This window comes from Clinocottus analis, unplaced genomic scaffold (genome assembly GCF_023055335.1).
Source record: "Clinocottus analis isolate CAN_PGR_092001 unplaced genomic scaffold, fCliAna1.0.p SCAF_18, whole genome shotgun sequence".
In the NCBI taxonomy this organism is placed as follows: Eukaryota; Metazoa; Chordata; class Actinopteri; order Perciformes; family Cottidae; genus Clinocottus; species Clinocottus analis.
Window position 1 is genome coordinate 12,226,959 of NW_027175909.1, and position 72,089 is coordinate 12,299,047.

Consider the following 72,089-nt stretch of genomic DNA (forward strand, 5'->3'; position numbering starts at 1 on the left):
TGTCAGCTAACGTTCACAAATAAACACAGTTTTGGGCGAATGTTTAATGCTGCAGTATCGACCGTATCTTATCCAACTTACACTCAAGCGCCTGTCTTGCCTACCTGTGCATAAAGAGCTGTCTGCTGCTCGACTGCAGAAGAAAAAACTTTCACAGCGTTTATCTGTAAAATATCTTTGGCTTAGCGTGGCGACTCGTGGGCGAAGGCGTTTGAGGAGGAGAGCGAGAGAAAAAAAATCCCATTTCCAACTGGCGGCTTCCTTGTAAATGTGAAAACAGATGCAAAACTCCATCTCCAATTTTATCAATTTCAGACAGACTCCAGACAGTCTCCAAGCGGGTACGTGCCTGCTTGTCTTGCGCGTGCACGCTGAATGGCGCGGGAAGCGGCGATAGATAAAAGATCCAGAGTGACAGCGCGAGCGGCCAACGGTGAAGACGAGCCGAAATCCAGTATCCAATCACAGTGACCGATATGTATAAGCCCCGCCTCTCCTCCTCCTCGCCAGTCTGTTGACAGTGCACTGAATAAAACAACAGTCTGAGTTAAGCAGTTCATTGCACTGAGATGTGGGTCACTGACTGCAGCCTATTCACTCAGTGCAGATGCATAGTATTATTGATTTCCAAGCCATATTATTAACCCGGATATACACTTGAACCATCCAATTAATTGTACATCTCATGGCATAGATATATGTATCTAAAATCTTTTTAATAATCTTATTAAATATATACCATTTTACATCCATATGAAATCATATAAATATGGCCTACACTCATAAATTAACAATACACATTTTTCTTTGGTTTGAATCCCCAACGCCACTAGTTAAAAGTGTGTCTGTGATACATGCAGCAGCCATTCTGTCAATGCATAATGCACATGACTACGCAGTTGATTAAAACAATGGTCCTAGCATTTCAGATGGATATATAGATGGATATATAAATAGATGAATGGATGGATGATAAATAGACAGATAGATTGATAGATCGATAGATCGATAGATCGATGGATGGATAGATAGATAGATTGACAGACAGACAGACAGACAGACAGACAGACAGACAGACAGACAGACAGACAGACAGAAAGATAGATAGATAGATAGATAGATAGATAGATAGATAGATAGATAGATAGATAGATAGATAGATAGATAGATAGATAGATAGATAGATAGATAGATAAATAGATAGATAGATAGATAGATAGATAGATAGATAGATAGATAGATAGATAGATAGGTAGATAGATAGATAGACAATATCCCTAGTCTCCTGTGTTATTGAAACAGTCATTTACACATCTGCCAAAGCAAATTTTCCTATGACTATTACTTCTATAAAGTAATCTATGAAGTAATCTATGAACTTCTATGAAGTTACTTCATGAAGTAATAGTTCGAGATATGGCCCTGTTCCACATTCTTTTTCTGTCTGTACCAAAACTGTTCCAACTTGATGATGATGATAATGATGATAGTCTGCTTTAAAACCGAATACATAGTGATTAAAAAAATTAAACTGATGAAATCTTTCATTTACAAAATAATCTATTACGGGCCTATATGCTCCATAACACCAGCATCACTTTCTCAGGACAGTTGCTGACCCTCATGAATTGACAGCAAAAAGCTTATTGTCTCACACAAAACAACTTCCAAGTTAGATTTGAATTAAATTTAAAGGCGTACAGACAAGTTTGTTGTAAAGAACTGTCCTTTGGATGGAAAATAACAAGTCTTGTCTCCTTCGGCTTTGCACCCTTTAATTTGCATTGTTATGGAAAACCGCTGGATTTGGATAGGGCACAGAATCATTGAGGTCACTATAATAGAGTGTGACAGCTCCCCTTTTCACATCTATTTGGAAGTAAAATCAAAATTCCTGGGAAAGTGAATCCAGGGAGTGTAAATATCTCATACAGCTTTGGAAACAGCTGTTTGGAGAGGATATTTAATCAAGTGTGGAATACATATTGATATGCATTGCACTTGCATCAACTCAAGTAGACAAACTGGATACTCATGCTTGTCTATGCGCATACAGGTTTTTGGGAGGCAGAAAGATCAGGCTTTTAGAACTTTTAAATAAATAAATATAAAATAGGAGCAGCACTGTGCCCTTGCCTTTTGTTAGTGTTGTTTTAACTTGTACACGATTGAAGACTGGAAATGCTAAGGAAGTGTATAGAAAGATTACAATACTGTGGTTAAATCACCTCAACATATTTTTTGTACAATCCCCACAGTCCATTAAAATTCACACACTGTCTTTCATGAGGAAAAACCCTTTATGCTTTCTCAAATTAAAAATCTCATGGCTGATCCCCTCCATCGCCCTGGCTTTCATATATTGACCTTGTGGTGCTACAAAATAGCTTCTTCCTCACTGCGGGACCCCATAATGAGCCAATACAATGAGGCTACAGTTCACTGCTCACCTCTCTTTGGTGTCTCTCAGGGTCTTTGTGGACATTTGTCAGCCCAGGAGGAATTTGGGGGTTAGAATTCTGCCGTAGTCTGGCTGTAGACTTAGACAACATCTTTGACTCCCAGACTTATAAGCACAAAAGCGATGAAAAACGTATAAACTTAAAAAAGCTTTGACCTTACATGACTAAAAACCAAAGGAGTGACTTGAATCTTGAATAAAACTTCCAAATTAATCAAGATTTGTTGTGGTATCCATACAAGGAATAAGACACGCTCCACCCAAAAAAACCTATTCTTTCATTTATCTTTTGAGCTCAAATAATTCAATAATGAACTGATTAATACATTTTAAGTAAAACAATTACTTGTAAACATTGTTGCAACATTCTGTAGTGAACTGCAGGCTTTCTCAGCCAATAAATGACAACTCTAGAGGTGAAAGATGCTCAAAGTAAAAAAAAAAAAATACTAACTAGAGGGAGACAACAGAGGTTGGGTGCTTTTTTATGAGCCTTGAGAGAGTGTTTTACTTCTTTTTGTATTGTTTTTTTTTTGTAATAAATACAACTGGACTGTATTTTGGTCCATTCGTATGTAGTCCAGTCTTGCTCATCTCTGAAGGTGTTTGCTTGGTCCCCTTGTGTTATATCGTGTTTTTTATTTGCATAGTCATCTATATATATATCCGTTTCTCACTTAACTAAGCCAATTTAGTATTTATATTCAATCAATTGTATCCTATACAACTATACAAGAAACGTATTTCCCACAACAAACACCTGTAATGGATTGCAGGCTGTGGTGGTGCACAGATTCAGAACAGCCAGTCTGTTTACCTGCCCTGTCAAGCAGCTCATGGGCAGCATACCGATCGGGGGAGCTTGTGTTTTCTACCCACAATGCATCACCGTGGCAAACACAGCGCGGCCATGTTTGTACTATTCTGGTCGTGAATGGATATTACTGCAGCATATAATCGGTTCCCTTTCTAGTTTCACATTTTGCACCGTTAAAACGGTGGAATACTGAAGATTAAATGCACTCTCAAGTGTTGTAGTCGTACTCTAAGTGGGACGCGCCGTGCACCATGTCAGCCAACGCTCAGAGTAAGTATTTGTCAACAATGCTAAGTAAGCAATGTAGCTAAGCTAGTTAACGTGGCTAACGATAGTTAATGTCAAAACATTGTTGGAAACATTCCCGTGTTTGCGGCGGGGCACGAACTGTATCACAACAATGATTAAAAATAGCGAAAGATTAAACAAACATTTGACACAATTGGTTGTTCCATTAATAACGTTTATTAAGTTAAAGGGAAATGTAGCGATAGCTTGGATGCTAAGTAACGCTAGCGTCAAGTTATTACCAACATTTCGCTTAACATAACAATATGAGTGTACGTTATTTTCGACATTTAACATTACCCACGATTTACGATAATTAATTGTTGTCCATGTGACGCGCTAACGTTATTTTTTACTTTTTCAGTCCAAATTTTCGGCGTCAGGTTTATTAGCTGCGTTTGCTAGTTTAGCAATTTAGCTAGCGCAAGGAGCCTTGTTCCTAACACTAATATTACGCTATCTGGTAGAAATCCCGTTTCACACTTGAATGACTGATCTAGATTACACCTGGCGTACTGTTTGCCATGTTACAGTTACTCTTGAAGTGTTAACGTTGCTTACGTAATGTTATTATATCAAATAATGTCCCCGTAAAGTCAGTCGTTTGGGGTTCACATTCAAGCTAACATTAGCCTCTGCATCGTTGAGGAGTAGGAGGGGGTGCGTGTATGACGCAGTTCATCCTGTTGTTTTATTCCATATTTCCTTTTGCCGTTTTTGATTAGCATTTGGCTGTACAGACTATCAGAAGATCAGTAGCATGTCAGCTTTAGCCCGAGCCTATACAGTGGACTTTGGGTGGTTGAATACATGCACAAGGCCTGTGAACTTATCAGCTTTTCAAAAGTGGCACTGCTGTGTCGGAAGGATGTGTCGCCTCGCAGTTTTTGTTATGGGATAGCTTCATCTGCCTGTTATGTCTGAGGAGGACTTGCGTAACCCAGCGCTTCAGCAAGATTCAGAGACTGAAATGTTAGACCAACAGTTTTAAACTCAATTTTGGGCAGATCCACGACCTCATCGTATTGCATCTGTCTTTTTAATGGGAGACATTCTGACATGTTGCAGCAGCAGAATTAATGACTTTTATTTAGTTGCTTTGATTTCAGGATTCTGGTATTGTGCATGCTGGCTAACTGTTAAAGAACACAGAACCGACAGAGTTTAACATACCATACATGGCTACTGCTGCTACTTACTGTACTATGAAATTCTGGATATGGATGCACTAATATAATTTGTTTGACAGTACTTACAATTGGGTATTTCCGAATACCAAGTACCGATGTGAGTACTTCTTATTACAATGATCCTTCTCACATTTTGACTGTAATTTACAACATAATGCTTTTGCTGACATTTTAACATTCAACATTGTTTTCTTGAAACAAACCAAGCATAGTATGTAGGAGGGATGTGGATAATTAACTGTTTAACCGTGCAATCGGATAAAAGGTTGGAATAAATATTAGAAGGGGAAAAAAAGGCAGCACAAAACTTTGTGGCTTGTCACTTCAAGACAGTCTGTTGCTGCTTTGAGTGAGAGGTGGGTGCCATACCTGGGCACTAGTTGATAGCTGTCTACTCCGCAGCATCTGCCGGGCCTGACTCTGCTTCAGCCATGATCCACCTCTTTGTCCATTATTAGAGTTAGGCTATGTTGTCACAGCCAAGATGGTGACAGCTAGTGCCATTCACTTTGAGCTTCACAGCGGCTCTGAATAACACCTGTGGGTGATGTCGTGGAGAGTAGGTCTGTATTTGATACTGTGTCTAACCCCACAACAATGCGTACTTCATTGTGGCCACTAACTCTTTCGAAACTGTGTGACCTGCTGATGAAACTGCAACAGGAGGTGTTGGAGGGGCTGTGGTAGCATTATTTTTGAGGATTAGGTTGATAACTGTTTTTGCAAAAATGTTGACACTTAAACCTATATAACTACTTTGTCACACCAGCTGCATTTTACCTTTAGTACGTTGCACTACGTATAATAAAAACATTATCTTTCTATTTGGATTCATGACAAACCAAGAGAAGGATGGGTTTACCATTTTCTACTGTATGTCATGCTGTTGGTAGACATGTCATTTGTGTAGTTAATGCTCAAGTTGTTGATTCAATGTGGGGCAAGCTAACAGTCTCTGTACATTTCAAGTTGTGCAGGCCAGTATGACCGATTGATAATTTTAATGAGGATGGTAATTTTATTAGCATAGTGAATTGCTCTGTAAACAAACAGCTTTTCTTTTGCAGATTATGACTTTGATGAATATAACAAACCTGGTGCTGAAAGGTCACGCAGGAGAAGAGGGGAAGATGACGATCTAGAGAGGTAAATATATCATGTTTTAATTTTTCTCCAAAAATAGTGCTGTAATATAAATTAATTGTACAGTTATCTCTACAATTCCACCTAATTTCTCTAAACAAAACCGTATTAATGTGACAGCTGGCTGAAGATTACCGAGGAGCTGAAAGTTTCTTCCCTGCTGATGGCTCACAATATCAAACGCATGTTTTTGTTTGAAGTACAAATGCCAGAAGATAGCATGTACTACTTCTTAGTCTTTTAAATTGTTATGTCTCCATTCTGATATTTAGCGCACAACTGATAGGCATGTAGTTTGTTTACATGACAAAGCATACCACTTACACGTTGTCTCTCTTTCTATGTCCAAGTTCTCTGTTATATTTATGGATGGGTCTTTACTCCTCCTTTAGTTCGACCTAAGATTACATTTGAATAAATAAGTGATGTTATATGACTCGCCATACAGTGCATTAGGTTGGTGTGAGACAGACATCCTTGTAGTGCTTTTATTTCACAAATTATTATACATTTTTATATTTAAAATACCTGCTTATTATTCAAATATATTTTCAAATGTATTATGTTCGTTGACCGCCCTATTGTAGAGTAACATTATTACTAAATAGATAACACTCTGCACTCTGCACTATGACTTGGCTAACCTGTTATTTGATGTTGTTTCTCTTTTAAAAGTGATTTAGAGGAGGAATTGTTGGGGGAGGATTGGCTGTCAGGTAAAAAGGTAAGATAACACTGTTTTGTTTACTTTTATTCTATACTTTGTGCCAATAAAACACTTGGCTTGTCAGTATGGTTTCTCTGCTTACAAGCAGGAAACGATAAATAATATCAAAACATTGGGTGTGGGTGTTGGTAGAACATTTAGAAAATAGTAGTGAACAGTTGACTTGAAGCAGGTGGCTCCTCCACAGGGGGAACTGTTGATGTGAAGCAGGAGGAAGTACAGTGGACAAAAAAGAACTGTGTTGACCTGCCCAGATTGCCTTCACCACATGGGAATAGAGCATCCTTTGGGCTTGGAGGTGGTCCCCTGCCCCCACGCCTCACACATGAACAAACACACACAACTACTATTATAAAGCACACCATAATGTTCCTTTATTTTTGTTTCAGAATCCGTCAGAAGTGTCAGATGAAGAGCTAAATGATGACCTTCTACAAAGTGATGATGAAGATGTAAATATGAGGTAAGCTAATGGAATAAGTGTCATGTGTTTAATTTTTTTATATTGTCAGTTATACACCTGGCAAAGTCAAGATCCAAATCTTGTGCATTTTATCATCATACTTTTAGTTATGTTTTCTGCAACTTCCAATATTTATTTACTTTCAGTGGTCCGAGTATAAGTGTCAATGCCACATACAGCATGGGCCCATCCTATGGCCAGCAGGACAACTTGCATGGAGCAGACTACACAGATGACGTGAACCTGGGTGCAGGCGTTGATACAGGGGATGTAGAGGATGGGTACCAGCGTGAGAGGGAAGAAGAGTACACACAACAATACAGCCAAGACAACAACATAGAGATGCCAGAAGACCAAATAGATTACACTGGAGAGCTAGCTGAGGGTGATGATGGCTACCAGGATGAAGTGCTAGACATCCAAATCAATGAGCCCATAGATGGTGAATTTCAAGTGAGTTCTCACGTTTTCTTCTTGCATGTAAAAAAAAAAAAAAACACGTACACACACACACACACACACACACACACACACACACACACACACACACACCCTGCCCTCCCTTTTCTGTCCAACTCTTTTGTTCCCATGAGATGATATCAGTTTTTCTTGTCTCTGTAAGGGGACAGTCGGGATTGAAAATCTATTCAGGAGAAGGAGATGTTGGTTGGCTTTTTTGGGTGGAAGAGGATTAGATTCATTATCACTTCCTGCCAGTTAATTTCTCCATCTTGCTGACAAAGTTTGTGTTGACAGCTTGTTTGGCATGAGGTAATGCTCTGCTGTCGCCTCCAAATCCGTGTGCCATTGTGACCTTGGGCCCTGTATCTTTGAGGGAGTAAGAAGCTGCTTTGTGTTGTGGAGATGTGCTGCCAATCGGCGGAGGTTAATGTGGGGGTCTTTTATCTCTGGCTTTAGACTGGATCTGATAAAGTCTCATGCAGGTGAAAAGATTATTGACCTTCCTGAGGACACCCCATACAGTTTTCTAATGATTGATGCGATTTTCCCTTTTATTCGTTTCCCTTCCCTCTTAGCCAGAACTAAGAGGATCAAAGATAAGACCAGATCCATGTGCAAATGTCCGTTATGGTCCATTTACCAAGGTGTGATGGTGTTTGGCACCTGACAGAGATATATTGGCCTACCTCCTTTTTTCAAACAAAGATAAGATGTTGACCTTCTTGCTGACGGTGTGCAGCACAAGTGGATGCCTATTTGGGATTTGGTGAAATGTCTGCCGGAGTAGATGTGTATTTTGTATTATGCGTAATAACTGTTTACAAGGTCACTAAACTGCCTGGCCTTGACATTTTGCTCGCCATGGTATTCAGTTAGTACTATGTGGAACAGTTTAAAGGATTACGCTTGTGTTCCCTTGGGGCAGCCTGTCCATTCGTCTGGTGTGCTGAAAGTGTTTTTTTTTTTTTTCCTATTCTTCATTAATATGTGCTGCTGTTTGGCAGGTTAATGGAGCGCAACACCAAACACCATGGTGTGACCTACAGTCTGACCTTATTTAGCTATTTTGTTAGAGGGTGTTATGCAGATAGAATGTTTGAATGACTGGCAACTCCTAAACCAGAAGTATGACGTTGTTAGTTTCCTGGAATGACTGTATGTATTTAGAATTATATGAAATGATTGCATACATTTTCTTATGGAATAGTAAAAAACAAGAAAGGAGATTTGTCGTCACCCAGAATGTTTGTCGGTGGGATGTTTTTTGCATGGATGCATGAAGTTATTGTGCGGTCAATAACAGCGATTTGCAAGGAGTCAGTCAATGATATTTTCACCATCATTGAACTGGGAAGGAGTGCTTTTATCCGTGCCTGCATTTCTGTATATCATGTCAAACATTTACATCTCATTGAATTTCAAATGCTGCCAGGAATAGTAATGAAGCCTTGCTCCCACTGTTATGGTAATTTGGGTTGGGAGGGGGGTTACATGGTGTCTCCCCAAAATCCTCTCTATAACATTATGTTTGCCTTCATGCTATTTTGTAATTTTTCATGAAGAAATGGGAAAAATATATCTGTAGTCAGTATATATTCATTAAGCACACATTTATTTTAACAATTCAAATTTCATAGAAAATGTGTACATCCCTATTTCATAACGGCTCTTGGATGTCAGTTGAGCTCCAACTCAATCCATGTGTCCTTTGTGCTTTTTTATATATATATATAAATAACGATCAGCTTTCTTGGCCATGCGTGTTTACACATGCATGGAATTTTACTGTGTTTCACTTGGCTCTCTTCTTACATATATACATATTATATACAAACAAACAAGATAAATTATACAAAAGACATTAAAGACAACATATATATATATATATATATATATATATATATATATAGTCGTACAGCATTGTGTAGCATAAATAGATGATTTTAATTTCAACAGATATACTAGAGATTTTTTTCCAAGGTCGGCCATTGCAGATTCTTATCGAAGCGTTGTTCCCACTTAAACTAATCAATACGTATTATCTTTGTGATCTTTAAAGGATGATGAATATCAAACCTATGATGATCAGCGTCTGGGTGAACATGGAGACCAACAGGAGGAGATCCCAGTGGAGCAGCGAGGGGGAGAAGAGCAGCAGCAGCAGCAGGAGGAGGAGGAAGAAGAGGAAGACACAGCCGAAGACTCTCGGGTCTTTGACACAGAGGAGGTACTGTATGCTGACATCTTCCAAATAACCTTAGACTTTTTGTTTCTATTGATCTTTTTTATTTAATTTGTTTGCTATTGAAACCTGGCAGTTAACTGATTGATTAATTTTCATCATAGCTCAGTATACGAATATAGGTGTCTGTCGTTATTAGGGCTGCAACTAACGATTATTTTAATAATCGATTAATCGGTCGATTATTTTTTCGATTAATCGGATACAAATAATAATAATAATAATTTTAAAGCATTAATTTGCAACCTTTTATTACAAAAACAGAACTAACAGTACAAATTCACAGTGCAACAAATCTTAACAATAAAGAATTTATAAAAAACAAATACAAATCAGAAAACTTAACAGGATTTGTCAGAACTTGTTCTCTACACTCACAGACATGCACACTCACAGACGCACACACTCACACACATGCACACACACACATGCAGACACACGCACTCACACAGCTGCACAGACACACACACACACACACACTGACATGCAAACACACACACACATGCAGACACAAACTCACGCACATGCACAGACACACATGCACAGACACACACACACACACACACAGAACTCATAGAACTAGAGATGATATTCTAGAAGTTACACTCAATGTATCAACGGATAACTTACACACTGCACTTTACCTAAACAAAGGTTGTTCATTAGATATGGAACTACAAATCCCAGCAACACTTCTCTGCATGAAGCCACATTATATCAGACTGTTGAACGCAGGCCTGTGTTCTGCACCTCAGAGGAGATATTTACCCGTTGCTTCTCTTGAAGCTCCGCGGTATTTTAAAATGAAGACGTTACCTAACCCAACAGCTCAAACACGGGGAATGAACGACTAGCTAGCGAGCTAACGACAAGGTTAGCCTAGCTGTAAAGTTATTGTACACGCAACGCGACTATGCAGTGACATACGAGAAGGTACAGCGCGCTGCAGAAGCTCCAGGACCTTCAGTCTGCTGCGCTCCGCTCCACTTAACTGTTTTGTTTAATACGCGAACATCTCCGCGACTCATTGAGCGACGTAATAATCGCGTGACACAACGAATCGATAATGAAATTCGTTGCCAACTTTTTTAATAATCGATTTTTATCGATTTTATCGATTCATTGTCGCAGACCTAGTCGTTATATGGTTCATTAAAGACAGTGTAGTTTTGTGCATAAAGTTAATTAAGTTTTGTTTCAAAGACTCATTTTGTAGTTGGTAGTGGTAGGTAGTAAATTCATGAAGAAAAGTTCAATAGTAAGTAGTGTTGAAAGTGGACAACTATAAAGACTAATTTAATTATGGATGCTGTCTTTATGTCTTTCAATCATTTGGTAAATAAAGTTCCAAAAAAGTCAGTGTTTGTCTTAAAATTTAAACTTAAAATGAAAACATCTCGTTTTGTCTGTCTCGGTCTTCAACCCAAAGATATTTGTTTCATGCCATAGAAGAAAAAGAAAGCTGGCGACTCTATTGACTATCTATTGATTACCATAATTACGATCAACTAATGGATTAATTGGCTGGTTGTTCTCACTTCAGAGCAGATTGTGTGATTCACTGCAAAACATCCTGAAATTAAACATAACTGGATTGTAAAAATTGGGACTTTGGTTGTTTTTAACCTCTAAAAATATCCTCAGGTTGAAAATGAAGAAACCAAGGAGGAATCAGATGAGGAGGATGAGGAAGATGAAGAATCTGGTCGCATACGGTTTAAATCTGAGAGAAAGGATGGTCCTGTTGTGCGGTTGGCTGATGCCGGCAGCAACAGGAGGAGTATACCTGAAACACTAGGTACAAGTTCCTTCTACTGGGCATGATTTACCCATCATTCAGTAAAATCTCATATTACTCATATCTGATCTTAAGTCTTTGCCAACTTGTCATAGTTTTGCATTACATGGACTTCAACTTGTATTTCTTGCCATGGTCTTTCCACACATTTTCGTACAAGTTCTCATTTTTTCTATTCCACCGTTCATTAGAGCTGTCAGAGAAGGCGAAGCAAGATCTGATGCAGTTTGAGGAACAGGAACGGCAAAAGAGACAAAACCGATATGGAGGCCGAGGCATGCGAGGAGGAATGCGAGGAGGCAGAGGAAGAGGAGGCTTCCCACCTTTTGGAATGGTAGATTTTAGAGGAGGAAACAGAGGAAGAATGATTGACCACAGGATCCCCCTGATGGGAAACATGGGCATGCAGGTAAACCATTCAACAACATCAACTTGAACACTTTTTTTAAAGGGATAATTGTTTTGCCTACACTGAGTAAAGCATCCCACTCCTCTTGAAGAGTAGCTAAAGTGAGCGCAAGAGCTTCACTGGATAAGATGATTTGAGATGGCGTGACTTTTTACTTTTTGTATTCATCAGTTACGACAAGGCGTGTTGTTATTGTGCGTGACATGTGCTTTTGTTTCGCTCTCTTTACTGTTCAAGACCTCCACTGCTATGGTCGTTTGCGCATGACCAAAGTCAAAGCGCTCTGCTCCCCCGTATCTATGTTGATATATGGATTACAGCAAATCATTTGGCAGTAGTCCATTTAGACAGTATTATACAAAATTAAATTTGTTCTTGCCCAGGATTTAGTTTCTTGCGGGGTTTTATTATTCAATGTCACTCGAAGCATTTAATCCTTCGATTTATATGCCTCATCGGTTCATACAATACCTTTTTGAAGGTCTAGGGATAAAGTCATGAACATGAAACTTAAATACAAACTGTGATGATCTCCAGTAACACAGTCGAAGGTTATCGTGATGTTTTAAGATGCCATGTTTCCATTTTTAATGTATTTTTTTTTATTTTATCACTGACTATAATTATGCATTTTACCAAGGCTGCATTTTACAAAAGTGCACAAAAAGGAAACTATTCATCATAAATGATGAATTACCAATATACTATTGTGATAAAGAGGTGGTCTTCAAAGCTTTGTGATATTTCCCACCATTGTTTATTTATTTTTTTATATGCAGTGACAATAGGTTGTAAAATTCAAAACGAAACACTGGAAATTAATATGTAATGACGGATGGACAACATGCCAACACTATAAACATTCTGCTGTTAATGAGGTTGTACTTTTACAAAATATTATATGTGTTTACTCACTTGACTAATTTGGTCACTGATATGTTTATGGTTTTGTTTGGTAGCTTAAATGGATCGACAATAGCTAATTATCAAGCACCCTTCAAAACTTCACTTGACAATATGATTATTGCTCATTAATCAGTTGGTGAATCCCTGGTTGATTATATTTTGATGCTAGCAGACGGCTAACTTTTTCTTGTTTTTCTTCATGGCTGTAGCTTTCTTAAAAAAATATAAATATATAGTGATCCCACCAAGGTTACTTTCACCAAGAAATTCTTAAGAGCGCATACTTTAATTTTCAGAGTAGCCCAGGTTTAAATTCTTTTAGGATACCGTCTTCAATCTCGCTTGTGAATTGACTTGTTAGTGTGTCATCGCATGTCTGCAAGCAGTGATGTCGAAGTCTTCCCAGAAATAGATGTGTTTTGACAGGTTGTTTTGGTTTTCCCTCCTCTTCGCTTCCCCATCTCTTTCCAATTAGCAGCCATCCTCCCGAATGCCTCTTCCTCATCAGCAGCAACTGCACTCCCAGCAGCACCACCCTTCACGTCCAAGAGGACCTCCTCCTTTCCAAGACCATGGGCGCCCGCTGGCCCAGCAGCCCCTTCAGCCCCTCATTCCCCCACACATGGCACACCGCTCCCCACCGTTACGGCCCCAGATGGAGCCACCACCACGAATGATGAGCTCCCCGCCACCCAACTTCCCCCAGCATCACCAGCAGCAGCAGCCTCCACAGTCCAAAAACATCCACATTAACCCCCATTTCAGAGGGCCCACGTCATCTTCTGTACAAGGTAGGTTAATCCGCTCACTCAAGTACTTTTTTATGAGACTGTTTTGGTTCCACTTCTGTGTCTCTAAAATAATTTCTCTTATTTCCAGTGATTTTGTGGATTTGCCACAGTGCTTACTAATTACTGGTATCAAAAGTGTTATTTTGCGATCTCATTTACTAAATGACAGCAGCAGTTCTGCCACCTTTGCATTAGCAAGGAGATGTGTTGCATCAAGCCAAGCTTCTAATTATACACAAGGTTGCGTGTCAACCGTCTGTATAACCAAAACCAATCACTTGAGATGTGATGGAAGTAGCCTTCAACAAACGCTTTAGTTTCCAAACGGCAGAAGAAGCATTAAAACGTCAATTGAATAACACTCTAAGGCCCTGCCCCTTTGTTATTTCCTGCTGCTACGAAGCAGACGTAAGGGTCCAACATATTCATTTCAAGGATGTCAAACTAATTGAAAACCTGTAAAAAATAAAGATTGAAGATAAAGCCTATGGATCACAGTGTAAATGTGAACCACCATATCACCAGTCTTGTTTTTGCCACTGACATGCTCAGCCTATTATTATAGGTGTCTGACAACAATATGGAAATGACCCAACAAGAGATGGACCTTTTTTGTTAAAGAATAAAACTCCTTTGGTTTATCTAAAATGTTGGATAATGATGACCGTTAACTCAGGCTTTTTAGTTTACGGAGGTTGTCCTCACAAACTAAAATTCATAATCTAAATTCTGAGAATAAAAATCATAATTTTCATTTCATCCAAATGTTGGCAGCTCAGTTGAGATGCATGCTATGGCTGGCAGTTATCCTTACACTGTCCTGAAAGGTGTCTGGATTAGAATGTCATTTAGTTGTTTGGTTGAATGACAAGTGAATAGCTCTCTCAGCCAGTAATGGGTTTATCCTCCATTTTTCTTCTGGCGGCATCACCATTTCATTCCCTGAGATGGGTTTATCTGGCCTGTCTGTCCAGGCCAAGATTGAAATTTTGTTAGTAAAGCATGTTAGCGTGTGTGTGTGTGTGTCTGTGTGTCTGTGTGTCTGTGTGTCTGTGTATATGTGTTGCTGTGTGCAAGTGCATGGGGTTTTGGTTTTGCTCCTGGGAGGAAAACGTGTTCTGGAAAATCCTGGATTGCCTGTGGTTATGATTAAGTGTGTGTGTGTGTGTGTGTGTGTGTGTGTGTGTGTGTGTATGTGTTTGTATATATGCCAGTGTATCTTTATTTATATATTAAATTAAGATATGTTTTCATATTGAATGTTTTCCAATGGTAGATGTTGACATACAATTACATTAACCCTTATTTTTAAGCAGTATGCCAGAAATATGAAAATCCAGTTCATTGATTTGAAAGTGCAACTAACGATTATTTTCATTATCAAGTAATCCGTCTATTTTCTTTATTAATCGCTGAGGCTCAATATTGAATTATAATGTGACAATTATTGTCAAAAGTCAAACGTCTTACTCAATTCTATTGTTTTTTTTTGTCAAATTATTGTCATGTATTTTATATTTCTTTTAAATCCCTGGTCTGTGCTTAGCTGTGTAAAGATGTGAGGAGCAATTCTGATATATATTTTAACATGTATGTCAGTGTAACAGCCTTAAGCATGGAGATGTCTAATAGGCTCCTCCCTTTCGACTAACACCACCCTCTCTTTGCCTACTGCCCTTCATTTTCCCTTTTCCTCCCCCTCCATCTACCCCCTTTCTCTTGCTTTCTCTCTCATTGCAGTGCCCTTGATGCCTCCTGCTCAGAGCCAGCCCAGACCTGCTGTGGGTCCTCAGAGGTTCCCTGTGAGTAGCAGCTGCTCCTCTCCCTCCCTTTTGCCTCACTTTCTCTACCTCTCCACACTGCTAGCGTCCCTTTTTGTGAGGGCAATATCATTACGGCAATTAGACCGCCTGCCCAGGCCAAATGCTGTTAAAGCAAATCTGTAAACACAGATACGAGTCTGACTGCACAACTGGAAATGCGTGATAGGGGCTTTAGGCGGTAGACTTTTGGAGGTCGAGGCTGCAGTGGCGGGACTTAAGTTAGCTACTCTTCATGGATGGGCTGGGGCTCAGACTAGCGAGCTTGGCACATAATGGAATTGTGAAACCAGGATATATCGCCAGTTAAAATTCACTTTCCACAAGTTTGTGTCCCAAAGGCACGGAGACCTTTTTTGAACGGTATTTGAATTAATGAAACATGCTGGTAGTTTGATGGGGCTGGGTTGAGCCTCTTGCCTTTTTGCAACATGTATTCCGAAGGCTGAATTTCACGTCAGAGAAAGGGGATCTTAAGTCAGTGATTTCCTGTAAGAAAAGGTCTTTTATTTCACTCACAAAGAACCCATTCCAGGGATGACGGAAATGCCTTTAAAGTAATTACTGTATTGAGGGAAATGGCTCGATAGCAAGTCAGCCAAAGTGCCCTAAGTTACTCCGTCCTTCTCGTTAATGATGCCCAGGCATCAGGTGGTGCTGGTACTGACTGACATCTTCCTGGAAATTGCATTTTATATGGATTTATGCAAATTAGTCATTGGAAAATAGCTGCATCCAATTGCATTCATTTGGATTTACAACCCTGTTGCCAAATAAGCCAGGCTTTCACATAGTCAATCTTTGTCCAAAAAAATGTTTTTATTTACCTCCTTTCCAACCTTCACTGTCAGTATCGTGCAATTCCTGTTCCCTGAGGCCTGTGATTGTCCTAGATATTGATGGCACAGTAGCAGGGAGCTGTTTCTGCTTCTGATCAGACAGTAGAAGGTGAGGTTGGAAGGGTATGCAGACAACTGGGCTGATGAATAGCATAGTGTTAGATTCCCCAGCTGTCAATCGCGCTCAGGCTGCTGCCGCCAAGGACACAATTTGAAATGCAGGTGACATACCAGCCGGCAACATTCCATTTACCAGTGGGCACCTGATTACTCATGATTATCATACATTATCATCCCATCAAATTTAATTGTTAAAAGACAGGGCGAATGGGGTCATAGCCTCTAGTATTACTGCATTAAATTTTTGCTGGTGGAGACTGGTTTTGAAATATTTATCTATGTGCCAATTATAGGTATTAGAATATTTAATCTGTTTCGATAATGACATTCATATTAACCAAAAAATGAAGATGCTACCAACCTAATTTGTACTCGTGATAACATATTCACACACACACACACACACACATATATACACACACACACACACACACACACACACACACACACACATATATATATATAAAAAAAAAGAATATATATATATATATATATATATATATTTCATTCTATTCTTCCTTGATCTCAGAACCATATCCTGAAAACAAAGAATATGCTTTAATGCCTACAGTTTATATTGATATAAGCTGTAAGACATTTGCATGAAAAGCAGAAACAAAACATCTTCTTAAAGTCAAATTTCTATTCTTTATTAAATACTCAGACATTTGACCCCTCCATTATATTTGTCCTGGTTATCCCCTCGCTGCAGGAACTATCCTAGAATCAGTTGCATATTGAGCAGCCAGCGGCCTGTTTATCAAGGATTAAAAGAGAGGGGATGAGTAGTGTTATTTGAGAGGTATTATATGGACACCAGAGTCTTCATTGTGCAAACCTGCCTGCCTGACCTTTTAGAACAGTATGATTGGCCCCTCATTGTGATCCCCTGTCTTTGTAAGCCCCTTTGATTAACTTTCTGTTAAGCAAGTTTTTGGAACTCTGGCCTTCTAGCTTTCTAACACCTCTCCTCTCTAAATACCGCCACGCAGCAGTGGAATAAAGATGGATTAAGCCTTGATAGCATCTTAAGTAATTTACAATAGGCTTGGAGGAGGCAAGCAGCCCATTTGTGGAAGTGCCACGTGTTGAATAGCAGGTTAATTTTTCAACAGAGATGGATGTTTAAAAGAAAAAAGGAGACCGTTATGAGAGGGATTCAAATTCCAAGGAGGGATTAAAGGGTTGTTATCTAGTTTTCCTTAGGAGATGGATGGGGAGTAATGTGCATGCATTGAGTAGAAGGCTGTCGAACATACGAAGCGGTTGAGACAAAGGTGAGGGCACTTATCCCTTCCTGAACTGCCCGATCCTTGTTAGAGACAGGTTTTTAAAGGTTCATAAACAAAGCCCCAAGTAGCATTAATGCGGGTTTGCTCTCAAATTCAGGTTGAAGGGTTTCTTTAATATTGGCATGCATATTGATGTTTACAACTCAAGATCCTGCATCTTTTTAAGGACCCTAGCCATTCAATTACAAGCGCGCCCTGTTCGATGCAATACCATTTTTCATTAGTTTGATTTGTTTGTGATCATTGAGTTCCCAGTATGGCCTATAATTCATGGGTTTTGTGTTTTCCTAGGGACCGGGAGACTTCCAGCAGCACATGACTGGTAATTTTGGTCAGCCCCAGCGGCCCCCTCATCACATGGAGCCCTATAGGAACCAGCCACCCCAAGGCCCCCAAGACAGAGAGACACTCTTTATGGGAGGTGAGTCCAACACCCACCTTGGACGAGGGTTACAAAGCTCTCTTGGCATATTTAATCCTATTCAACATCACCTCTGGCGGTATATCTACAGGGTATGCTGCTTGCTTTCGGGTGCTTCCCTATCAGCAGCACTCATGTTAAATGCATGTGTGTATATATACATTTGAATGAGCCGTAGAAACTGCATTAAATACCTATATTTCAGATTTTTTTTATTCACAATGCAGAATTAAAACACCCCACGTTGTTGTTTACACTTTCACCTTGATAGAGTTGTCTGATTTCGTTTCCCTTGCCATAAGACTACATCTGGAGAGGGAGTTACTGATGTATTGGAATTGGCTCACAATGCAAAAAAACTGACATCTCTGTTGTGTTACTGCTTGGTCTTCCTTCTCTGAGCTCAGAGCGCACAGAGTCAACACGATTTCCAGGGCAGCACATGTTTGATCATCAGGGCCCCAGCCCTCTGATGAACAGCAGCCACAACCTCCACCACCAGCAGCAGCAGCATCAGCAGCAGCTGCCTGGACAAGGCCACATGGGCTTCGGCCCACCAGGACCGGCCTTCAACCAGCCGGGCCAGGGTCCACTAGGAATCTTTCCAAGAGAACCCCCAAGACCCAACATCCCTCCCCACCAAGGTCATCAGGGGATGGTCGGGTTGAATCAACAAGGTGGCCCCCCCAACCAGCCCAGACCCTTCATGGGCCCTCGTCAGCCGTTTGGTCAGCAGGGGAACCTTTTCCCCCCTCCACAAGTCCAGTTTGGGATGCAGGTACGACTAAGAGTAAGTGATTTTTAAGCCAATAGCTGTCTGTCTGAAGATTGCACAACAATTTTGCGCTGTTTCTCTAGTTATTCCCCAAGTTGTTATTGAATTTGCTTGCTTGGTATGTTAATTTCATCAGCGTACCGGAATGCTTTTTGCATTTGTACAGGAGCTTGGCAAACAATTCTTTGTCTGCCATGAATGTATGATTTTTTTTTATCAACTTTGATCTAGATTATTAAAATTGATGTGGCAAGAGCAATGACTTGACGAGAGTACTGTACACATGAATAAACTAGACTAGTTATCATATTCACTGTTACTGAGGCATTAAGGAAAAAGACTTGTCTGTTTGGCACCTGGCTCTTTGTCAAGAGACATAGACAAGAGCTCCCTCTAGTGATTGAATCACTATTGTTGTACTACTGGGGAGATACTTGAGGATACCAGTTGGATATTAATTACTGTATATGCAAGAATTTCCTGATGTAATGTTGAGATTAGCATTCATAAGAATTAATATCATTGTTATTGTAAAAACAATCAATACAAAAAACATCAATAAATTCTGATTATGCTGGTTTACTCATGTCGTAATTTGTCTTCTCTCACTGATATCTCAGGGCTTATTGCACGGCCCTCCGGTCTCCCAGCTTGCGCATCACGACTCCTTGCCATCCCATCAGCCTATGCACCAGCAGCAGCAGCAGCAGCATCATAGGCAGGAGTTATCCCATCATCAGCAGCAACATCTAAATGTCAATGAGCCTCGCTCCATGATGCACCATGGCCAGAATCTTTTCCATCAACAGCAGGCACATGGTAGCCCGAGGCAGATGACTCCCCGGCCTCAGAACCCCCAACAGCGCAACATGTCCAACAGGCAGAGGATGGTGAGAGATTAACATATCAGCTCATCTATTTTCTGTTCAAATTGGCTGTAAAATGGGGTTATTCTAATAACTATCTACGGTTGTTGCCTTTTTATCAATAAACAAAAACTAGCATATGATAAATGGGTAACACGAAATGCACATTTTCTGATATTTTTCCTTTTTCTTTAGAACACTCCCATCTCCAAGCAAATGCAGCGCAACAGCAACCTCCGGGAGCTCCCTGTAGCACCTGGCAACACAAACATGAACAGTGCCCGCCCTGCCGCCAACATTAGGCCTGTTGCCAAGGCAACACAGGGGATGCGTCCTGGGCAGAACACTCAGCTGGTGCCCGACGGTGGAAGAGGAAGAGGCCAAGTTGCTGCCAAGATGGAAGCACAGCCCGCAGGAGGCGGCAGGACGGTGGTTCGCAAAGAGATCCCAAACACGGCACCACAGGTCAGCCTTTTAACAACAACAATTTAAAAAAAGCAGCGCTTTGGAACCATGTCGTAATGGCACCATGGACACATTATTTCAGATAATTGTGTCTATCCTTCTGAAATGGTACCATAACTGTGAGAATTTTGTTTCCTGCTAAATTCCCAGTGTCCCAGAAATTATGTTGGTGTGCTGAGGACTGATTATTAGTCCAATCATAAGGTTGTTAATGACAGCAGTCTCATTCCATTGAAAAGACAAAATCAATACTACGGAATTTTTCTCTTGGGTTTTGCCTTTGATTACATCGGCCCAAGTAAAATGGTTCAAATAAGACAGAGTGGCTCACGCCTCCACTTCAAGTAAGTAGAGACAGGTAGTCATATTGTCACTTTGTGTTTTGTGCCACAGGACCCCAATGAGGACGAGGAGACGCGGCAGTACCGTCTGAAGATTGAGGAGCAGAAGCGTCTGCGAGAAGAGATCCTAAAGAGAAAGGAGATGCGACGGCAGATGCAGGCCGGCGTCAGAAAGAAGGAGCTGCTGGACAGGCTCAACGCTCAGACCCCGAGCCAGGGCCCACCTCCTTCACATATGCAACCCTCACAACAGAATTCGCCAACGCCACATCATACACTGCAACAACAACAGCAGCAGCAGCAACTACAGCAGCAGCAGCAGCAGCAACTACAGCAGCAGCAGCAGCAGCAGCAGCAACTACAGCAGCAGCAGCAGCAGCAACGGCAGCAGCAACAACTACAGCAGCAGCAACTACAGCAGCAGCAGCAGCAGCAGCAACAGCAGCAGCAGAGACAGTTTCCTCTGAGGACACAACAATCATTGAATCCGTCATTGAAGGGTCCTAATCAAGCCACCCTCATCCCTCCCAACGGCAGTCCTCATATCCCTCCACCACGTCCCAATGTCAAGGCACGCCTGCAGATGGTAAAAGGTAGCATCCAGCAGCAGCAGCAGCAGTCCCCCGGGCTTGTTCCAGACCAGCAATGGAAACCGCCTCAACAAAATCTGCAGCAGCTACAACAACAGCGAAGGAACAGTGCTGTGCAGAACGTGAACAGGCCTGGTGATCAGATCCAGCCCAGTCAGGTCCCCCCAAAGAACATACCTGTAACTGCCTCTGTGGTACCTGGCCAGGCGCTAACACAAGGACCTAAACCTGGGGCTAAAAGAACTGTGATGCAGCGGGCGAAGAGTTTCGAAGGCCAGCAGGTGCCGCAAAAAGTCAGAGTTGTCAAACTTTCAGGAGCGGTGAGCATGCCAATTTCATTTCTATCCAACACCTTTTGTGTTTTGGTCCGACATTTATTTGATCCTCTTCAGCAGATTTTACCCACAAGCGAAATGACAGTTTTGAAATGAAATACCACTGATTGCCCTCACACTGTCTATTTTGTAATCTAAAAGATATCTAACCTATGGGTTTGACAAGGTGATATCTGTGTCATTTTGGTAAAAATTGATTTGTTAAGAGTTTCCTTTCTTTAAGCTTTGGGAACTGGTATTTAAGACGCAATACCTTTACGCACATTTTACCTTTTAGAACACAGAAAGGCTGAAAGCATTAAAGAGAGAAGTATGACATTTATCTGAAGAGTTGGGGACACCTCATCACTGCTCTTAAAGGTTAATATCCTCTTTTAAGGGCAGAAGGGTATTATTTTAAAGATAGAGGCCTTTGAGACGGTAAAACAAGAATGACAGTACCACCAACAAGTGCAGAATTACCACTGCTGGCTATTTTAAACTCACTTGATAAGTTACTGCTGTGGCCTTAATTACACATTAATCTTTATTGAAAAACCACAAAGGCATGCATGTTAAACACTCATACTTGTCACTGATGAGACACGTTGGTGTGATGTGATAGTATTCGAAATAAGCCGCTTTTCGACTCCATCCCAGAGGATCAAGCCACAGAGCCAAAATCTCAGGCTGGCTGCAGATGAAGATAACTGGGTGTCAGTGCGTTAATGGAAACCTGCGCAGAGCTATCTGATGTACCGCATCTTGAAGAAAGGAGGAGAGTGGGATGTGTGGCGGAGAAAGCGAGATGGAAACGGCTAAGGCCTATAGCCGTAGTGAATAGAAGATTGTCTTGATGTTTCCTCTTCCACATTGTTCTGCTGTCATCAACGGGCACTTGACAATGTTATCTCCTCCCTTCTCTTTTTTTTTCTTGCTCTCTCCCTTCCTCTCTGTCATCCCTTGGTTGCTTTTTTAAGCATCAACCCATCTCTCAGGTGCGAGGCAACAAAAGAATGCCAATCCAAGACCCTTGTAATTAATCTTTTTTGGTTGAGCGGAGAGGCAACATAATACCTGTGTAAGAAAGTTGCCACTTTTGAGGATTTGGATTTGTATGGCTTAGGCACACAGATAAGAGGCAAATTATATTTTCATCAGGGATAATACAAAGCAGCGCAATACACAAAAGCTGGGGAGGAGAGGGGTGTAAGGGGGATGGGGTACACATCGAGCTGCTGTCGTTCCAGTGTAATGCAGCTTAGCATTTGATGGGTGCAATCAGGAGCTGTGATTTCTATAGGAGGGATTAATCCATTTACTCTCAACTGGGGACAGGTCAGAGATATCGCCTCTTTTCTTCCCCTGTATTGATCTGTCACATCTCTCCGCAGAGTCGGGGAAGAGACGACCTTCAATTCTTCCCCGCGTGTCAACAGAGTTGAGCTGTGACTTTATTTGATAATGAGACCATCACCTTGTTGGGTTGATCTTTATTCCCCACAGCAATGTCTGATAGGAATCCAGTGCCAATGCTGGCACTTTTTTTTACCTCTGCTTTGTAGATATGTCCTTGCATTTCTCCCTCTTGTCCGTAAACTCTTTGATTGAATTTAAATTAAGGATCAACCAACTATCAGCTACGATATACAATCTTTTTACGATTATGGGAATAGTTCTTTAATCCAAATAAAATAGATATTCTCAAAATGAGCTACTTTGGCTCGGATTCTCTCTCTGTCTGTAGTAACCACTCTATAGTTGCAGTCAATGTCCCAGCCACAGCACATATCTGATTGATTACACGTCACAAGTAATTGTGCCTATCAACACCACTTATGGACATGACATGCGATGTGCAAGCGGAGCTCTGTTTCGCACACAAGACGGCAGATATTGCTGAAGTTACAGTAAACATCACAATCCTGCAAATGTATATTGATTGTAAATATTAGTTATTGACCTCCTTGATTACCAATAAGCTGTATCAGCCTTGACCTAGGATTGTGATGTGTTTGCTAGATGGAGATAAAAGCTGGAAGGTTGTGCGAGTGGCTAATTAGTGTTTTCCATCATCCCCATTCAGAGTGGAAACGGGCCAATGGCAGTCGCGGATCCAGTGCAGCAACAAGGCCCCTGGCCGGCAACCCCGGTGAACCAGGCCGTGCAGAGGAAGGTTACCATGGCGGGGCCGCCCCAACCGGCACCAGGCGGGACACCACAGTCAGGCCGAGGAGTCGTGGCCAACCCACAGCAAAACAGAGTATGTCATAAATGGTCACATGCCGCCCTCTGTGCTTTGGACACCATCAACCATTTCACGTAACATATATACATGCACATGCACAGAGTATATTAATAGAGCAGACTGTTGGATAATGGCAGTACTGAAATAAAAGGATCTGAAATGTCTCCTGTAAAGTTGTCTTATGCCGCTGGTGCTAGCTACCCTGGCATTCAGTAGACGTACCAATCGAGCAGGAGTGGTAATAAGACAGGACAGTGTGCCAGGTGCAGGAGTATTGACAAGCTGAAAGCAGTGTAACACGGGGGGCTACACAAGGTCCCCTGGCCTCTCTGCACGCCTGTCACCACCAGGCTGCTGTCACAGTTACCATACACACTGACGCTGACAGGGTAAGGCAGTCACCATAACGCTTGCATGGCTCCTCTCTCTTTGGCTCCCCCACCCCCAACACACACACACACACACACACACACACACACACACATACACACTCCCTCTACCTCCTCTTATCTCTTTTCGAAGTCTCTCCCTCCTCCTCCTCTTCCTCTGCAGCTGAAGAAACATACCTCTCACTCTCGAGCTGAAATGAAGATATGCCATGCCACATGCATCATGTTCTGACATTGATGTTCTATGTAGAAATATGATAAGTCAATCATGTGAAAGCGTGGCGTGTCTGAGAGGCACAAACACATAGTGTTTTTAAATGTGCCTTTGTGCTGAGAAATATAGCTCCTCTTCACACGGTTGAATGTGAGATTAGAACGTCAACATGTCTGTGAAAGCAGGGAAAGGTTCAGTCTGTGTTTTCGCCTGCTGTCTCACGCTTAACCCGTACACGATTAAAACATTTTTTTTTTTTTTTTGACTACGTCGCCAATTTTTCTCACACCTGCCGTCGATTTAGGTTGTCGTATCGGGCCGGGGCCGAGGTAGAGGGGTTGGTCCGATGGGTCGAGGTCGCCCAATGGCTACCAGACAGAGCCAAAAAGGAACTGAGAATGAGCGCTGCACTGTGTCCATAGAGGGCCTCTCTTCATCCACAACCGACATTCAACTGCAGAATCTTCTCAGGTCCATCGGTCCCATAGAGGTAGGTACAGCAGCTTGGCACTTCCGTGTGCACTTTTAATTTATTCAAGTACCTTTTGACTTAATGTGCTTGCAAAGCATCTAGTTTGTATGAAGAGTAAGAAAATTAGCGCGTACCGCGTGATGAAGCATAGCTATGTACTTGTCTTGCACCCAGCAGACGCACAGTAATGAAATCTTGGTAGTGTGATCCCTTAGCGCCCTCTGTCGTATTGATTTAGTAGGTAGAGAAGCTGTGCCTACACCACTCCCTCTTGTGGATAATCTAGTTGTATTCGATAGACCGTTTTCACAGGAGACATTTTGACTTGTCACTGCGGGAAAAACTTGTGTAAATAATTAAATGACTCAATGATTGCTGAATCCTGTTCAGCTGCTTTGATGACAGCATTGTCACCCTCACTTGAACACTTGACTTGAACAGAGCCATTGTTAGTGGTCCTAGTCACACATGTGCTTTCCCTACAATGACAAGTCAAAATGTCTGTCGCGGTACAGACACATTTGTATTTTACCATTTCTGTTTATTGCAGGTGTTCAAAATGATGCCCCAGCAGAGGAAAGCACTCGCCACATTTTCCAGTCCCCAGCATGCAGAAAGTTTTCAAATGAGCTTCCATAGGTAATCAATATACTTCCCTCTTTTTTTCTCATCTATATATAAAATCCCAATGAATGAATTACCTACTGTTGTTGCTAACCTTTACATTTTGCCAATGCGGCGGTCATGGAATTTAGCTGCTATCCAGATTGTACAAAGTTTTCATTCATATCTTTGCCCCTGAGACAATGGCTCAAACATTGTTATCACAATTACTACACAGGCACATGATTGATTTGTCCCACATTGATGTGTTGCTGATTGATGGATGAGGAGCGCAATAGAGCCAGAGAGTCCCGTCACGAGGAGTCCCTTCCTCCCAACGCGGGAGCCTCTCTCATGCACCGCTCCAGCTCTGCATAGGAATACTTCTTCAGCCCTTTGGGGGTCACACACAGTCAACATCTCTGCACAGAAGCATCATTCATCTCCTATCATCCTGGAACAGTGAACTTAAAGACTTGAGCTGCGAGCATGCCTTTGTTTGACTTTGTGTACCAACTGTCCATTGTTGTAAAAAAAACACTGGAGAGAGACACTGGACAGTTAATCCTATTTTAACGAAGTTTGTGAAGAACGCTTTGTGCATCTTCCACGGACACTTAAGTAGAACTCATCATGAGATAATGGTTGCTCCCCTCCTCAGTTAGATTCATCATTAAAACAAAACCAACACTTAAACTTTGTAATTGCGATACAACCACTACATAGCAGTTTTTTTTGTTATTATTCGCGGCACGCTGTTTGTCTCCGTGCAGGAGATGGTTGTGGCCGGCTGTGGCCAGCCTATCACACAGCAGTGTGTGGCCCCTGCTGTAGATGGCAGTATTTCATCACTAATGGCGGTTCATTCTTTTCCCCATCTCAAGCCCGCTTTCAGGTAGAGACGAGTTTCCAAGCAGTTTCTGAGTGAATGGCGCTATCTAGTGGAGAGTTTGCATACAGACACGGAGGTGATTGATTAAATATTTTATCACATAGTAGTGACAGGGACCAAATTGGCTTTGGAAGTTAGATAAATAGGAATAGTTTGTTTTTTTCTTCTAAATTACCAACGATTTTACAAATTGTAAATGTTGTGACTCTTGTGTATATATTTTGTGGTGCTTTTCAGTTTCAGTGGGACAGATTGCTCAGATCCTCTCGAGTTCAGGTTAGTCAGTTTGGTCATTTGGCATTTCGCTCCTCGTTCAAAAAGTGTAGATCTTTTAACCGTTACCTGGAGTCCAATTTGGAATAACATTTCACGCATTTTGGATGTATATTTTAGTTGTATTGATTGATTGATTATGGATTAGTTCGATTTAGGATTGTGATCTGTGCTGATCGTGCTTTGCGTGTGTATGTAGCATTTCTTTTGGAGATTTTTTAAAATTTCAAAATATTGTGTATATACATATTGTTTGGTATTCTGCGTATATGTGGTACGTCAGAAAGAATCGCTGACAATTCCCCCCCCCCCGATATATTTCTGTAACGGCTTCCTCCGTTCTGTTGTAATTGATCCAAATCTGCGTGACTATCAGTTGATGATTGGTGCCTTATCGCTGAGCTGCACGGTGCTTGTAGAAGAGCACTTTGAACTGTTTCCTTCACACTGAGCCGATAATACAGATGTCTGCCAGTAGAGCGGGAAAGTAATTCACCATGTTACTTTACGCCGAAAATGTAATCTCCCTCATTTCATACAAAGACATCCTTTATCACACTGAAGGCGGACGGACCTCTCTGTAAAGAAATATTTCTTCATGTTAACATTCTAAGTAACACTTGTACAATCGCTAATGCTTTTCCTCTGAGCATGTGCCCTCGTATGAGGAGATCTATGACATCACTGAAACCCTTTGAATTATCTAATTACTTTATTTCCTTCCTTGTCCGGCTCTCAGTTTGATTTCATTCAACATCATTATGAGACTAGGTATAGCAACTAAGGCGCATTTACTTGTTCCATGATATTTTTCTTTTCTTTTCGGTCTATTCCGGGTTCAAACTTCGTTAAACAAAAACAGTTCTTTTAATTAATGAGAAATTGCGCCCCGTGTGTGCGAATAATTTAGGATCGGAGGCAAATCCCGTATAAATAGTTCACAGGAATGTGACAAAGGAAGCCGAGGGGGCAACCATTATCTATGTAGTAATCGTGTACATAAGTAGACAGAACTTTCTCTCAGTATTCATCCTGTTCTTTTTTTTTTTTTAAGTTACTCTTTACTTGCGTTGTACCACGTTAAACATTTTTATATGTAAGGATATACTGATGTGTCCAGTCATGAATCATTTTACGAGTGTTTTGTTTCTAATTTGGATCCAAAATGACAAATGACTGGACCACATTTCTGTTTATAAGACATTTGACAAAAAGTGTAAGGGAAAATAAAAACATGGCCGATATATACCGTGAACATGCAGGTATGTGACGCCGGTTCAACTTTAGCCCAAAGATGTGTGGTTGTGTGTGATGTCCATCTTTCTGGTGCCTTTGCAATGAATAATCTTTCTTAATTTGTGCTGCATTTCTATTCATTTTTATATTACGTATTCTGTAAGGTCCTGGGTATTTGCAACATATCTCATACACTTCACACAACTTTTTAAACACTGTGTATGGCAAGAAATATTACCGTTTCTAGATTTAGGGGAATGCCACTGAATTTTAGCACTGAAATTATTTTTCTTCTTCTCCAGAAACTCAAGAAATCTGGTCCTGCCCATTTAACTGTGATGTCATACTAATGTTTGGCTCCCTGATGGAGGTCAAGCTGGAGGTCAAGCAATAGGCAGAGTAAATGTAGCCACATATTAAGCTATATCAATGGATTTGACTAAAGCAAATAGTTTGTAACATTAAGACAATCATACTTTGATTCTCTGTTAGTAAATCAACGCCTGGCTGTGCATCTGGATGACATCACAGATTAAGTTCTTGGTGCTCTGGTCTTCAGAAAGGGTTATTCTTGTACCTCGTGGCCACTAATCCTGACTGCACGTGTAAATCAAATATATACATTTAGTGGTATTTCCCTTTTTAAAATAGCTACTACTTGAAAGAAAGTTTTAAAATAAGCTGCACATTTGTAATTCTTGCCGGTGACATACTTGCCACTGGATTCTCAACACACTTGAAGAATCACACGTGTTGGGACCATTTAAAGTGTCTAAATCCCTTCTTTCTTCGTGTAAAACATGAGGTTCTATGGTTTTCTTTTTTTGTATGTTGTGCATTTGTTCTAAACTGTCTTCTTTATGTTTTATTCCTTTTTGTTTTGAGTTGAAATGATGTAGAGGTTTTTTGTTCCCTAACAATTTGTATTTAATGTCTTTCGTGTTGTGGGTGACTTGTTTTTAGTGTCGTAGTAAATCCTGTGGATTTGAAAAAGTACCGGCCATGCCAGTGTTAGTTATCTTGCTACAAGACAGCTTGTCTTGTAACGACAGAGCAGATTCATATTGAATCTTTTTGTTCCTTAATTTTAAGAATTTCGTACATATATGTACCTTGAATTTTTAGAAATGATGTTCTATTTCTCATCGTAATTTCCTTGTGGAAAATAATGCTCTATTACATCCTGATCTACAGCAGGATATTTAACTGTTTTTCCAATCACATCAGCTCACGTGGTTGCAGTAGAGTATTTAATATTTGATTAAGAAAGACTCATTTTTGACATATCTATGGGTCTTTCTTATGGTTACGTAAGCCTTTAATATGGCTGCTAGTATCCCAGTGTCAAGCCTTTTACGTGACACTAATGCAAAACTTTTTCAAACAGGTTCGGGGATCCAGGAAGCTGAAATAATGTCCTTTTCTTTTTCCTCAGGTCATCCATCCCTAAAGCAGTGTGACATGCTGTCATCCGTGTTGTTGCTCTCCCCAAAACCAAAGTTAAAGGACCATACCAAAGGTTTAGCTTCTTTTTTTTTTTCTCCGCAAATTGGGTAATTAATGAGTACGGTTTACCACTGACGTCGTTACAAAATTATAACCACAACTTTTTCCAACTTAAAGGCCGCTGTTGGTTTTGGTTTGCTGTATAAAAACTAGCAATCCATGACATGCAACTATTGGTTTTGTCAAAGTTGTGTTATTTTTTGCATGATACGGCAATTTATGTTATTTGTTCCTTGTTGAGGTGCTATTGCACAGCTCCGTCTGACATTGGAGTTGGGCGGTTTATTGTTTGTCCCTCTGATGTAAAATTCTAGCTTCACTTTGAAAAACCCAGCTGGTCATTTGAAACCATTTGCTTCTGGCTTCTGTCCTGCTGGTACAAACAAATATGTGTTCTCTGCACGTTGTATGTAACGTATCCAAACTGTTTTCAATCAGGTTTTTCAAATCAAATTTTCCACATGTACTAAAAAAAAACAACAAGAAGATGCCATACATTTTGTCCACTTTTTGTCTTTGTTTGGTTCAATATTACTCAAACTGTGTTTTATTTAGTTGACGACACACCAGATGGATAGTTGTTTGTATCAGCAGACATTGGCTTTAAATGTTTTCATATGACCCTTACAATTTGGCTTTTATTCATCTTTCGGTCAATCAGTTACTTAAAAATGCGTGACACTAATGAAACCCTGAATGCCAAAAGTGTGCGAGGAGAATATTGATGACATGAGAGGTACAAACGGTTCGAGCAAAAAGCATTCGGAACCGTTGGCATGGTCCCACATTCGTGGTGCGGATGTCTTATTAACTCCATGGTTTTTCAACAGCAGTCCGGCTGAAGGAGCCGTTGAGCCGCTCCAGCTACCATAACATAACCACTGTGTCACTTTTCCTGCCTTAACCCGCTCACTTCACACTTCAGGTTCCCCTCGCAGTGTTCGGGCCCGCGATGGAAGAGTTGACTCGAGCTTACTTCCCCTCACTTAATAGATGTTGCCGCGTCCCTTCGGCCCGCCACATTTCCTTCCATTACTGCTTTTCCCCGCCATCGCTCTTCTTCCAGCCTCCGTGTATTTGACAGTCGCTGGTCTTTTCCTTGGTGCGGCCGTTGTTGAATGAACTTAAGGCGTCTCTGTGTCGAGCAGGGTGGCCTACCCGGAGTGCCAATGTTTGTTAGCCCAGTGGATGGAGGTTTCCATCTCTGTGACGACAGCCGGGTTCTCAGAGCAGACGCGTAGCTCTAAAGCCGCTTTATGGCTTTCACTGCACCAAAAGGTCATCCCGGCTTCTTGACATGCATTGTTTGGTTGGATTTTTTTTTTTTTTTTGAGACAAAGACACTACGGTGGTTTCCTCACCTCGAACAGTACGGCGCACCAAATAACGACCGACAATCCAACCAATCGAGTTTCGGTCGACACGGTCGACCGTCCATCCTGTCATGTGTGTTCTCACTTTGCTGTAAAAAAAAACAAAACATGAAGTAATGTTTTGTGTTGGAAAACTCTGAGTCCGCTCAGTCATGTTCTGATGCTGTCAATAGAAAAAAAGAAAGTTGAATGTTTTCAAAAAGTGAATCATTATTTCAGAGATGGAATGTGTTAAGTTTTGATACGAGAAACTGAAGAAAAATAAATGTTTTGATACACGCAGCAACGGCAGTGTTTGTCTTTATTGTGAGATTGGAAGCATTTGAAAAGTTGTGTTCATAATCTACTTCCAGATCAAACCCAGCATGGCCCTCGAGCCATCTGAAGCAGGTTTCTGGTTTTTATCTTTAGCGCGATGATCCATTTGAATGGCGTGTCTGCTGTCGATCACTCGCCACTGGTTCAGTATGTTTTAAGTTGTGAGTAGTTTAACTAAAAAGTATTTAAACCTCTTATGACTGTTAGTTTGAGCCCTTCATAGCCCTATGTTGTGACAAAATGATCTATATCTTGTGTTGGAGATCAATATTATCCTTTTTCTGTCACATTTAACTTGAAACCTCTCGGATTCATCTAACAAACCCTTCTAGGGTTTCAGTTGAGTTCATGTGCTCTTCATTTTAGTTTCTTCTTCAATATTGTAGTCTAATATCTGAGACACAATTTTTTTAGAAAGATCCAAATGTTGAAGTTCTTGATTGTGATGTTTACATGTAGGTGAAAACCAACACAAAAAAAACATTCTTAATAAAGAAAAGTAAGATAAAGTCTCAATAGACGGCACCAACAGGGAACTCTGAGATAATGCTAAATGATTCACACCAAAGAGTTTGAATCGTCACGTTATCAGGCGGCGGCCCTGATTATTTTCTCTTTATTTTGGTCTAACAAAAAGTCTAGTTGTATAACTATACTTTGATCCATCAGCTCTATTTGTCCACCCATCCACCATTTGCTCGGTCTAGTTAGTCCGTCTTTAAAGTTGAGTTTATTGACAGTGAGGGAGGAGGCCACAGTAAAGGTGTGTGTGGCCATGTTGAGGACCAGATCCTTGTAAAAAATGTATTTCCCCTCAAACCCACCACCGATCCTGCAGCACTCTGCTGGTTGCTGCCTCGCAGGAGAGTAAATGTTGCCCCCCGGGAGAAGAAGCCGGAGCGCTGCCATTTGCAGAACTCGCTCAGAAACGGGCAGTTTTGTTTTCCAGAATGTCAGACTGTTCATGTTTGCAAAATGTCAACATTTGTAAAAGCCGTTGTTGAGCCCGAGCAGACGGAGGGCCCCCAGAGGGATTAGAGGAGGCTCTGTTTACCTGCTCTGAGGAATGCGGCCCTGCACGGGCGCTTTTGTATCTGTCAGGGACCCAAGGTCACAGCGCCGGCAGAGATGGGCCTGCTTTGTCCCTCCTCGAAGTTTCCACCTCGCAGTATCAACAACTAAACACAATGTGGGCGACCTGGGAGAAGGAAATGGAATTCCTGCTCGTGTTGCTGCAGTGTTCACAACCCCGGGTTCAATAGACCCCTTTTTTTTTTTTTTACCTTTTGATAAGTCTGGGTTGGAAAGATGACCACATTTGTGATTTTTAATTGGAAAAATATAGTAGTTTCAAAGAATTAATTAGTATTTTAATATATGTTGTTCCCTTTTTTGCACTTGTGTGCAAATACATTCATTAAGTGTGATGCTTCAAACTTAAATCCTTTAAAAAAAAAAAAAGCATCTCAAACAAACATGTATATGGCAAATAACAGTTTTCATATAAAGCACTCATTTCCGTTGCCAGTCGTTGCAGTACCGGTGTTTGACCGCGTGGCGTCGCACTTGCTCAACTTAACGCGCTAAATGGGAGAAACTGATGCTGTAATCAATGTTGGAAAGATCCTTTTAATACCACAGAACACGTCAAGAGGACATAAATAACGACTAAAAGCTCGCTATTAAGTGCTACATGCACATTATAAGTCCCTGTGAAAATACTGGAGGATTATAGCGATTTGTTGAGGCTGACAAATGTTTTTTTTCTAAGCTGTGATTTAGACACAATGCCCGGGTTTCTTCCTCCGGAGCGGACTGTCAGTCACTGATGGAGCAATCTGACCTCAAGCAGCAGACACCGAGCAGCACAGTTAGGGCCAACAAACACACTTCTGTTTAATTTGTCTGCAAGTTAGGAGTTATTTGCGGAGGGCAAACCTCGTTAAATTTGACATGGGCTCTCAACATTTCGCAAGCATGCAAAAGGTAGAGTTCAAAGCGCAATATTTTCTCCATTTTGAAACCCAAAAAAGAAGCGAGCAAACAGCGTGAAATTGTATGTTAGCCCTCCCAGTAAAGCGCATTAAATGAGCACGTAAAAGCATTGTTGTGTGTTAATTATAACCCCCAGAATGAACGCCCTGCTCTTGTAAAACAAAGTTCTAATTTCACGTTGTTCAGATGTTCCTCCTCGTGAAGATGTGTCCTCTCACTGTGAAGTTCACTCAGACAAAGACATGTAACAACTGCAAGTTTGAAGATTTTCTTTATCTCATTTTGTAATAAACATATAAATAATAAACTCTAGACATTTTTGACGCATCGCCCTGTTATGAAAGTTAACTGGTATGGTCTGGCTATATATAGACTATCCAAACTTTGCATCTGCCGCAGGTCATTTCTATAAAACTATTTCCCTATTACAAAATATGAAAAGAAAAATACATTTTTAGTACATTTACAGGAGTTACTTATTAATTTATTTTAACGAAACGCTTTCAGTATACTACTTTAACTGTTACTGAATTGTCAGAATCTGCATTTAATATTTTTCTCAGAAGAAAACAGAAAAATAGAAACACAAGAAAAAACGAAAACGCAGAGAATGCAGACATGAGGCAGAATATCTGTCCCTCTCCGACAACTTAAACGAACAGTTTCCAAAATAATAAAATTCTTAATAAACCAAAGCAGTACAAGATTTTCCAATACTTTCCCAACTACTGTATTTAAATTAAAATATATTCTCATATCTTACACTATTTCAAATAACGAAATGTGATTCGGTAGCGATCTGTCAAAATCTAATTTACAATTCTGTGTATAAAAATATAATTTATGGAACCCCGCGAAGTTTGTTCTCCCCAAAATATAACAGTCAGTTGCACACATATGCACATATGAACATTACAACCTGTCAACGTTAGCTCCTTTCTACATCTTCTTCTTTCTCTTGGCGATATTTATCATTTTTTCTTCATTTTTTCACTCTTTTTTTGTGTATTTTTTTGTGTGTTTTTTTTTTTTTTTTTTTTTTGCATTTGAGATATACAAAAATAGATTATGCACAATTTGCCGCTCACACCGTTTCAGAATCCATTTGTGTGCCAGCAGCGAGTTCACATGAGAATAAATTATTCAAAGAGAAACTTTTTTAAGGCTCCATTCATTCTTTGAAAGGGGGAAACACATAGGAAAAAAAAAAGTCACTCAAATAAATATCCCAACTCCGCTGGGGCCTTTGTCTTGTTTGTTTGTTCGTTTTAATTATTATTATTATTTTATTTTTTAAATCTACTGAACAGTCCGTGAGTCCTACGTAAGCCTCGCTCTGCTCCTGGAGTGGAGGTTTCAGCTCGAGTGTACGGACATCCCAAGCGGATGGATCGAGTGGCGGTCCAGGAGCCATGTTCCTAATTGATAAAGGATCTTGGAGTACCAGTGCACCCCGTCCTTCTGTGCGCGCACTGGAGGCTGGGAACTGCAAAGCAACGAGGACACCCAGTGGGCGAGCCTGACGGGTGCCAGGGCCCAGTGCGCCAGCTCGTGGTCTTCGATCACTGCGTAACAGGACGCGAGGACCCGGTCCACCACCACGGTCCCCTGCACGGTCACCGGCGCAAAGGAGCCCTCGTGCTCTTGCGTGTAAATCCGTTTCACGGTCACGGGGGAGAGTCGACTTCGCTCGGAGTCGAACACGAACACTTTTTGTCCGGTTCGGACCTGGCTGGCGAAGACCGCCGACATCTGCTCCTCTTCCTCCTCCTCCTCCTCCTCCTCCTCCGTGGTGGTGGTGGCGTTGTGGCCCACGAAGAGGAGGTGCGCCGCCGTGAGGGTGATTTTCTGGCCCGAGTCGGTTTCGATCACGTAGAAGAGCCTCGTGGTCGTGGAGTCTTGGTCGATGAACATGATGAAGTCGGTGTACGTCGGGTTCCCCGCGGGGTCCGCTGCCAGGACGCGGTCCCCGGGCTGGAGGTCTTTGACCGCCTTCTCGGTGCCGTCCTGCAGGGTGACCGTGGAGGAGCCCGGGAAGCAGCCGCCCGACTTCGCTGCCACGGAGTTTTCTGTTCAAATAAAAGTGTTTGGTCAAAATAGAATACACTTCTTTATTTGTTTTACCTTCAGGAAATGAAATCAGACCCATAGGCCTACTGCAAAGTTATTTAAACCACAATTTCCAAGACAACGCATGTGCTAAAGCAGCATTATGCTAAGCTTTTACAACTTTCATAACGTTAAAATGATAATAAATCACCGTTCTTTCATAAGCCCATTCAGTAACCTCTCTTTTTGTGCTCATATTAGTATTTCCCCTGCCTACACACACCATGGTGGGCCATATGCATTTTGCATAATGCTGTCTGTCTGCTCCTGCGTGCCAAATGCGTATTGGCTTGGCCCACGTTGTCTGAGACGAGAAAACTGAAAGCCTTGGCTCATCTATTCTTAATTAAAAAACCCAATAAAGAGCCGCCATTGTTATTCTAAATCAGCTTGTGGATCAAGCTACTCTTGGTAAAGAACACTTACGCCTTTCCCAGCTACTCGTCCCCATATTTACTCAGGTGCAGAAACCTCTATGTGACAATTCACACAAATAGGCGACTCACAACTACTATTTACCCAGTGGAGCCACTTTTCCAAGCCTCTCGAGTTGTAGATTTGAATTTAAATGAGGGCCCGGACTCTTAAATGCTTTCTGTTGTGCAACATCAATGTGCCCTCTTTCCACCACCTCTCGCTGCTTTGTTGTCGGGCTTGATGACAATAATTTTGGCCTTGGTGGAGCTCTTCACATACCAGGCTCTGGGATCACACTGTCCCGCACGCAGCTAAGGGGGTTTCCTGCTCTGAAGTTGGGGCTTTTAATCTTCTCTTAAGATTCCCGAGCATGAAATAAGGTGACAACTGCAAACCAGATTTAGCTCAAGCAATTCAACATTGTTCAGCCAAATCCTTTTGGTAAAGTCGCATGACCCCTAATGACACGTCGGCCCGGCCCATACTGTGATCTCAAAACGTGTGTGGTGAATGATAAGTAAGGGATTTATCAATAAAGTCTGAGCTGGAAAAAAAAGAAGAAGAAGAAAAAAGAAGAGTGCCACGGTTCATCAATAGTTTCTACGCGCCATAGGTGTCCTTTAGCTTAGTTAAGGCCTGTGATGGTTTAGGGTTTTAGACCTCTAAAAGGAACTAAAACGAATTTTATATAAACTAAACACTGGATCTCAAAGCTGAGATAAATAAAATACGAAAATAAATAGAGCTCAAACAAGAAATGATATTCGTTTTCTCATTAGATGATCAAATCCAAGCTACCTGAGAGAAAAACCTCCCAACTTCCAGAATTTGATTGTGTCTTCTAGTGATGTGCAAAATAAATAATTAAATAAAACAAAGATTTTCTTTCCTGTGTTACTTTGTGGCCGTGGTTCCCACCAGGAGACGGTGTGGGGCGATGTAAGATCAAGAAACGAGCTGCATGGGAAATGCTCACAACGCGCCCATACATACATCATTCATAGAAATATGGTTCATAGTCAGAATGAATGTCTGCACTCTGCACTCCAATTACCTCATTAGACCAAATAACGACTGCGAGTCCTCGTGATGAATCATTAGCTGGATGATGCGTTGGCTTTCCTTGAGGAAATGTATAGTTTGGTCACTGAAATTGTTTTTTTTTTTGTGTTTTGTTTGTCGACGTGGTTTCTGACGCCTTCATCCATCATGTCTATAATCTAGTTTGCTTCCCCCTCTGCGAGCAGCTGAATGAAACGGCTGCTGCATGGAAGTTTCCTCAAAGATAAGGCGGTGGACTGACTGTAGCTTGCAGAGCTGCACCTGCTCTTTCAGATTACAATCGCACCTGACGGGAAACGCGCCCTGGTGATCCATCTGCTTATTGTCAGACACACACACACACACACACACAGTGCGCATGTCAGACTGAGGGAGGCTTACCTGCTTTCACCGAGCAGTGGATGTGGGCTTTGGACTCATAGTAGACCCAGTCGAATCCGGCTTCCACCGCCAGCCGGGACAGAGTGCCGTATTTGCTCTTGTCTCGGTCCGAGGTGGTGATGTCCACGGCGCGGCCCTCGTAGTGGAGCGACTCCTCGAAGTGGTGTCCATCTTCGTCCCATCCCTCGGTGACCCGCAGCTTCACCCCGGGCCACTGATTCATCACCGAGATGGCCAGAGAGTTCAACTTGTCTTTACATCTCTGCGAGAGGGAGAAACGGAACCTCTTAGTCACCTGTTGTGTCCAAAACCATGCGCGGACAGGATGTCCAGAGGAGGGGGAAAAAAAGTCTCAATCTAGAAACAGCCCTTCTTGCATTCACACCACGTCGCTGCCAGGACTACAGCAGGTGCTCATCATTGACTAAAACATATCATCTTTTAGAAATGGCGCATCCCAATACATGCATCTCTGCTGATGCCGAATAAAAAAAAAAAAGCACCGAGGCCCCGCCCACACCTGCTTCCTCCCGGCTGAGGTGAAACACGGGGCTGAACTGCATCTTTGAGCTTCCATCTCTCAGTGTGAGCAGCAGCGCAGAGGGCACATCTCGGATAAGAACGCTGCTTATGAAATATTGATAAGGCACCGCATTCGCTTCACTGGCCTGTAACACACGCGGGTCTTTGGTCTGGGAAAGGTGCGAGCAGCATCCCCTTCTCTCCCAAAAGTGTTGCATTGAACACAACATGCAATAGCATTAGGAATTCATGAGTTGGTATTAGGCCGTGAAATGAGCGAGTGCTTTGTTGGGTGCCACTTGTCTGTTTTCTTTAAATCAATAATTGATATGCAGATGATATGAAGGTGATCTTCAGGAGCAGCTGCCTGCCTTAAAAATATCTGGAGTTGTTCTTATAAATAAATCGTCAGCACCCCAACCCTCTCTCCGCGCCCTCAATGAAGATGCTTGGCCTTCTCCAAGACAACTATTCTCGACGCTCGAGCAATATGTCAAATAAAACATCACAAAGAGTCTTTTCAGCCTCAACCGCGGAGGGAAACTTTCATTATCCCGCTCCTGCAAAGTCTGAGGAACGTGACATGCCTCCTTAAGTCTGGGTGTTTTGGCTGCTGACGGACAGACTTGTGAAATATCCAGAGATGCTGTGGGCGCACAGAGGAGCGTCTGTGTGTGTGTGTGTGTGTGAGCACTGTCCTCTGTTCTTTATGGACAGCAAAGCAAGAATGTTCACACAGACCCAAAAACTCGTGTATAAAACAACACAATAAAGGCACCGACGACTATCACTGGGTGTTTTATGAGGATATCACACTTGTAGAATGTGATGAATCAAAAATAAATAAATAAAACGCCACCCCCTATAAAAAAAAAAACAAACCCTCCCACATTCTGAGTGGGATTGTCGGAGTCAAGAGCCGTAAAGCTTAACCTATTTATTAATTCATTAGGTCGTGTGCCGCAAATCAAGTCAAATTCTGCTCAGCCACCGTGAAGCCCAGCAGGGATCCCCAGACCCTGCGCTTTGTGCTCGGGGTAAAGTTGTTCAACAGCCTCCCTCTTAATCTTTTCACAAATGATTTGGTTAGAGGAAACACTTATCAGCTACCTGTCAGTGCAAACAAGCCGCCAGCTCGTCTCCTTCCCGACGCGTTTGCACCGAGGGCACCCAGACTGCTAACACATCTAACAGTGGAGCTGCTCCCGCGCGTGGGAAGAAGCATGTGCCGGTGTGGATGACACGATTTAACTTTAATTGCGCCGGATAGCCTTATTCTGCTGAACACGTTGTCTCTGATGTGATGAAACAAACGAAAGTTCACAGGAAATACATGGGATTCAAGACGTTGGGCAATCTCCCTTCTCCGCGAGAGAGAAGCTCCTCTTATTTTTTTTGGAACATCATATTTTACGGCTGAATACAAAGCTATATTTTCTGGATTAGATTAGTCAATGGTTCTGACCATCTCGTGCCCCGTCACTCCAGGAGAACATCGTCTCTAAAAGTCTGTTAAACGCCGCTGCTGGCAACTTTCCTAGTTGTATTCGCTTGTTGAAGCGCTTTTTCAAGGAACTATAATAGTCTTGGCTGGGCCCACGTGAATGGATTGGTTAATTGATTTATTGCACACACACACACATCAGACAGCCACGGCACGCACGTGCCTTGTTTCATACGAGTTCATGTATTCTCTATTAGCGTGGGAAGTCCACTACATTCATGCGTAAAACTCCGTGCGTAAGAGTCCACTATTCATGCGTAAAGCCGTGGAACAGCGCAAAGACCGTTGGCACAGCGTTAATTCCCATGTGCTAATGCTTAAACCTCGAGCAGAGTCGCCTTCAAACCCGCTCAGCTCCTCTCTTTTGGATGCACATGCCCTAATTTGATGACCTTATGTCATGTACGATAAGAACAATCTCACCTGTTTTAACTTACTACGGCCTCCCGCTGACCAAAGGTCATAAGTTCAAACTGCGTTTTAAGGCCCAGTGAGGGGTGCATAAAAAGCCCTTTCATGTACATGTCACACTTAGAGCATGTTGTTGTGTTTTCTGTAAACGCTCGGATGCTGAGTGGAAAGCTGACGACGAACCAGAAGCAACTAAACTGACCTTTTTTTCCACATGAATCTGTAAAACAGCAGCTCCAAAACATGTTAAATAGACAAAACTTTAGCCGTTGACGCCTCATATAATCGAATCTCATCTGAGGGACTCCCTTCTCGTTATGCTTTTAGACAGACCTGCAAACACAGCTGTGTATACAGCAGGTGGGGTGTTTCACTTAGATAAAAGCCTCGCACATCCATGTTACTCAATATCCTCATAAATGAATGAAATAACAGTCAAATCAAAATCAAATTATCCATCTTTTCCCCACCTGGAGCCCCCGAAGGATCCAAAGGGGGTCCCTGAACCCCACTTTTGGGCATCACATCCCCACGCGCCTGTGATTTCACGGTCTCTGCGTGCATGTGAACCCTATAGGTGTATCACAGAGGAGATGTGGGGAGGGCTGAGAGGACGTCGAGACCGCACGCACTGTGAATATTTCATCGGAGCTCGTGCTCATGCATGGTGCGAGGCACGGGTTCAGGGACTCCGGCGCGCGCGCGCGCCCGCCTATGGCTTCATCACCACCAGCACCGCCACCATCACAACCGGCATTTTATTATTACTGAGCCAATATCACCCAAGCGCTTTTAATAATTCACCAGCATCTGAGTGCTAAAAGTCATGCTGGAGAGACGCGGCATCCTGCAACCAGGAGAGAAAGATCCCCGACGGGTGCAGAACGACAACTAACTGCCTACGTTAGGATGGAGTATTGAAAAGAAGAAGAAGGAGATGTTATCATCCATGCCAGTAAGGCACCATCACCCCCTGCGCGCCTTGACCGAGTCCCGCCCGCGCATGGAGTCCTGATAGTGTTCAGAACACTCTCCAAGACATGTCACTGTTTTCATGCACTGGTGCACATCATGCGAGAGGCTGAATTACAGCAGCCTGTGCGAGAAAAAAATGTCTGAATGAGCCACGCCATGCCTGAATAAGCCCGGCTGTTGGAAGCGGTGCGCATCCCCGGCTCTGTGCACTCGGGGCTGGAATAAAGAAAAGGCGCTTTACAAAATAAATTAAAAAAAACAAGCTGCGATGTTAAGCGTAATTAGGCACCACATGCTGAATGTCCTCCACGAAATGCAATCTAACGCGGATGTGCGTCCGCAAAAACAACAAATAGAGCCTCACAAAGATACAAATATAGATATGAGGAGAGGGGCACATTAATATTTCAAATACACTGTCACAATCATGAAGGCCGAGTGTCCTGACTGTCCGCCTGCACATCACTTCTCCAGCTGCATTTCATTCGCTTCCAGCCTGCAAGCCTTTTGAGAAGAAGAAGAAGAAGAAGAAGAAGAAGAAAAAAACTCCCGTGCAATCTGCTTTTACAGTGAAGTTAAAAGGCTCAGTGTGAAGAGTTCAGCAGCGGGTAAAACACACTTCCCTTAAGGTGCGCAATCAGTCTGACAAGGAGGTGGTTGCAGTGCGCAGTGATGGTGCGTTAGGAGACGGCCGGCAAGGGGAGGGGAAGAAGAAGAAGAAAAAAAGGGTCTGTCTCCTTACCTGAGTCATTAGCCGGTCGGCACCGGTGTTCTCCTCGTCCTTGAATATGATGTCTGTGTTATAATTGGGAGTCAGCTCTTTAAATCGCTCGGAGTTTCTTGTGATCTTGCCTTCGTATCTACCGCTTGCCCCGAGGGTCTTCTCCGCCACGTTGGGGATGAACTGCTTGTACGCAAGAGGTGTCAGCTTCTTCGGGTGTCTTCTCCTGCCGTAGCCCCTGCCCGGTCCGCATCCCATCCCAGAGGACACCAAGGACAAGCAGATGAGACCGACCAATACGATTCTGGTCCAGAGCAGCATTTTGTGTGTGTGTGTGTGTGTATGTGTGTGTGTGTGCGTGCGTGCGTGTGTGTGTGTGTGTGTGTGTCCTTTATAAGATCTCAAACGAGTCGCCGCTGCTATCTCTCTTTCTCTCTCTCTACACCGTCTGCCTCTCCCGGCTCTCGCAATGCCCTTGTCTCCTCCTCTACTTCGCCTTCGCCTGGTCTCTACTGTGGCAGGTGCGGAAATGAACGCCTCAGACAAATAGTAATAACGGGGCACATCGAAGGAGGGTGAAAAAAAAAAAAGTAGTGAAGGAATTAAAAGCCACGGGATCTCTGGTCGAGCTGCAGCCGCTTGTGTGAGGCGACCGCTTTTACTGCTTTGTATTATAGCACCGATCTATTGCAGAGGAGGGATTTGATTGGCTCGCCTAGACAAACCCTCCTGATGTTATCCCACAAAAAAAGATTTCTTCCACCTGAGGGTTAGCCTGTGTTGCGGGGAGGAGGGGCTGCTCCATGGGAAAACATCAATTATAAACCGTCTTTTTTTTTTTTTTTTTCACCCTTCCATTTTCCAGATTTCACAGGAATGGCAGGACAGACGGGAGCACTTGCTCTGCCACAAATCTGAGGCAGTAGTTCGGTGAAGTGATTTCAGGATGTGTGCGGTAGTTGAACTGCGCCTGGGAGAACTTTCCGCGCATGAATGCATCTCCCAGGAGAATAAAACTGCTGTTGGACGCGCAGTGCGCGCGCCTTTGCCGGACGATTGAGCTGGGACCTCGTATCCTCCAAATATACGAATAAACACAATCAGAAGTTTATGTACTGTACAAATAATTAGATTGGTGGAACTGTCTCCCTTTCAAACGACTTCTCAATTCTTTAAAATGTCATTAAAACCTGAAAATAAACTGCGCGCCCTTGTTGCGCGCCAGTACCCAACGCATTTTATTCTTTAAATGATTATTTCATCCGATTGATTTTTCTCTCCATATATGTATATCTGACTCCCTCAGCATGAGGAACGGGACAAACGTACAGGAGGCTTCAACAGATGAAGATTTAGAGAATGTATTCCAGGCCTGTCCCACTCATCTAAGCCCAGTTCTCATTGGAACCGATCAATTTAGCGCCTAAAATGTTCTGCAACTACCACCCTGTCGGTTATCTTCCTTCCAAAGTCCACTTCATTGACAGATTCAACATGGGTACCCCGTATCTACTGGCCATAGTTGTGGCAGACATTTTTGTTTGCACCCAACTGTAACTTCCTCTTGACTCCTTTAAAGGAGAAGGGGAGGAGAGGGGGCTTACTCAGTAACACCCAGCATGCACTTCTGTCATTCATTCTCCTCCACTTTTAGATAGGATTTCAATCACCAAACCTTCCCGAGGTGTTTTCAGCCCAAAACACACATAGTTATATATCATTATAGCCAATTAGGAAATAGTTTAGCATTGTTGATTTAAAAACAGCACATGTATCCCACATTCAAGGCATATCCGTTTAGGTGTCCCACATATTTTCAGGAAGGCAAATCATTTGTGTGATAACAAACCAACTGTTAGAGTAATTACAGGAAGAGAGGCAGCAACTTTAGCTCTCATCACGCTGACAGTGTGGCACAGGTGCTCTGAAGTGAGGACAGATATGCCAGCCTTTGGTGTGGCTTCAGTCTCATTAAACCTCAGTCTGGCTGACCTCCAGTCTGGTGTCGCTCAGCCTGTGCCAGGCTTTCAGCGCCGCAACCACGGGCAGGTGAGACCGCCTGCCGCTCACTGAGAGCACGGACATCAAATCTTGGCCAAAAGATGGCGTGTGCACTTGGCACACTGTTGTGTATAACCCCCCCCCCCACACACACCCCACCCACCTCCCTACACACACACCACAAGATGCTCCACTGCCAATGATGGCTTCCAGTGCACACATTGCTGAATTGACATGTAGATGTCTTTTCTCGACATATTTCAGCAGTTGTTTTTGCAGAGGTACTGTTCAAACACGGAGCTGACAGCAGTTGTGGTGCCCTGAGGGACACCGGAGGCTCTGTTTGGCCCCGGGTCAGACTCTTGGTTCAGGTGTCACCGCTCTGAGATAAAACCTGGCATGCCACACAAACGCCTCAAACCCACAGACGGGAGAGGAGGGGGTGGAGGCAACGAGCGTCTACAGAGGCCTCAGTCCTCACGTGCAAAACCAAAAAAAACGGATGATATGATTATAATTATTGTTATGATTGTAGAGACTTTAAGAGCTCCTTTGTAAACGACTCCAGTGACAAAATGTGATGCTAAGTGAAATGAATAATGCAGAGATTGCGATGAATAATGCAGCCGAAAGAGCAAGGTGTGCTGATGGGACAGACTGCATGTGAACTTGAGTTTCTCCCACGGAAGAAACCAACCATCGATCGGCCCGACCCGGGTCAAATACTTTTTGCAAACATTACACGTCAATGTTTGGTTTTGGCCATCTTTCCGTGCTGGTTGGGTGGAGTTTGTAACTATTGGCGGTATAAAATCACGACACCGTTCAGACAATTAATCGAAATATCCGTAGCCAATTTATCATGTGACCTTGTCTTGAGAACTTCTCTTAAAACGGTCTTTAACATCCTAAAACAAACACTAAATGTATACTTGCAAGAGCTGCTTATTCCTGTTCTGGATTGAAACTGGGTCACTCATGCTCAGGGTGAATGCATGCTGGGATGTAAACACCCTGGACCGGCCAGGAGACTATCAAAGGGTTAACACACAAGCAAGAATAACACATCTACACACCTATGGACAGTTTAGAGTTTGCAGTTCAACCTCAAAAGAGACTTTTTGCCAAATAGGGTTTGAAAGGGTTTTAAAAGCCCAACAGCTAAACCACACAGGAGTACATAATCCTACAAATTAGAGTTAGAACAAGCAAACATGTTCACCTGACAACATAATCAGTTTTTTGGAAACTTCTCTATTGTAAAAAAGGGAACATCAATTATACAATACCGCCAAATAAACAGCCTCCAAAATCATCACATGGGTCCTGCTTCATGCCACTCTTTTATTTACATCCACTAAGGTTTTGCGTATGAAGGTGACACAGCAAAACAGAGGCTGATTTTATGAAATAATTCTGCAGGGATTGAGGGCATTACACAATTCATATTAAGCAGCCTATTGCATGTGATGGCTAATCCCGCGTGAGGCGTGAAAGCGGCCAATGAGTCATCAGTTTTTGTGTCACATCAAAACCTGAACCCCCTCCCCACCACCCCCCCAAAAGCCAAAACACACAGACCTCACACAGCCCCCGATCCAGTCTGAGACACCGACATCTGCTCGGTTACACTCGGTCTCTAAAAAGCACCCTCAGCCGTGACATTCAAGGGAATTAAGAGATATGCTTCGAATCAGACTAAATCCACACCCATGTTGGATTTCTTGTGCCACGGTCTCGATCAAGCACGAGCGAGATGCAACTAGAAGTGGTTGAGCTGAGTTTTACCCGTGTAAGTCCCCCCCAATTACTGCTTTAAAGCCTCCTCCTGTCTGAATGTTTTGTAACATTGTTAGACGGATTAGAACGACAGAATAATCACGCACAAACATATAAGTAGTGTCAGGCTCTCTGTGTTGTTTTCCTTTGCTGCGAGTAGGGTTTCCTTTCTTCCTGCCCGACAGAAAGCCGGCCCATACCACAAGTCATTGTGGTTTTTCTCTCGCAGGTGGGGTCCGCATTCAAACCTCGATCCTGTCGTGAACTTTTGACAAACAGTTTGGAGCACGGACACGTCGCCTTCTGTCCCGTGAACACGGGTACTCTTTTGTCAGCGTGGCGAAGCTTCAATAGTCTCTAAACGGTTTATCTAAGCCGCGCGCCCGGAGTATTGTGAAGAAGTAAAGAGGCAGGATTCAGCTGAACAGACTTAGGTACCCTGAGGCTATACGCCGTCAAGCACAATGGGAATTTCACAATACAGTATCTGGAATCACAGCCCTCAGCGTGCCCCGGAGTCTGTAAAGGCATTTTATTTGCACTCTCCAGCCGCTCCCAATACATAAACATTAAACACCAAGGCTAGACAGCCAAAACCCCTTTGAACTGCGGTGCAGGGTGAGCACAGATGGGAGGGGAAGGAGGTGAGTGAGTGTGAGCGAGGGGCTGGTGTGTGTGTGCGATACTCCACCAGGTGAGTCAGCGCCGGCCGCCATCGCATTCTTAGGCAACGTGAACGAGAAGGGAAGGGCTCCGGCTCATTGACATGTACATGTGGCGCTTTACTTTCAGACATGGTCGTCCCGAAGGTTTCTCAGGTTGCACTGTCAACAAGTTACACGCAAACACGTTTGCTGTTGAGTACCAGAGGCTGTTAGCTTAGCTTAGCATACAGAGTGTAGATGTAGGGTGGAACAGCGAGTCTGGCTCTGTCTGAAGTCTTGTCATCACTACAGGATGTAGTCCAGCACATATCCCCACCTTAAAAATCACAACTGGGCATGTTTACGCCTTTGGTCTGAATATGACAAATAAGATCTTAAGTGTGATTAAAAAGTGAGCTCAAGAGGTAATGGATATTGTTAGCTTTGATGACGGCCAGGCTCGCTGTTTCCGCCTGTTTAAGTCTTTGTGCTAAGCTAAGCTAATCATCTCCTGGCTCCAGTTTCATATTTCATGTACAGATATGAGGGTGGTGTCCATCTTCACATCTTAACTCTTTGCAAAAAAAGAGAATCGGTCACCTAAATTAATTTGTCTCATATTGGGTCCTGGAAACTTTCTTTTATTTCCAGTCGGTTGGGATAGTTTTCTTTTGTTTCTCATCTGTATTTTCTTGACACTTTGTGAGGGTTAGGGTTGATTTAGCTTTTATTCATTGAGGTTCTGCCAATTTCTAATCGAAATGGTTGAATGATAGCCTCTTAGCAAGCCGACGTGTCACTTTTTTGAGCCCTGAAATGTTTTTTTCTTTGAAGGATATTAAGTTGAGCAATCAAAATGAATGCATCAAAGGACAATATATCCCAATGTTTAGTCCTGAGCATCTCATGCTCCAAAAACACTGGATCCTATACTTCCCATATTGCATCTCTACTGCGCCTTGTGTTGGAAATGCTCACTCCTTTCAATCAACAAGCTCTACGTTTGTACCGAGGGTTGATGACATCATCATGGTTATTTTCTTAAACTTTAGAAAGCACCTCGAGAGCCACAGAAAGCATTCTTGTTTCCCCAGTTTGAGGAATACTCTGCATGACACCTAAACTGAACCCAACATGCAAAATTGGTTGAGTGCCCCTTTAAAACGGTTGAGAAAAATGTTCCTTTTGCGAGAGATTATTTTATTATTTTGGGTTTCCTTTACTACAGAGCAGCAAATCTCACTCCATCGTATTGGTTCGAGATGTTGCTACTCATTTCTAAAAAAAAAATCTGTGACAGGAACTCAATTACCTCGCCTCAGTGGAACAATTAAAGCGCCTATCGGGGAAAATATGTTGATCAGCGAGATCACAGGAAACAGTTTCGATCACCAGTGACTCAAAGATGTAGAGTTGTAAAACAGTCTGCAAGTGACTGACGTACCAACTTCATCAGCAACGCAAATATACTCCTTATTGACGAGCAATCTGCTTCAACACGATCGCTTCAGTATTTGGTTTCATTAAAGTCAGGACACCGATTGTATCTCTCTAATGGGCTTTGACTTCGTGCCATTTCACCCCTGGCTACAAAAACGGAGGTTATAATTCCTTTCAGACTAAAATGGTGGAGGATGTGTAGGAACACAAACAGCAGGACATTTTAATCACACCCGGAGAGGAGGCTCCCACACTACCCATGCAAACCACACTAACCACCCGAGTGCCTGACAGTCAATTATCATACGCGAACATGCTGCTCAGCCATTCCTCTTCTCAATCAGCTCTTTCTCATCTGCCTTCATGAGATCTTCAAAACATTGTGTCTTTCATCAAACTGACACACTGTTGTTTATTTGTTGGGTTGGCTTGCTAAATACAGATAGTGTGTACGTTTCACATTGCCCCAGTAAGGGCAGCTCTATTGTGCATCACGAAATGTTATTTACTGAGAAACAGGGAAGTGCTGGCACGCTCCGGGATGTCACAGTTTGTGGCTAATCAAAGGTGATAGTGATTAATTCAAACTTTATAAATCCAGTAAATTGCTGCCACTGACCAAAGTTATTGCCTGGAAGGAGCAAGGAAGCTAAACAAAAGTGACACTGTCCCATATCTATTCATGAGTTGTGGCTTTGGATGGACACAGATCTTGGTCAGCTGGGTTTTGATGCAGTATCAAAGTGAAAGCGGCAATCAATTCTGTGTCGGATGCTACAATCTGCGTACGGATCAATGCTTTTGTCGGTGATAAACTTCAGAGATGTTATGACGCGTGCATATTGTAATTGGTTGATTTATTGAGGATTATTCAGATCCAGCTACTAAAATCAAATGATCTACTGTAAATGCATCGTGTTTGGCTGAGTAATATCAACAACAACTTGGTCTGAAGGACAAAAATGATTCGGATGGGGTGAGTTATTGAATGTATTGTATTGTATGGAGTCTTGTTTTCTGTAAGATGCTCTCTGTAGAGATATAAGTTCAATCAGTAGAGCTCTCCTCACCCCCAAAATATAAAGATGACCATCTCCAAAAACAAAAAACATGCAACCGTCCCTCTTTTCTGAACCGCCCACCCCGCTGAAAGAAAATGTACTGCTCTTCATCTATGTGCAGGTGTTGCTTCTACTGCGCTTCAACACAAACAAACAAGACAAATAGAACACACGTATCCTGTCAGCGCCCTCCAGAATCAATTCATGTGATCAGACGGTAACAGACAGAAAGTGAATCCAGCAGCGGGGAGTAACGCACGTGAGCAGCAAAAACGTCAAAACATGTCCAAATGTGCAAACTGACAAACACTCGACCGCCTCAGCGGATGTATGCGAGTGTGCATATGAGAGGGCACGCGCATGTACGACTCTAGCAGTGGGAATAACAGCCCAACAGGAGTTAATGAGGCGAGTGACTGACGGAGCAGCCTGCCTGTGTCAACATTGTATGGAAGACAGTCTGGTTGGGGGCTAAGCGTCTGAGAGAGCCCAGGTGAGGAGAGAGAGCGAGCCAGGAGCCGGCGTTGACGGGAAATGTCAAACACGGCTTCGAACGACGAGTCTGATTAGTACCCAGACTGCACTGCACCTCTCGCTTGCACCTCTGCGATGACCCCCTCCCTCTCTTCAACCCTTTGCTCCACTGACACAACGAAATCAACCTCGAGACATCTTCATTCTGTTTTTTTTTTTGTTTTTTTGTTTTTTTAACAAGCAGAAATTCCCTGGGGAACTTGAAATACTTCAAAATGCCTTTATGGCAGCTTCATAAAAAGCTGCCAAACAATCGGCCGCTGGCCTCTCGTACCTGTTTTTATGATTTGTTTAGCCAGCGTGATTGCGTGGTGTTGATTGTCTTACGTGGCAGATGCTTCTGTTTGTGTGTTTGTGGGGTATTGACCTGCATTAAAACCTTTGATGTCCCATCGGGAACAGATTAAACTGACAGGCAGACAATAAACCCAGGACAGATAGAAGCTATAGATAGACAGACAGATAGATAGATGGATAGATGGATAGATGGATGGATAGATAGATAGACAGACAGATAGATAGACAGATTGATTGATTGATAGACAGATACATAGATAGACAGATAGACACATAGACAGATAGACAGACAGACGGCTATAGATTGATAGACAGACAGATGGATTGCAGATATCATAACAGACTTGTGGCGTCACTCCTGGGTGACTCACACCTCTTACCACACGGCTTAACCTCATGAAAAGAAAAATCTGTCTGTTCTTGGGTTGGACAATATGCCAATATAATGTTTTGTGTGGCGACGCCGCGGGGTCAGCACGGACGTTACGTGGAAGGATGCGTCTGACTTGGATTTAGCCGTTGATAAGAAAAACCTGAGAGACGCCAGGAGATGTTGAGTAAGACCTATGAGAGGTTGTGCGAGTGGTCGTATGTGCGTCTGTGGCTGACCTGAGCTTGATGAGTTTAGAGTTGTGTTTTGGCTCAATTGTATGATGTGTACTATATGAGAACTTCGAGCCCTTTGGTTTTATAACAATAAATCACCGCTTTGACGGCGCTTTACAGCACTGGTTGTATTCATTTAATCACACAATACAGCAGTTTGTGCAGACACGCCTGGCAGAGATCTGCCCTCGCCTGTGACACACTTTGTGGTCCAGGAAATGACTCTCATTACTGGCCAGCAAGAGGACATGGCATCTCGCTGGATGATACAGAGTTGTGTAAATCAAACCTGCAAAAGCATTCGTCCAAACAGGTGCAGCCAGGAAGTGTTTTTGCGGGTGTAGGAGGTAGCCGGTATGTTGTCTTTCCTGTAGTATCCCTCCAATGCTTGATAGAAAGCTGGGCAAACAACACATTGTGTATTGGAAGGAGAAAGCCTGCTAATCACGTATCAAGTGGCGAGTCCATCAAGCTTACTTTCACATCCCAAATCGCCCGCGTGGACAAATCTACCAAACCGGAAGCTCCGTCGTCTTTTGTGTTGTGACTAACTTTTGTGTTGTGTACGATGCCCCACGTTTCTATATTTGCTTGTGTTGTCTATGGTTGCGGGTAGTTTGTTACAGAGTACAGGGGATTGAGTTTCTTCGGTTTACTTGCATTTCACTTTCTTCCCAGCGTTCTGGATATTTTCGTTGCAAAGAGGTGAAACCCATTCCTTCACGACCTTGTGGTTCTTCCCAGTTGTTTATGTTTCTTATATTCACACATCCAGCTGAGCCCCATGAGCATCCATTTGAAATCATGATTCTGGCCACTTAACTCTGGTTTTGGTCTCCTCCAACTAAAACACCTGGCTCTTAAACTGCCAAATGCTCCACTGTGTTCACCAGTGAGTCTTTTAACTGTCCCTGTCTGCCCGTTGGTGATGGGCGGGCGACAGCACAATCACAACAGTCAGCTGTTTCACTTAAAACACACTGTTGTGGTTGGAAAAGAGAGCGAACCAAAATAGTAAATTTGCAAAACATAAAACCAAAACAATAAACTGAAAGATGCTTCAAAAGCTCCAAATAGCTGGAGGAAACCACAGAGTCGGATGATTATTCTTCGTTTGTCCCTTTCACTTCATAACATGATATTAATAGAAAACAACAAATATCAATTAGTGCATATTTTAGCTGCATTGCGTAATATCATGCTCGATATGATATTGCATGATTGCCGTGCTTCTCCCTCGTTGTCCCTTTGCGTGTTCGAGTTGAATCCGGTTACATTCTTTCACGTTCCACCAGGGTTCACGCAGTCCAAAGAGCCGACTGCTTCTCCTTCCCGATGTGTCTGTGTACAGCTCAGTAAGCCGGGGGAATAATCCTGCCACTGCAAATAAAACCCCCAGAACTAAGTACATTACAACACTACAAACAAGAAAGTGGAACATTGCTTTAGGTGGGAGAGAAGAAGGGGTTGCGTGGGCATGTCAGAACAAGTCCAAACATCTACTTTGGGTTATCAGAGAAGGTCAGACTGGGTTAGTCCAACAGTTGTCCTGAATGTTGGTTTATATTCTAAATTAGGATAAGGTCTAAGAGGTGAAAGTACACTCATGCCTGTGTCTGGCAGCCCTGATAGTAGGTGAACTTCTCCCTACTTCCTGTCTGCAGGTGGGAAACTCCTCATCCTTTATCTTTATTGCCTCAGAGAACGGCTGCCCTGTCAGGAGCAGAAGGGAGGAGCTTACGCGTTGGAAATTTTTTGACTGTAGATGGAGAGGTTTATAAAAGGCTTAGATCACAGGTGAGGGGATCACAGAGGAGACTGCACAGGTGTTTGAGGAGTAAACTGAAGGCTGTTTTAGTACCGCGTACATATGAACATAAAATCCTATCGTACATTAGCTTTCAGCTTTGTGAAGACGTGTGCCTATCTGCAGATCAAAAGCACAGGAAACGGACCTGCTCAGAGGGTGGATGGTGGTTACACCTTGCAGTACAGCCAATCTCACAGAGATTATCTCGCTCAAGGCTCTTATTATTTAATAGTAGCATAGATTGATTATTGTTTTGTGCCGCTCAAATTGACGTTTATGCTTTGTTCTTGCAGAAAAGGTGTTTTCCCACCTTAGAGCCTCTTGTGTTTCTCAAGTAACTTCACCTTACAGCATTCCTCATCACAAAATTCTACATTTTTGGTCATATTATAGAATATTTTCCAGTGGCTACGTGGATTCGTTGCTGTTTTTTTCCTCCCTTTCATCAAGTGTTTTGGTTCAGTTTAGACGCTCTTCTGTTCCTCGATAATCTCACCAAACTATCAGAGGCCGGCTTCCACCGCAGAGTTTTTGGAAAGGTCGGGGCCCGTGTGAGACTTCGCCACATCCTCTGCTTGCGTAGCTCCCTGAAAACTGACAGGGCAGTGTGTAAAAACTCACCCACCCGCTACATTGTCAAGTGAACTGCCGAAAAGACTGGAGCTTGGCGCTCAAAAATGTGTTGAATTTGCAGCCCTGGATGCTTTTTCTTCAAATACAGGAAGTCGGAGACACAGAGAGAAGGGTTATTGTCCAAACAAGGCAATAGGAATCAGACTGGAGGGAGTTTATTTTATTTATTAGGTTTAAATAAGAGAGATTGCTTGCTTTTTTTAAAAATATAAAATAATCAAGTTTGTGATAATCTGCAGAAGGCAAAGAATATCTCGAGATCATGAGAACAATTCCAAGTCCTGGATAAAATAAGGACGAACTGATTTGTATTCAGCTGCTGGTGTCCCTGTCAGTGTGTTTGTCTGGGTGGATGTCTGGGTCAGGGTTGAAACAACGTGCAGCGTGACGCATAGCGGGCCGATAATGGGAGCAACGCTGCAGATCGGCCGATCAGATTCTGGCCTCGCGGCGTTGGTCGTGACCTGTTGGAGGTCTGCCACTTTCTGTCCTCTGATGTGGATCAAGAAGCACCTCGGCATCCTGCTGGAGTCTGAATCCATGAGAATAACATGTTTTACTCTGGGATCGGGTGGCAGATTCTTATAAACACGTTTGTTTTCAGTCTTATCTGACTGCACTTTGTACCGCAGGCTTCGGCTCAACGAACCATAAATTAAGAAGATGTCAGATTATCCTGTATGTCAATAATTTAACAGGAATAATTAGTCACACAACAAATGGACATGCATTGCAGATATCATTTACAGCGACGGCATTGCATCTGATGAAGATGATTTTCAATGAATTTGTGTCGAATGGATTGAAATCCATTCTTCATCTATTTTTTTTTTGAAGTTGAAACATACAAAGGGTCCTGAAAGTAATGAAAGTCAAACAGCAGCGATGAAAACCTGAAAATCAACGAAACTGGAGCTGTACGACTTTCAGTGCATTCTATTAATGGGGAAGTCCAGCGCTGTTCTGATCCCTAAGCTATGTTAAGAGCCTTATTTTGCATCGAAAATACATTTAAGGCTCTGATATAAGTAGCGAGTGAATAAAAGCAGAGGTAATGGAGGTGGATCGATCTCCAGACGAAGTTTGCATAAAATGGTCTTCTGATAGTCCTGCCATCGTTGAAAAGGTGGTTGTTAACAGCTTCGAGAAGACGTCGAGTGAAGCGACTGCTGCAGTGATTAAAGCACTTAAAGAGCAGCGAGTGCATCAAAAAAAATAAAAAAATACAAGAGTGAAAAAGGAGAAAGTGAACAACTTTAATGAGGGTATGATCAGTGCGCAGCCGCTGTTCTTGTCATGTAGCAAGCGAGGCGTCTGGCATCGCTGGAATATAGACTTCTCCCCTGCTACTTGCCATCATTTTCTTCCCATAAGAGCACCATACCTCACTTCTGCACCTCTATATCACTGCACCAGCAGTGGCAGTGGAAGCGAGCATGCAGAAAAGACAGTGAAAAAGAGAAGATACAGGTAGAGAAGAGAGAGAAAGAGAGAGAGAGAGCGAGAATACATGAAAAGCATCATACTTTCTTTGTTTTTTCTCAGCGAAATCTTGTTATTTCCTCATGAATGTGGAGGATCAGTGTGTGTGTGAGAGGATCAACAGATGGTTTGGGGGCCAATAGGGGGCACTGGGGGCCTAATCCACAAGTTTGGGAGCAAGCAGCAGATCAAGTATAGCACCACGCATGCCTTTCCTTTGAATTCACCACTCTTAAACTGAACCTTCACAGAAACTGGGAACGATGAAAACGCCATGACTCTGGTGTCATTTGCTGAGATTAATCTGGGGCATGGCGGCCTCGTGCAATCAATTTTCCTGCGCTCCGTGCAACCGCGGACACGGCTGCCGCCGCCGCCTGAACCTTCATCAACGAGTCAGGGATGTCTAATCAGGGCTTGATTGGCACCCTGGGTAGAAACGGCCTGTAAATCAGTCAGATGTGAAGTGCATGTTTCAAGGGTTCAGTCTGCTCTCTGTAAATATAGATGCTGCTGTTTTCCCTCACGCATCACATGCATTCAATACTGTTCATTTCTCTACATGTATACACTATATGTGCAGTTTTAGCATTTTTCGAATGAAAAGCTGCTCATTATCCCACTGTATTCGACAACTTTAAGAAGCCTTCACACTAATTATAACCCTCCTCTGCTGCTGGGATGTATTAGTTGTCCTGAATTATGATGAAGCGCGTTGTTGTCACCAATTACCGTGCACAGAAAAGACTGACCTGCTCTTCTCCTCTACCTCATGGGCTGTGGTTACCAATGGAAACAGTGCGAGGCTAACATTTACCCTCACTCCTTTGTGTGATGTATTGCAGTAAGAAAAAAAGATGAACAAAGCACAGTACCAAACTGTGTGTGTGTGTGTGTGTGTGTGTGTCAGAGAGAGCGAGAGAGAGAGACTCTGCATAGACTGGACTTTCCCAACTAATGTACCTTGTGAATCTGGCGGTGACAAAGATAAATTAGCCAAAGAAAGAGAGGGGGACGCTTCAACAGCAACCGACCCTCCGACACCAATTAGCAGATTGATTACGCGCCTGAGAGAAGCGGACGCTTGTCAATCAGCGCCACACAAGGAGAGCGACAGGAAGGAGCTGGCGTGGATGTACCTGGAATGTTAAAGGAACAAGAGGCTGCTCCAGGGGATCCATACAGAGGCACTGATCCATAGGACTGTGTAGCGCTCAACAATGACACACTGAAACAGCAAAGGTGCAAATACCACTATGCCACATGGGAGCCTGAATACCTTCACAGGCTGCAAAACTCAAATACCTGTATAACTGGAGGCACACAGGGCCTGTTGTGATGGCTGGCCATGCACCCAGCTTCCTGTACTGTATGATCTGAGTGGATTAGCGCAAACAGTAATTGTGCAAAGGGAGGTCCTTCTTTTTTTGTCGGTGTGTGCACACATGTGTGTGCAGGCATAGGTTATTTGCACACATGTTTATTCTTGTTCTGCTCATGCACACACACACACACACACACACACACACATGCATACACGCAGGCGTATGCATCCCCGCGTTATCCATCAACTCCCGAGGGGCTGGGCAGTGCTGTCCTCTGGATGGTGACAGTCTTGTTCGCCTTCATTTAGCAAGGACACACCAGCAAGGACATAAAGTAAATAAACGCCAGCCGCTAAATTTAGTGCTGCCTGACACATAGAAACAGCAAAAGAAGGAGAGAGAGAGAGAGAGTTGGTTTTTAACTCGGATGCAAGAAGAGTACAACTGCTGCTGTGTGAGGAGGTTCAAGCTTGACTATACCTGCATTCTGCCAATAGCAGAAATATCAAGAGGTGCCGCAGCTCAATGATGTAAAACTGAACATAATGCAAAATTAAACACAGGCCTGTTAACAGTTGAGGTTAAGACAGCTCAATCCTCTTCAATGGGGCAGTTAAACTCGGTGCGATAAGGGCACTATTACATTTGGCTGTGGGAGGAAAGACCATTAGGTCCTGATTATTTGCCTCCTCCTCAGAATATATGGTCCACAGTAAAAGGATGAGACCATGACATCACCTCCAGATTCAGAATACAGCATGAAGGAATGGAAAAAAAAGGAGAGGAAACAGAAACCAATTTGTTAGATTAAACGTTTCTCATGCAGCCGCATGATTTAGAAGGTCTGCTGACCGCAGTCGCACAAGGTTTTACCTCCCCTAAGACACAGCATTCTGTCAATCTGGCCCAGCCAGAATTTCTAATTATAGTCTGCAGACGCAAGAAGGTCAAAAGCTTATTAAAAGTCAAGATTAAAATTCCCAATGCATATTATAAGCTACCTCCTCCCCTGACTAGCAATTATTTGCTAACTCATGCCAGTATAGTGAGCAATATTTCTCTGGAGGAACATGTTATGTGTGAATGTGTGTGTGACTGTAATAGTGATTTAAATGGAAGTGCTGATAGTTATTTGACTTTGCTGCTGTCATCTGGTTGCACCTTTGTACTCGATGATCTCTCCTGGTCTTAAACATGTCAAAAGAGGTGAAGGAAATGATTGTTTTAAAATGTGTCCACAGATTAACATTTCCTGTTAAAGAGCAAGTCATCCACTCTGTTACTGTTTTTGGCACTGCTCCCAAAGCAAGGAAACAGGATGTGAATGTTAATATTTACATTGTAGATCACGAGACTGAGAAAAACTGAAAATAGCTTTGATAACATCTCGTCTTGATTTGAAGTTTAACACTCAAATCACAGAAAACGTTAAGTTTATCTTTCTATTCATGTACAACATCTAAATATGTTTGTTTTTTTTACATAACTGCTAAATAAGTTTCAGAGAATTATTATTATTAGAAACCTAAGAGCTAACGATCCTGCAACTTTAATCGCTATTTGGTTTAAATGCTGCTAAACTCTGCTTGATGCACATAAGTACATGACATCACCTTTTTCAACTAAACCCCGCCCACTTCAAACCTATGAGAAAAGCTAAGACAAAAACACAAATATTATAATAAACATTGTACATGCAGGAACCCATCCTATAATAGATAAAGTACATATGTATCTATCTATCTTTATAGTTAGAAGCCAATCGAGAAAATACGTTTTCAGGGCCTTTGAAACATAACTTGTGTTATTACAGTTTATTATTACCATTTGTTTTTGTTTTCTCATGCAAATAAATTCAGAGTTTCTTTAAAACCCATCCTTTATAATGATTTAACTTTATTCCTGGATCTCTTAAATTGACGTGCTATATATTAAATGTTATTATAACGGACAGAAATGATGACTAAAACTATGAAAGATGATCATACATTTTTCAGTTCTACAAGAATCCGTTATGCTAAAAGTAGTAAGCCTGGCTTATAGAAAATAAAGTGTAACAGTAGCAGAACCAAGCTGGAAACATTTAGATTCAAGAGGAATCCAACTTGAAAAGGACGGTGATAAAGGAAATCCACGTAAAGACCCTCTTTTATGAGTTCACATAAAGATGTCATGAATGAATGAATGTGGTAAAAAGGGGGTGATCTGCTTCATGCCATGTCAATATAGTCCCAGAAGCCTCTGCTGGCAGATTGCGTGAAAGTCTAGCCTTGGAGTAGCATGTTTTTGCACCGAGGAAACAGCCTCACAGTGTCAAGCGGGGTCATCACAATAAACATCTTTTCCTCCATCTTTCTCAGAGAGACTTCTTTACTCACCGTCTTTAAAAGAACCTCCCCCCCCCAAAAAAAAAGATGTGCGGACAGACGCCTCAGTGGACCAGCTAAGCTGTTGCTAGCAGACATGGTCTGTTATGAACCGAGGCCATTTCAGTCAACAGCATCGATCTACCTCAGGAAAAAAACAAAAAAAAAAAAACACCTCTCCCTCTTCATTTCTCCTCCCTCTCTTCTCTGGAAAGCTTCCAGCGACGTCTAATCGCCCCGCTGCTCCCGTATAGATCCGAGTTCACCTTCCATTACGGCCTTATGGAGCCTGAATCCTAATTGAAAAATTGATCACAGAATAATTACACGACACTTGTTTAATCCACTCAACCGCCAGCCAAGCCGACACACTCGCACGTGGCCACGCAACGCACGCTCCGGTGTGTGGATAATGAAAGCTGCGAGGTGCAAAGCACTTTATCAAAATGAATGGCTGAAACACACTGCAGACCATAGTTATTATCAGTCCAGGCTGGAGGCTGAGACTCCTGTGAAGACCGGGACGCAGCAGCTGAGAGTAATCTCTACCTGGATTTAATTGCTAGGTGGGGAATGGGTGTGTGGAGAGAGAGGGGGGGGGGGGTGATTTGGGGGGGGATTGCCATATTTATGAAAGTAAACTCGATACGGCTCTGCCATGCTGCCTCTTCACATGTGGTTTAACAATCTCAGGTCATCTTCCCTGCATCTGCTCCTCACGAAGGCAACTGCTGGGGAATAAAGTATTAATTATGGCTGTGCGGTTGAATGGTGTCTGGGGGTATCAGCGTGGCAGCACATTTTGAGCTTTGCCCTTCATAATTCCTGTATGTTTTGAGCTCCAGACGCAGGACCAGGCATGTTTACCGTCTTGCGTTGATGCATTTCGGGGTCTTGAGAAAGCCCTGATACATATATCTGTATTCATGTATTCGCAATACAACAATGACCCTCTCTGTGGCTCCAAAAGGGGAGAACACGAGCCGTGTGACATCCACACGGTGATCAATTTACCGCGGCAGACAGACATCATCTCTGTGTCTTCCTGTATCCTCTAAAATCTACATTGTGATAAAAGGGTCACTTGATATATTTCGTGGTTGTCCACGTTGCATCATTTATGGCACCTGCTGGAGAAAAAAACCCTGCAGCTCACCACAGTTTTTGTACATTTCCATTCTGGTAATTTCAAGTCTCGGTTTTTGTGTTGAATTTCCGGGGAGAGCTTGTCATCTGCAGACTTAACCATATCTTGGGTCGCCTTGTTTTTAAGTTTTAATTTTAATCTCCTTTTGATGTGTTCTTCCACGGGGGAGAGGTGGCTTAATGCACAGGTATCAGTAGGAATTACAGGAGGGCTCCTGCACACCGTCAGCCACACTTTCTTGTGGCTTACTAAGTAGAGCTGGCTGCTGTCGAAGATGAAGGGCCACTCTGAAGTTTTTCATAGATGATCATGCCTGATTTTTTTTTATGTTCTCCAACCTTTGAACACAGGATGTCTTTCCAAGTTGAGTAATTAACTCAGGGCACAGCCATTTTCATCCACAGACGGAAAGTTACCAAATAATGAAAATGAAAGATCAATACTTTGGAATAACACATCCCCAGTTGCCTTTTTTTTTTTAAATGTGTGTGTGTGGCTCAGTTGCAGTGATTACTTAAATTTTGTAATGAGATCATCGAAGCGAATTTAATTCGAGCCAAGTTCTAAAACCGTTTTTTTTCTGCTCGCCTCATAATTTAGAAATGCCTCGGTTGAACCCATTGCTCCGCCTTAGCCAAAGAGGAAAGTATATTAAGCATTATAAATTGCAGGAAAGCGAAATGACAGAGCACTTTTTGCAATGGATTAAGTCTGAGAGTGCGACCGGCCGCGTGTGCGCTTGTTTCTGTGTCCTGTCTTGTCTGGGTGGCGGTTATAAAGGAAGATCTGTCACCTTTTCATTTCCTGTGTGATGCTCTTAGTGGATCAAAGCAGGTGATAGACAGGAAGTGGAGTCAGGGCATTGTGTGAGGGTTTCTCCTCCTGTCTTCCTCCTGCGGACGAGCCTCGTCATCATTTTGTTAAAAAATGTTTCTATTGAGCCACACACACACACACACACACACACACACACACAGTTTTCTCTGTCACAGGCCGCCTGAACGTCTCTGTTTTGCTGTCTTTCTTGACATTTGATGATACTCAAGAGAACCAAACACATCAGTTTGGTCCCAACATGTGGTGGTTTTCAAATGCAGTTAGATTATTAAGAGGTGTGACTGCAGTGAGCAGGATAAAACCAACATTAAACCATCGGTATCAAGTTCAAATGTCTGTCTGTGATCGCTGGTTTGTCAGATTGCAATCCCTGCAGCTCTACGCGGCTTTAACTCCACTGCTTATTCTTTATTTGTGTGTACAAGTGTGGTCTACAAGGTAAATGATACAACATATAAATTGTCACACTGCATCAACAGTAGAACCTTAAAGACATAGCATCTGTACAATAGTAGCATCTGAATCCCTAGATTGATCAACATTACACAATCATAACAGCATTTCCCTACTGATGAATAGAAAACCTCCCAACATGACTTGCTGTTGCTTTATTAGCCGATTGAGCTGAGCAGGAGGACCTTAGCCACTGACGTGATTCAGTGTTTTCATTCTGTGTCTTTACTCAGAGAAAATGGAGATATCTTGTGAGCGATGTGACATCCTCCCGTTTTCAAACCCCGTCCTTCCACCGGTGTTGATCAAAGGCTGCGCTCAACACAAAGCGCTTCACTTAAAAGTCATAAATTTGTCAGGAGGCAAAGCAGACGTTTGCTGTAGTCGGACTCAGCGGATGTGGACTGCCATTGGCTGCGTATCTCACATCTACTTCATCTGGAAACCTTTGCTGCATCCTGATCTCAACGCCGTCCAAAATGACTGTGATTGGTTTCAAGAAATACAAACAAGTCAGAGCGTTTCTCTTCTTCACCTGTATGAGAATGATAATGGCTGGCAGCGCTCGCTCGTTTGGCTTTACGTTATTAGTTAAAGTGAACTACTTTATTTGCTCCTGTCAAGATTTAGTAAAGTTATGCAACTGTTAGGAGATAAATTGGTAGAATCCTAAATGGTCAAAGGTGCCATTGCAACAGCAGAAAGCAAGAGCACAACAGCCAGAAGGAGAAGTGAGTTACGCAGAGACCGATGAACCCTGAATCTCTGTGTTCCTCCGAGAAAGAATTTGTTTTCCAAAAGACATCGTGATAAGAAATGTAATCGCTGCTGGGATTATGTTCAGCAGGAAAGTGCTGCATTTCTGCATCCTAAGACCACCGCATAGTTGGTGTGCAGGAAACTAAAGCACTTTGCTTGTAAATCAGAAGGGGAAAAAAAATGGGGTTTTGTGGTTAAATGTCAACACGGTAAACACGTTGTTTACTTGTACCTTTCTTCTCTTGGTATTAAACCAAGCCTGCATTCTTCCCCTGACGTTAACCAGGTGCTGTGAACATAACATGACAATAAACACGTGTCAGCACGCTGCACTTGCAACACGCCGATATTGTACAGAACACGGGATATACTTTTTACTGACGCGTTCCATGTCGCCATTTTTTGCGACTCTGCAAATATGTAAATCCGTGCTGTTTTGGAGGAGACAGGGTTGCTAAGTAATTTGCAGACTGAGGAGAAGCGACTCTGCGGCTGCCGTCGCTGTTTCAGCTCCAGCCCGAGCATCTCTGCCTCGCTACACCGATGATGTAATGCTCATCCAGAGACAAGCACAGATATATGATATTACATCATCAGTACTAAACCTGGGTAGACAGCACACACACACACACACACACATAGACACACACGCCCGCACCCACCCACACACACACACACACATTTGAGGATAATTAAGCTTTTGCTGCTCAACCTCCATTGTTGACATTCAGCAGCCTTTCAGAACTTTTGAATGTGGCGCTAATTTGGCAACGACGGTGCCTTTTTATCATTTAGCAGATGCTTTTCAGCCGTGTGTAACGCCGTGGGGGGAAAACGAGTATCTCAGGATAGTCTGGAGGAGTTTGGTAAGTTGCTGGATTTTGGGGGGAAATGAGGAAGCTTTCAATGTGTCTACACTCAGGGTGGGAATGACAAGACCAGGGTGCAGGAAGAAGCAATTATATCCCCTGAAGAGTTGTTTGACAGTTTTATAGTGCAACATCTATTTTCTCTATCCTCCATATCGACATCTGTCTGGGGAAAAGAGTGCCATTAGTTCCCCCAAAACACGTCTCAATAATTAATGTTGTGCTTTGGAAAATCAGGGAATACGGTGGATGGAAATATTGTCGTAGAGGCATTGTCTTCACACTGGTCTGAGGAAGGTAACAGGCTCTATTTTCACAACACGCTTAGGGGTATATAATGTTTGTGACACGTTCTTACATGTTTCAAATGAGGCGCTGACAAAGATAAATGCTACTTATGACACGTGTAAATCATTTTAAAAGCTGTCAGCGCTCAAATGTCAAAGTGTTTTTTTGTGTTGTTTGTGCAGCGCGTGTTTTTCTCCATATGTTGGCCTCACTTTACTTCCTGCTTATCTGTTCTTGCAGCGCGGGAGGAGGAAATGAAGCAGCTCGGCCTGACCGTAGTGTAATTACACAAGAGATATGGATGAGTTTCCAGGTATTGGAGTCCAGGTCAGCAAATAATTACCTCTCCCTGCTAACGAAGCTGCCAAAGTACAACTACAATATATAATTTCAGCTAAATTGCTTCCAAAAATATAGAGTAATAAACCAGAGTATCGTTAAATTTAAAATATGCCCCTAAAAAGATGGGGTTATAATCAAAACCATTTTTCTAAAACAATAATTTCCTGCTTTTAAAATATATCTATATATATATTACCTATTTTATTACACCAGTAATTCTCTTAAAGTTATTATACTGGACCAAACTAGTCTGTGCTAATGTTGCCTCTTTATGAGCTACCGCCACAAGACAGCAACTCCACTAAATGTTTTATCAAAGGTCGTTGTCGGTCATTGCAATTAGATCTCAAATCCATTCCAACAGTCGACACGCGCTGTAAATAAAGTGGTGGTATCATCAGGTGGATCAGCAGAAAGCACACTGTTTGAATCGCCTCAGGTCACACACACACACACACACACACACACACACACACACACACACACACACACACACACACACACACACACACACTTCTCGGCCAAGTGGCCTCCTTCCTGCTCGACTGTGTGTGTCGCAGTTAAAATACCGCTGGCCTCCATAAATCACAGAGTATCGCATGAGACACCTACAGTCCGTAACGTGAGATGTTATTAATAAGCACATCAGGATTCAGGATCAATAAGACATTCCTGTGAGATTTGTTAGAGCCTGCAACGTTCATGCCAGAATCTGTCCATCAGATGCCAGAAAAAAAAAAAAGAAGGACACGTCTTTCATCTCTTTCGGAGTCTTTTTACCATTAGACGTCCTTCTCTGCAGTGTAACTGTGACACCTTCAATGTCAACATGAAGGCGATGTTAGTAACCATAATCTCTCCCTGCTATATTGTAATAATACATATCTTATGAAACCTCTACTTTTCTTTGTTCATGCTGGATTCATTTTGCGATGCAATATCTACTCAAATAAGCAAAGTCATGTGACCAGACGACAGCGACGTTCAGGTGTTCTCCACTGAGTTTCTATTGTCTCCAGACCTCACCTCACTGAGTTTAATCCAAAGCTCCGCCTCTAATTGGATGTCAATCGAACCCAAATTGGCAAATTCAAGTCACTGTACTTAAAAATTCCCCCGGCAGCGTCTGGCATCGGCAATCATATCGTGTTCAAAGTTGCCTAAATCCCACGTCTTGCCCATTCTCACATTTAGCGAAATAGAGAGCCACTGCTGAGTCAGTGTCTGCAGGATCAAGCTGTGTGCATGAACAGGAAGGTGTACCTAATAAAGTGACCACAGTGCATACACGCAGAAGGGAAAAACCTGCCCATAATGACCCACCTGGTATTTTCCCACAGGATTGGAAATCATAACTGCATTGTTGCGACGCGTGAACTTCCTGGTGCAACATAGGCGTCGATGTATTGCAGCTTTTGTAACAAGCGAGAGTTCTCGTAGCCTCGCACAATTACGGGTGAGCGTCATCACTGTTTAGCAGAATACCCTGTAATATTATTTCTTCTCACCGTGAATTAGGGCCTACGGAAATTACAGGCTGGAGGTCTACCTCGCAGTTTTATGAACTTTAAGTGCTGATATTGATGGAAGGGTAATGGTAGTCCCCGGCCCTGAGTGTAAATAGTATCTAAAGTGATTACTCTTTTATCATGTGGGGTAAAAAAGAAGAAAAAAAAGAAGTGGAGAAGCACTTAAAAGATAACATAAGATGGAGGGGCGCAGACGTAGCCAGATGGTTTGGTTTCATTTTGATGGTTTATTAGTTTACATTTTTGGTGGGAGGGATGGAAAAGAATACATAAAGTTTGAGGTATCATATCCTGCTTCTTTATACTACTCGATTACATTTCAGATGCAGATATTGTCATTTTCAACCCACTACATTAATCTAATAGCTATAGCCACTTTGCTGAATAAGATTCTACATATACAAGATGTGATAAGCTTATAAAACACAGTTCACTATTGTAGACCGAGGTATCCAGCAGTGTATGAAGTAGCTCAAAACCAACAGCATGATCCTGCCTGCACATTAATGCATTAGTATAACTAATCCAATGTTTAATGTACTACGAAACCCTCAGTACATATTGGCAACTTCAGTACTTTTACTTGATATTGATCGCAGGACTTCTCTCTTGAGCATTTTTATTCTTCAGTGTGTCACTTTCAGTGAAATGGGTTGAATATATCTTTCTCCGTTCAGGTGGTTTTGCACACATCTCAGTATATTCATGTCTTAGTGTTGATTCATGTTTTGAATTGTGTGTTTCATGTTGGTTGGTTTCACTGGCTGTGAAGTGTTGTTAAATGGTTTATTATGTGTTTTTGTTTCATTTACAATGTGGAATCATAGTAGTTTCAATATTAGTTTGTAGTAATTCAGTTTTTGTTTCTGAACCAAAGATTAAAAAGTGCTTTCCAGAAAAAAAAATGTCACACATAAAAATTGAATGATGTATATTATAAAAAAAGGCCTATGAGAAAAGTTGTGAGTGTCAAACTATAACTCACATTTTGATATTCTGAGACTGCAGATGGAAATGTGTCACTCTTGGCTCACAGTGTGTACATTTACATTTCAAGTGATTGAAACAATCACTGATTTTGTTGTTAATCTGCATTTAAATTCCTCGTGATTCCTGTTCATCAAAGTACACTGAAAAAAAAATCCAACAAATTCATTCGTCACTTCCACAACAAACGACCTCCAGAGTGCAGCTCGTGAGCTGCGTCTCATGTACTCTCTCTCTCTCTCTCTCTCTCTCTCTCTCTCTCTCTCTCTCTCTCTCTCTCTCTCTCCCCCTCTCTTTTCTCTGGATGCCGTTCATGCGATCCCAAGATCTGGCAGCGGTCCACGATCTGTTCGGCATCGCTCCCCCGGCTGAGGATTCCCCGTCACAGGGAAGCCGAACCCAATCTGAGAGTTGCTCTCCTTCGCTACACCTCCAATCACTCCGCCTGGCAGCTCCTCTGTTCGCGGTTAAGCAGCTGTTAAATTATTTTGCTTCAATTTATAATCTGAGAGCTCTCGTTACACAGGACTCCCTCTCTTGACACCCATGTCGAGGGGTTGAGACTTCGATTTTCATCCGTGAGAGTGGCGCTCCCTCCCTCCCTCCCTCTCTCGCGTTTGGCCTCCTCTCTCGGGGAAGCTGAACATATAGCTGATATCTTTCAATCAAGAGCTCTCCCCGTCCTTGCAATCACAGTGTCATTGTTCGTCTCATGTTGTGGAAAGCTCTTTTGACAGAGCGCTGTGATGAATCACCTGGCTGAGGCCTTTGGAAAAGAAGCCTTCAGATCCCATCGTCCTCTTTTTCATAGAGTTGGAAAGGGGGAGGGGGGGGGTGGAGAAAAAAAACAACATTCAATTCATTTCTCCTGCTCTTTCATGTCTTCTGCCACTTTTTTTTCCTTCTTTTTCTCGTACACACAGTGTTTTAAAAAGTTATTCACTGCAAAAACCGTCCTCTTTTCTTTTCTCGCTGGGCTTCGCAAAGCAAATATCTGGCGGGTTTAGTTCATAAAGGAAGCGCTTTTACTTGCTTAAGGTGCTGACGGCAAGGCACACTCTGTTATGTTGGAGGCTTAGGAAAACAAAACTTGGAAGGGTAATTCTCTGCCGCCAAATTAAGTGGCAGAGGTTCCTAATTCTTCCCCCCTCTCACCCGGTGGAAGAAAAAAAACCAATCCCCTCACTCTTTTGTACAAGAATCTGCAACAATGTCGAGAAACTAGTGCTCTTTTTTTTTTAAAGTTTCTCATGAAATTCTTCAGTTGTTTTTTTGTTTTTTTTACCCCTCTTATATCAACTCCAAAAAGTGAAAAGAGGGACAAATATAAACTTGCAGGAGCAGCGTGTGAGCACATGATCAGGTCCAGGGTGAGTGTTTTTCAAAAGGCTGAACACATCATAGAAGAAACCGACTGTGGGAGAAGTGCAAATGACACTCCCTCAAACCGGCAAAGAGAGTGATTTAGAGCACCTGTGATTTCACTACACCAGAGCACAATGTGCTTTCAAAAAGCCTGTCAATGATCACTCACTCGCTGCAATGGGCTGATTAAAAAACGCTCTCGCACACATGCAGCCTGCGTCCGTGTTTAAACGGTGACAAGCGACAGATTAGCGGGGAGCATTTCACCCCCGCGATTCGAAACCCATCTCGTTGGGTTTGCGGCAGCTCTATCCGAGGGGTTGGGTAAAGGTGAGGGATGTCATGCGTGGCAGCCAAAGGGAATTTATAGATCCAGACGCATTGTACCTGCCAGCTGTGCAGCAATCACTCCGCCCCAATCCTCCAAATGCAGACATAACAAGCTTCCTGAGTGATGGGATACAAACTTTTGGACTGGCCTCCGAAAAGCTTAACCTTAACCAAACATTGCAGACTTCAATGACACACAGATCAAGCCGTATAAATACTGATATATTTATACATCATGACATTCCTGACCACACCAAACACTAAAGGGATCTGCCAGACAGCTCCGGGGCACGGCTTTTTATACTCACAGCAGGGCAATTAAAACACCTTATTGCGGCTGAATACAATGCAGGGAAATTATAATGTGTTCTTGATTAACGCTGTTTGTAACGAGTGTAATCACAGCGCTTAAAAGTATCGCGCACACACAATGCAAAACTGCTCCTTTCGACAAATGTCAATTCGGGAGAGTTTAAAGGCCGGATGTTTTCTTAAGACCGCATTTAAAAACACTACGTCGTGCTTGAAAAGAGTCTCTTCCAATTTCTCTCAGCCTTAAAACGTCTTGAATACAGGGCATGTTTCAACATTTCCACAAAAGGGCACTGCTATTTTGTCACGAGTATTTTTTCGAGGCTCTTTCATGGAAATATTGAATGAAGCAATCTGTACAATTAAGGCACAGATTCTTCAGCAATGTGGAGTTCGGAGACCTGGACAAACCCTTTGCTGTCTTCAGCAGGAGGCCTGACACCTGGGCAAACACTGCAGCCCAATGATCTGTCATCAGCTATGGAAACCAGCACCAACCTGGTCGCTTTTGTCAGCGCACAAAAGAAAATGCCTCAAATTAATTTAGCACTCGGCATTCATCTTCTGTGGAGGCTTAAGACCTCATCTAAGCTTGCGAAACAGCAAGGGGCTCATCGGGCTTCATGTAAGAATTTTGGCTCATAGGTGAAGCCAAACACTGTTAAGACGTGACATGTTGACTGTTTAGTGAAGTATGTGTATCCTGTTAATTCAGACAGTTGGTAATACCTGGGATCTACGAAGCCCTCAGATGTACTTCTGTGTGTCCTCCTTCTCTGATCTCTTTTACTCAGCCTTTTCCTCCACAATGCCAGACCTCTTCAGGACATACAAGATAATTGTCCCTCAGCCGTCTCACCCCCGCAGACAACTTCAAACAGAGCTTTTGCCAATTCAAGATTACGCCGAGTATCGCAGTGATGACTTGTGAGGCCGTCAGCGATGACATGTGCAGGTCTGCGGTGTCCGTCGCTCAGACCTGACGTAAATATTCACACCGTCTGGAATGCAAATTATTTACCTTGTATCCGGCTTTAGGACTCGGTCACGTGTCTTCGCTGATCCTTTTGCTTCTGGAAAATGTACGTCATAACTAATTGAAGGATCGATTCAACCGTCTTACCAAAGAAACACTCTTTTATTTGGAATTTATTTTAACGGTGAAAATGATATAGACAATATCCAAAACAAAGGGGAGGGGAGATCTTTTCAAAGATCCACCTTTTGGTTCAAATATTCCCCTTAGAAATAAACAGTAGCAATAACATACTTTGTGTATTTAAATAAAAAGAATGGCTCACAGACAAAATGTATCTGCAAAAGTACCATTAGTGGCAACATTCACAAATGGAAATAAAGTTGTTTTTCCAATAATATCTTGAATAACAGTGAGTATGTCCCTTTAGTATTTTGTGATGAGGTCATTGGGACAAACTCAATCATATTAGTACCTCTGTTCAACCTTGATAAATTGTATTTATACGTATATTATTCATTTGCAATAGCGAATAGGTTTTGAGAGAATCGTGGAGCTAAAACTTCAACTAACGTGTTTTTATGTGGGACTTAAAATGTAAAACATCAATCTGTTGTGTCAGAGCTTGCACTAGGAATGATAAAGGCTGCTTGCTTCACTCCAAAAAATGAAGATAATCAAAACATATTCGGCAAAATTGAATGTCTAGGATATACCACTGGCACCGTCTTTATCCCAACAGATGGTATGACACTCATTTATTTTCAGATTAGGTCATAGGATCAAAACACATATTGATAATAATAGAAGTACCTCTGTGAGACATTTGACGTACTGTAAAATACCATCGCTTGGAAAGTGTTTTAATATTTTGGATACTATCCAGAGCTGCAGGGTCACTTTCGATGGAAAGAGCTGCTGCTGATGAATCGCATTTGTCAGCACTACAAATTCCAGGCATACATCTCCGAGGTGGATGTCTCTGCAGATAAAGAAACACATCTATCTGCATGGCTGGAAGCTGCCAAGGATAAGTGATTAAAATATCTTGTTTTTGTTTTGTATTTGGGGGAACTGACCTTTTAAATGTTTAAACAACGTCACACTGAATATATCAGTTAGCATGGGCAGCATTCACTATTTCCCCACTTTCAAGTATTTATCTGCAAATGAACTGCCGCTCCGCATACATGTATTGCAGGTAAGCCGGCTATAGATCGCCACAAAGCAAAGCACAAAAGGAGTAACCTGAGTGCCATTTCCATGGTAACACCATGTGGCTTGGCTGCAATCACTGCAGAGTAGCTCTACGGCCGTCACACAAAGCCATTCAGACAGTCAAATGACGAGAGACCTTGAGAGTAAGACGGAAGGAGAAGCCAGTGTGACAGGGCCTTTTCTTCTGGGCGCTGCATTATAAGGCACACTGCTCAGACTTGATCACACACCAGAGGAACTCATCTTAAGCTCTTTAAACTCGCCAGTAATCCACCAATATGTGCAATGTGACATGAATCTTTTGGCTGCAAAGGAGGGCGTGCTACTGCATCACATTCAGGTCACCTAATTCCTTGTCAGTGTTATCCATCCCACATCCATGTTATTATTCTTAACAATACTTGCTTTCAGATCAAGCACTTAAAAGGGAGTTAGTGTATCATCTGGATTTACTTGAATGGCAGGAGAATTTGGCAAACACGGCAACATGCGATGCCAGATACCACGAAGTGATAATAATGTTTTTGCCATGTCATATTTCTGTTAATTTGGCATCATATGCTGCTGCTACCGAACTTAAGGTCTACACCTTAAGTCAGAAATGTCAGATCGGCGGGCTCTAAATCTATGTGGAAGAATCAGGGTGCTTTATTGTGACGTACCTGAACACACATAATTAATATGAAGCGGATTCTGATGCACAGATGAGCATGAAGTCTGAAGTGATGGCTATGTTTAGTAGACCGGAAATATCGTAATACTAAACTCCTTAACCACAATATTATTTAGGGAGAGCTCTAATTGGGCAGACAGTTATATAATAAAGTGTTTATTCTTTGTGGGATCAGCAGTATTAGCACTCATCAACTAGGTCATGTGACTAATATAGTATTTTTTTTAAATATCCAATTACTTTAAACTTCAGATAAATACATAGCGTATGCCTCATTGCTTTGAAATATCAATCTAAAAACAGTTTTCCAACATATTATATAACCTAAACATTATTGTAAGATCTGCAACAAGCACCATGCACAAATAAAATAGGAGAAACATATATGCATAATTATAACGGCTTAGTCTTTCAGCCCCGCAGACGTTCCGCGTCCACAGTGAAAAGAGCACCACGGCGTCTGAACATCTGGCTTTGATGCTGCATTGTTGTTGTTTATTGTAGTATATGAAGAATTGTAACGTCTGTCTGGCCTTTGCATCTATTTTGTAAGATGCTTTAATGAAAAGCTTCAAAAACTAATAACGGGATTGATAAGAAACAAATTGAGTAGTTTATAATTCCGTCCCCCCGCTTTGCAAATCCTTCCCAGCTTTCCTTCAATGTGGCCGGAGGAGGAACAGTGCACTTTGTCAGCCCGCCGGTCTCATGGCCGGCTTCCCTGCAGGTTTCCTTTCAGCGACAGGTTAGCCACCAGGGCAGATTAAGCCTTCTCCCCTCCCCAATCATCCAGTAATACCAGCAGGCTGTATAAAGCCCATGTTGGGTTTTGCCTGTTGAATGGTGGCTTATGGCAGCTAAAGACCTCTAGAGGGGGAATCCTGAGGGGATTACTCTCACGTTCTCCATGAAGTGGGAAATCAAAACAGTCTTGAGCGTCTGGGGATGATCTCCAACATCCAGCATTCCCCCACATGCACGCGCACACCCACACCCACACCCACACACACACACACGTTTCTACGCTCATTTGCAAACATGCACAATTACACAGTCGCACAGACACACGCAAACTTTAGGGATATTGGACACTCCCATCCCTCTTACCCATTGACACCCAGGTTTTTTTTTTATACCCAAGTATAGACGTCTAACAAGGGCCAACTCCACTCTGAGAGGATTAGTGTAAGTCGGACTGATAATGAAATCATGGACTGAGTAGCTGTTGCGAGGATTTCATACAAAAGAGGGCCGAATTACTTTGTCTTTTCTGTTTTTAAATCCTTTATTCTCTATGCTGAGAACATTAAGAACAGTATGAATTCTGCAACGCATGTCACCCTGTGGCCCCCCGTCCTTCTGTGCAGGGAGCCCAAACATTTCCAGCGTCCATAAAGAAACTGCTTAGCCCGCTCTCATCAGCAGCGGAACACATCGTCATGGCATTAATCTGCTGTAAGGCCCGCATCCTCTTTCACCGCAAGAATTTCGCCTGGGATTACACAGGCGATCAGCATTCTCTCGCATAAATAGATTATTGCACAAACTCGGTATAAAAAAAGTGGGCTGAGCTATGGTGAATAGTCAAGTGTCATCGTGAATTTCTTAATTATCACAGAGAGGTTCTTGGAGTTGCTGCTCAGTTACTTTGAGGGAGTGGCGGGCGGCGACACTTTTTTACCCAAGAAGAAATGTCTTTATCGTATCGTTGGCTCTACAAACGATATAAGAAATCTACAATTTTACGTCAATGTGTGAATTCAAAAGTATCTTCTGATACAGGCGGAAACACTTCATCCTAAAAGAGCCATGACATAGATGAAAGATTCTTCTGGCATTGGAGAAGCTACTCTTTGCATTGTGGGTAATTGTTACTGCATAGTATATTGTGAAAAACAAAACGTAAATAAGATTGCAGCCATACAATAAAGATACTTTTATTTTCTTAACCTCTTTTTGAGTGCTTTAATGTTGCATTGCCAGTTGACCATTTGCTGTTTATGAGCATTATCTTTTCTTTATTTTAAGAACTGAGCTTCTACTATTGAGTTGTGAAATCTGCTTTGATTTGGATCTTGAGCATTGATGTCATGTTATGTTGTTGTGTATATGTGTATGTGTCTTGTTATGTCATGGTATTGTCACGTCATGACGTGACATGGGATGTATTGTTATTAAATGTCATGAAATTATATTTCATACTATGTCATGCCATGGAAAGCCATTTCACATTACATCATGACATGTTCGATGTCATGTCATGGCGTGTCATGTTATTGAATGTTATGTCATGTCGCATTATGTCATTCTAATCACAGTACATTTACTACTCTCTACTACTATTTATTCACAAAAGTATGTTGAACGATAATACACATATTGAGTTTTGAGCATAGTATGCTAATTTGTCATGAAATGGAATGTCATGGATTTTAATGTCGGATATGTAATGTAACAATTTAACGCGTCATTGAATGTCTTGTTAAACGGTTGATGTCACGTGATGAAAATTTCACTTCATTTCAATGTTATGGCCCATTATGCCAGGTACATTATTATGTCATTTTTGTATCTGTTATTATCTGTCATGCTTTGTTGTGTTATTTTACATTTCCCTTCTATGCGTTGTTATGCACAGTATGAGAAGGAACATATTTAGTCAGACAATTAATTACAAACCAAACTTCACACAGTGGAACACCATTCAAGGACCTGTCCACCCACACCATCACATCATCAAAGGAGGATTTTCAACGCTACCAAGTTATCTTTTTAGCATTCACAAGCGAAGTGAGTCACGCGCAAACGCCCTCTCAGTTTGCTTTGAGGCAACACAACCATAAACAGCTGTTACTTGTGAAAAGG

The 72,089-nt window shown here is 42.4% G+C and overlaps 2 protein-coding genes across 3 annotated transcripts; one reads left to right on the forward strand and one right to left on the reverse strand.

Annotated features, from left to right (window-relative positions):
* Positions 1 to 3,359: 3,359 nt before the first annotated feature.
* Positions 3,360 to 30,853, forward strand: rbm33a (RNA binding motif protein 33a). Its single transcript, XM_068581433.1, has 19 exons — positions 3,360 to 3,548; positions 5,824 to 5,902; positions 6,575 to 6,623; positions 7,016 to 7,089; positions 7,236 to 7,542; positions 9,611 to 9,778; positions 11,438 to 11,591; positions 11,783 to 12,000; positions 13,382 to 13,697; positions 15,438 to 15,499; positions 18,060 to 18,189; positions 18,597 to 18,979; positions 19,585 to 19,854; positions 20,026 to 20,295; positions 20,689 to 21,546; positions 23,627 to 23,803; positions 24,696 to 24,881; positions 25,414 to 25,502; positions 25,705 to 30,853. Exons 1-19 carry the CDS (start codon positions 3,530 to 3,532, stop codon positions 25,751 to 25,753), a joined length of 3,858 nt encoding a protein of 1,285 aa, XP_068437534.1. The 5' UTR covers positions 3,360 to 3,529; the 3' UTR covers positions 25,754 to 30,853.
* A 2,215-nt stretch (positions 30,854 to 33,068) lies between these two features.
* Positions 33,069 to 41,663, reverse strand: shha (sonic hedgehog signaling molecule a). Of its 2 annotated transcripts, none has more exons than XM_068581732.1 (3): positions 41,183 to 41,663; positions 37,029 to 37,290; positions 33,069 to 35,128 (listed from the first exon to the last, which is right to left on the reverse strand). In XM_068581732.1, the coding sequence occupies exons 1-3, from the start codon at positions 41,480 to 41,482 to the stop codon at positions 34,416 to 34,418; spliced, it is 1,275 nt and encodes a 424-aa protein (XP_068437833.1). In that variant the 5' UTR covers positions 41,483 to 41,663; the 3' UTR covers positions 33,069 to 34,415. The 2 variants fall into 2 exon arrangements, with proteins under 2 accessions (XP_068437833.1, XP_068437834.1); XM_068581733.1 differs by lacking the exon at positions 41,183 to 41,663 and adding an exon at positions 37,549 to 37,682.
* Between the last annotated feature and the right edge of the window lie 30,426 nt (positions 41,664 to 72,089).

Coding starts and splice junctions, on each gene's coding strand:
- rbm33a (XM_068581433.1), top strand. Junction 19,855..20,025: donor TGTCCAACAGGCAGAGGATG/GTGAGAGATTAA, acceptor CTTTTTCTTTAG/AACACTCCCATCTCCAAGCA. Junction 24,882..25,413: donor GGTCCATCGGTCCCATAGAG/GTAGGTACAGCA, acceptor TGTTTATTGCAG/GTGTTCAAAATGATGCCCCA.
- shha (XM_068581732.1), bottom strand. CDS start 41,482: ATGCTGCTCTGGACCAGAATCGTATTGGTCGGTCTCATCTGCTTGTCC. Junction 37,291..41,182: donor CCGACCGGCTAATGACTCAG/GTAAGGAGACAG, acceptor TCCCTCTCGCAG/AGATGTAAAGACAAGTTGAA. Junction 35,129..37,028: donor CCACTGCTCGGTGAAAGCAG/GTAAGCCTCCCT, acceptor TTATTTGAACAG/AAAACTCCGTGGCAGCGAAG.